Consider the following 72,089-nt stretch of genomic DNA (forward strand, 5'->3'; position numbering starts at 1 on the left):
TTGATAAATACTAAGCCTGTGTTTCAGAAACAATACCCGCTTTCGAAGGACAAAGAGGAGGGGCTTAAACCTCTCATTGCTCGATTTTTGGAACAAGGCATTCTGGTTCGAACTCATTCACCTTATAATACACCAATCAATCCAATTAAAAAAGCTAATGGTACTTGGCGTTTAACGCAAGACCTGAGAAAAATTAATGATTTGATCAAACCACTTGCTCCTATTGTACCAGAAGTTCAGGCTATAATTAATTCTATTCCTACAGAACATACATTTTATTCTGTTATTGATTTAAGCTCTGCATTTTTCAGTATTCCTGTTCATCGTGATACTCAGCCACTATTTGCATTTTGTTTTCAGAATTGTCAATACAGTTGGACACGTCTCCCTCAAGGGTTCAGAGATTCTCCGGCTGTTTTCTCCGCTGTAGTGCACGATACACTGAAAGATGTCAAGCTTCCTCCAGACACCTGTCTGCTCCAATATGCTGACGACATTCTTGTCACTGGTGCCTCTGAGGACATGTGTGCTGCTGCCTCAAAGATTGTTTGCAATGTTCTTGCAGAGGCTGGTTTCAAGGCATCTAGAGACAAACTTCAATGGGTGCTGAGAAAAGTCAATTACCTTGGACATGAACTGTCACAAGGCCAAGTTCGTCTGTCTGCGGACAGGATCAAAGCCATCGCTACATTTAAGCATCCATCCACATGGAAGCAAATGCAAAGCTTCCTGGGACTGGTCAATTACTGCCGCCTGTGGGTGCCTAATTGCTCCATGTATGACAAAATCCTGCGAGAAGCTACGCTGGGTGACAAAGACGATATTACATGGACAAGTGAGATGAATCAAGCCTTCAAACATTTGCAATCATCACTCTTAAGGCCGCCTGCCCTTGGCCTACCCTGTTACACACAAGACTTCCATCTATACGTGTATGAAAGTGGTGGCACAGCCGCAGCAATCCTGGCCCAAGAGCATGGGGGCACTTTCCGTCCAATAGCTTATTTATCTAAGACCCTTGATTCGGTGGATAAGGGACTTCCGGCTTGTTTGCGTGCAGTGGCTGCCACAGCAATCATGATACAGGATGCTGAAAAGGTTGTTTTGTCACATCCTCTCATTGTACATGTTTCTCATCAGGTAGGAGCCATTATGCATAATATTTCGACTCAACACATGACTGCCCAACGCTGTTCTGGCTATGAGGCTATATTGTTAGCTACTGCTAATGTAACGTTGAAAGTAACTTCTGTTATTCATGGCCCTACTGTACATTTGCATAGGTTGCTGACACAAGGTGAATTTGAGAGCGACGACCACGACTGCCTGAACAGGATCCAAATTTCGACTGCTTGCAGGCCAGACGTTTCCACGTCTGTCCTGGAGGAGGGAATCTATTGGTATATTGATGGATCCTGCTTTAAGCCAAACGACAGTACATATTTGTGTGGTTATGCTATTGTTGAATTGCCTAATAAAGTAATTGAAGCATATTCACTGCCACATAAATCAGCACAAGTCGCAGAACTGATTGCTTTAACAAGAGCTTGTCAATTGGAAAAAGGTCAGTGTATCAACATATATACTGACTCCAAATATGCGTATGGCGTAGTCCATGATTTTGCTAAATTGTGGGAGGAAAGAAATTTCAAAACCTCCGAAGGAAAACCAATTTCGCATCACAACATTGTGGCCGAGCTGATTAGTGCAGCACAGCAACCATCGAAGCTTGCTGTAATTAAAGTAGCTGGGCATAAGACAGGTGAATCTGACGAGGCCAAAGGAAACAGATTTGCGGACGAAGTAGCGAAATGGGCAGCAAAAGAAGCAATACGTAGTCCGCATGTAAATGAACAAAACAGTGAAGTGCCGATGATGAATTCATCATTGATTAATGATTTGGATGTTAAAATCTTACAAGTGAATCCTACTCAAGATGATTTGACTCATTGGGCAGCCAATGAAGTAAAACCAGATCAAGTTGGTATTTTAAGAGATAAACAAGGTAGAATCGCGCTACCAGCATCTACTGTTGTAATGCTGTGTAGGCATTATCATGGTGTATCACATGTGTCAAAAGAAAAAGTGATACAAAATTTGAATCAATCATACTGCATTGCAAACGTTCGAAGAAATACTTTGTTGATATTGGATGCTTGCCTGGTGTGTGCGCAAACAAACAGGCACAAGGCAATCAGCCATGATGCTTTACCGCATCCTGAACTTCCTTTCCAATATTTACGGATCGATTTTACACACATGCCTCCATGTGGAAATCACAAGTATTTGCTCGTGATTATTGATCGATTTACTAAGTGGCCTGAGGCATTTCCGTGTGGAAAAGAAGACGCAAAGACGGTAGTGAAGGTTCTTGCCAAAGAAATTATACCGCGTTTTGGTATTCCAACTGTTATAGCAAGCGACAATGGAACTCCATTTGCTTCTAAAGTAACACAATTATTAGCTAAAGAACTTAGTATTAATTGGCATTTTCATATCCCGTATCATCCTCAGTCTTCATCAAACGTGGAACGTTTGAACAAAACGATAAAAGAACGTCTTAATAAAGCGTGTTTAGATACGGGCAGAAATTGGGTTGATTTATTGCCTGCCGTACTGACTGAAATGAGAATGTCTCCGTCAGCCACTACAAAAATGTCTCCCTTTGAAATTCTCATGGGTAGACCTTTCCCGACCCCTTGGGTCAGAGGTCGCGCTGGCAATCTTTCCACAGGTGACAGGGAGGTGATCATCGTGGATTATGTGGATTCCCTAGTTAGAACATTAAATGGCATAAATGGTGATGTTTTTCTCTCTCTCCCTCTGCCTGCAGAAAGTCCTGCTCATCCATTTGTTCTGAATCAGCAGGTTCTGTTGAAGTAACTGAAACCAACGAAGTTAGGTGAGCCAAAGTGGGCCCAACTATTGTACTGCCGGTGACCGGAACAGGGGTGCTGACTGATCTTCAACCACAGTGGATCCACGCAAGCCGCGTGAAGCTTGCTCCAGAGGAGGGCCTTACTAATTCAAGGTGAACGATGAAAGCACTGGAGGAGCTGAACACGCAGCACCAGTGCCCAACCGGAATCTTTGAATTAGGAGGACCTGAGGAGGGACCTGGAACAGTCAACATGAAAACATTCCTACTGACACTCTGCATATGGCAGGTGTTCATGCTTGCATATGCCTGTTCAGTATCAACACAACAGCAAGGAGTCACAAGTGTAATTCTAATTCCTAGAAATAATGTATGATGGTTTATGTTTTATGGTAATGTTAAAGGAAGATGTTTTTGTTATGAAGGTATGGGTAAATACCCGGAAACGAAGGTACATAGAATGTGATGCCTCAAGTGACCCTGAAGTATATTTAGACAGTGTTGGACAGCCAAGAGGTATTAAATGTTTGGATTAATTCTTGGCTAAAGATGGAGGAGGAATATGTAAAATATTTGGTGACAAATGCTATACATATATCCTGGGTCACATTGATGATGATGGTGAATTCATGAAGGTATGAAAGGAAATGGATAAGTTGAATAAGGAATTAGCTGATAACATCAGGGAATATGGGGACATTTTTCAATGTGTGTGGGTGGTTTGCACCCTGGATGTCTTCCATTGTATCGATTGCTATATGCATTCTACTTATGTTATTATTTGGCCCATGTGTGCTACAATTACTAATGCAAAAGAGTGACTGTTATGTTTGTACATATATACCAGAAAATGATGAAGATGGTCATATCATAGCTGATGGTATAAATAATATGACAAAAATTGTTGATGAATTACAGAGAAGACAAATGAATGATAGATTGTGGGCTTGGAGATTGGATTACAAGTTGGAAACAATTACTTGTATCTTCTTTAATACCAATTGGAGTTATACTGTTAATTCTTTCATTTATTGTTTGCTGTATTATTCCATTCATTAGGATGTTGATTTATCTTTCTATGAATACTTTTGTATTCTCTCAAATACCCTTAGCAAGCAGAACTATCAAGTACTAATGACTTTGAAAGAAATGTTTGATTGAAATATGTTTCATATAATATTCTGTAATAATGGACATGCTGAGAATAATGTAATGTGATAATTATGTTATAGTATAACTGTCATTATCAAAGGGGCACTGTAAGAAATAGAAATGTTATTTCTACATCTCAGCTCTGTCCAAGAGAGATGCTGAGTTGCTGCATTCCTTTCTGTATGCATTATCAAACATCTGTTTCATATTAACTTGGAGTTGTAAGGAGCCCCCTCCTTTTCTTACTCTGTGTATACATTGTGTTGTGTGTAGATTGTAATAGTGTGTATGGCAAAGGTCCGAAGGCTCTCAAGGAATATAGGAGCCTTTGCCATATGGAATTGTTATCTATGAGGTAATGTGTGCTCTGATTGGTTAGAATTGTGAACTCCATTCACTGTTGTAGTATATCTGTGCATGCCACATATTGGAAGAGTTGAGCTGGGCTGCATATTTTTGTTCGCTCCCCAACGTTGGAGGCTTTGTACTGATTCATTCACGACTCAATAAAAGATGGAGAGAAAAGGCACTGCTATCGTTTAGAAGACTTTTATTTCTAACAGAATGTTTCTTGCAATTAGTCTTTGAAAAAGTTAAATTTTCCCTTCCATACAAAAGTATTCATATAGAACTTTAAGATTCTCCGTTAATTTCCTTTTATAAAAGTTCCAAAGTCCAATTATTTTTCCTTTGTCTCTTGCGACATTTCTCCTACACCAGATTGTATATCTGGCAATTGCTAAAAACAAATTAATTACATTTTTCTTTTCACAAATCCCATTAGAACCAAATAACCAAATTCTATTCCAATCTTCTTCAGACTGAATTACTTCTGTTTCATCTTTCATTAGGTCCCTCATTATGCATTTCATTTTTCCGAAGAAATATTGCAGTTGTGAACACAGTAAAAACAGATGAAAAATACCTTCATCTTTTTCCTTACATACTTTACAGATTGCATTTCCCACCATCCCAATTTTACACAGCCTCATTTCTGTAAAAATTATATTATGTCTTATGTAAAAATCCAAGTTCTCAATCCTTGGATCCATATATTTCCATCTTAAGCTCCTCCATACCCTTTCTTCATCTATATTTGGAAATATTCTTACCCATAATTTATTGGATATCTGTTTGACAAAAACCTTGTCTCTAAAATATGTATAAAATACTTTTAAAGGACATGATTGAATTGATATTTTATTTTCGTTTCCTTTTAAATAAACCTCTATTCCTTCATTACCCTTTTCATTTTTCTCTATTATTCCAATCCACAATTTTGGTATTGCTTGTTTAACTTTTCCATATTGCTGTTTTAAAATGGTTACATTAGATACACCCCTTACTTCCTCTACTGCATCTACTATCACTTGAAAAGGAAGGAATCCTTCCTTCACCTCATACAATACATCCCTAACTTGTTTAATCCCTCCTTCCATCCACTGTTTAAAACATAACTCTTTGTTCTGAAATAGTATTTTCTCATTTAAAAACAAAGGCTGTTTTAAAAATCCCTCTCTCCCCTCAGGCTCCACACTTACTCTTGGCAAAAATTCTCTCCATGCCATCAGCACTTCTTTGTAAAATTCAGGAATACCACGAATCATTTCTGTTTTTAGTTTCATCCACAAAATACTATCTCCTATTTCCATATTAGCACACTTATTTAGCATGTATTTCATAATTATTTTCCATTCCATAACATTTTCTTTATTTAAATATTTCCTTACTGTTTTTATACATTTCTTCCTTAAAACAGGGTCCAATAGACCTAAACCTCCTTCCTTAATTGGTCCAATTATTGTATTGTATGCTGTTCTTGCTGGCTTTCCGTCCCATAAAAAGTCTAACACACTTTTTTTAACTCTTTTAGTAACCCACAAGGGCATTCGAATTACTCCTAAGATGTACCACATTTTTGAGAGCAAGAGAGTATTTACAATTAAAACTTTCCCTCTTAGATTAAGTTTCCGTTGTTTCCAAAATATTAATCTTCTCTCCATTCCTCTTACTACTTCCTCCCATTTTTCATTATTTATTTTTTCCTCATCTTTCCCCAATGTTACCCCTAAAATCCTCATCTTTTCCACTTCCTTAAAAGGAAGATATGTTGGGATGTTTTGCATTTTTCGTATTTTCATGAACAGTTTTCTCCATATTAACTTTAGCTCCTGACCCTTTACAGTAGTTTTCTATTACTTCCATTGCTTTTGCCACACTATCCGCATCTCTTAATATTAATGTAGTATCATCTGCATATTGGTATATTTTTCCCAGCTCTATACTCTCCTCTATTTTGATCCCTTTTATGTTCTTCTCATTTTTTATTGCCAAACCTAATGCTTCTGCAACAAGGCTGTAAAGTTGTGCTGATAATGGACATCCTTGGCGTATGGATCTTGTTATGTTAAAGGTGTTCGTTACGAATCCATTACATTTAATACTGCTAATGGCCCCATTATATAGACATTTTAACCATCTTGTGAATTTTTTGCCAAACCCATATTTCTTTAATACATCAAATAAAAACACATGTTCCACTCTGTCAAATGCCTTTTCTAGATCCAAACTAACCACAAATCCCTCTTTCTTTTCTACTATCAAATAATTAACTACATCTCTTATACTGCTTACCGTGTCCGTTATATCCCTGTTTTTCACTGCGTATGTTTGATTTGTTTCAATTATGCTTGGCAATATTCTGTTTAATCTGTTAGCCAAAATCTTTGCTAATATTTTAAAATCAGTATTTAACATTGTAATTGGTCTAAAATTCGTCAAATCTGCTGCATTACCTCTTTTTTTATATATTAATTTAACCAACCCAGCTCTCATTACTTGACTTGCTTCTCCGTTTTCAAATATTTCTTTGTACACCTCTTTTAAAATTGGGATTAATATTTCTTTAAAAACTTTATAAAATTCACTTATTAATCCATCTCCTCCTGGACTTTTCCCATTATTCAATTGAGCAATTGCTATTTCTATTTCTTCCTGTTCAATGTCCTCTTCACACAACTTTTTTCCCTCATCTGATAGTTTTACATTAATTTGTTTCAGCAAATATTCTTTTTCTTTGTTGTTTATTTCTCCTGCTTTAAAAAGATCTTCATAGTAGTTCCTGATTTCTTCTAAAATTCTATTTGTATCATTAACTTTTTGTCCATCTTTTCCTATCACTTCTCTTATCATGTTTGCCTTTTGTCTACTCTTTTCTAAGTTAAAGAAAAACTTTGTGCACCTTTCCCCATCTACCACATATTTGGCTCTACTTCTAATCATTGCTCCTTTACATTTCTGTTCTTCTATTTCATTTAATTTCTCTTCCAATGTCAAAATCTTTTGGATATCCACTTTTTCTTTAATCAGTTCTATTTTTAATTCCTCCCTAACTTCTTTTTCTTTAAGCTTCTTTACTGCTTGTACTAGTTTACTATATTCTATTGAATACTGCTTTATATCATATTTTAAATTATCCCACCATATTCTTTTATCCTCTTTGTACATTTCATTTCCTAATCCACTTGTTATTATCCTTTCTACTCCCTTACGATATGATTCATCTTTTGTAATATCTGTGTTTAAGATCCACACTCCTGGTCCCCTTTTAACTTCATTAAAATCTATATGTACAATTAAACTTTTATGATCACTGAGAGATGTCTCTTTATAATATATATTCTTTATGTATTTTTCGAGTTCTCTATTACATAATGTGTAGTCAATTCTACTTTGACACATGGAAACCCCTACAATTTGCTTTCTTGAAAACTCTCTTACTCCTTCATTTCTTTCTCTCCATATATCTATAAGATCACTTACTTGCATTATGTTCTGTAACACTTGTCTTCCTCCATCAACCCTAAACACCATCCCAGCTGCAATATCAATTTTACCAAAAACTGTATTAAAGTCTCCCATTAATATTACTCTTCCCCACTGTTGTATAAGCTCTCCCATTTTGTTAAAAAAATCCTTTTTGTCTTTGACTTCATTTGGTGCATGTATATTGCATAAATAAATTGATTCTTTTCCATTTACAAATTTCACAGCAATGCATTTTCCTTCTTTGTCCTTATAAACAACATTCACATTTCCACTTATTGACTTCTTAACCATAATTGCTACCCCTCTTCCTGTTTTCCCATCACCATTATTATAAAATATTTCTCCTTTCCACCTAGCCTTAAAATCATCCGTTATTTCATCTTTCCAATTCGTTTCTTGTATTAAAATAACATTTGCCTTTTTGCACAATTCTTTTAACTTCTCAAATTTCCCCACATTCGATAAACCTCTTACATTAATTGAAGCAATACTTAAAGTCATGACATATACAAGATTCTGCATCAGCCCCATCACTCTTTCTCTTCTTCCGAATCCATTAATACCTCATATCTGTTTTTACTGATTCCCTTTCTTTCAATTTTTTCTCTTAGTCTCCTTTTTGCTGAATCAAGATTTGGGGTTACCTTTAACGATCTTCTTCTCCGTATCCCTCCTGTTTCAGTCTCTCTCTTAAACTGCCCAGTTTCATTTTGTCTGGTGTCTTCTTTCTCATCTCTATTAGTCTGCTGTATATGTTCATCTTTCCCCAATTCATCAATTACACATTGTGAAATCTCTAATGGGGTCCGTGTACAGCTGTCCATTTGTTCCTCCTCTCCTTCTACTTCTCTTTCAATCTCTTTTTCCTCTTTCAGTTCTTCAGAGGGGTTGTTGTCCAGTTCCTGTCCCTCCATTCTCACAATTTGGTTTCTCTCTTCCACTTTAGGACCCTCCGTTTCCGTATGCACTTGACATTCTCTGTCCATTATCTCAGTTTCTGATTCTGAATTCTCCTCTTCTTCATTATACTCATCGCCCATCCAGCATTCACACTTCACCAATGCTTTCCAACAGTCCAGGCATCTGACTGCATTACACTGTCTAGCATAATGCCCTTGCTCATCGAATTCATGGCATCTGAACTCTGGGCAGTCTTTCAAAACATGCCCTGGATCCATACACAAACGGCATATTTTCATCTGCCGATCGTGTATTATCCGGAAGTACTGTATTCCCTCAGCGGTCTCAAATTTGGAACTGTAGGGCAAAGATGCCACTTCCTTTGGGAATCTGACTTTCAGATATCTTGTGCCATCCGCTACGTCAGTTCCTGGGTAGAAGCGCCTTTTAATGTCAGATGTGGGATTCACTCCCCACATTGCCAATTTAGATAAAATCTCATTATCACTCATATATGCTGGCAAGTGCATGAATGATACAACACATTCTCTGATTTGAAGACTTCTTATTTCACATTCCTTCCCCTTAATGATCAGTCCATCCAGTAAACAATCACGTACCTCTTCATTTAATAGAGTTAGTTCATATTCTTTTCCAAGTCTAGGCCTCACAGCCAGCAGCTGCCATCTTTTGCCATTGATCCATCCATTATGAAAAAAATTGCTCCCCAAGCAGCTTCACTGCTGGGGAGCACAAAGAAAACTTTTCTCTCTTTCTTTTTTAAATAAATTAACTTTTATTTTTTTTTTGGAGGTTTTCCAAAAAATATATAACACAAAGATGGGTGAGCCTTTCTCACTCACTGCATTCAAAAAACTGCCAACTCACTGCCTGTAGCTCTCCGGCGCCCTCAGGGTGGTATGGCCGTAAGCGAGTGCTGCGGCTACCAGCAGGCCATTTAAAGCAAGCGCACTGCACGCATCCTTATGCTGCTCTCCCATCATTAAAATATGTCTTGTACTGCAGCTCTAAAAAAGAGACAACAGGCCCTTTCCTCTCAGACATTGTCTATTTTTATTTATTTCTCTTTTTGAAAAGGTAAGTGCCTCCTCTCTATTCATTCAATTTCACAGGAGTCGTCCACAATACCTTTTTCTGCATACCTGTGTCATAGCTTCCATGTGGTTTGCTAAAAGAGGGCATACTCAGCTGCACAATTATATGCTTAACACATAATAATAATCCAGTGGCCAAAGAAAACTCTTCTCTACTTAAAAAATGACCTCAGGATGCTTTCTTTCGGATGTGTCCACCAAATTTTGGAAGCACTGCACTTTGTTTGTACATTCCTACTCTGTATGTTGCAGTCAAGAAAGAGCAAAAAAAAAAAACCCTCTACTGCATTCTGTAGGAGGCAATATAAATGAGCAGGCTGTCTTTTGCCACTGAGAAAGCTAAATGAAAGAAAATCAATCAAACAACCAATTTCCAAGGATAAATAAATAAATCCCAGTTGAGCCAGGGGGAGTGTATGAGTTAAAACAAACAAGGAAAAGCAAAATCTTACAGCACCTGGTATTCCCAGGCAGTCTCCCATCCAAGTACTAACCAGGATTAGCCCTGTTTGGCTTCCGAGATCAGACAAGTTCCCGCCTGCATTTTTTTTTTTTTTTTTTTTCAATAAAATACATTAAAATAAATAGAAATACAGATATACATTTTATACAGAAGATACAGATTTCTACAGAAGATACAGATTTCTACAGAAGATACAGATTTTCTTCCACAACCTTTCTACATCACATGTCATTTACATAATTTAAAAATCTCCTTCACTTCCAGGCAACTTCCACATTAGATCCTTTAAAACACTACAAACTTTTGGGGTAAAAACACCATAAAAAACATCCAACTTATTTTCACATTTAAAATACTCAAACAATACTTCAATATACAATTCGGTTTTCCTTTTAAAAACAATCCAAACATCCAACATGATTTTTTCCTTTTTTGCTACAATTCTTCTCTCCCATATTGCACTTTTCATTAGCATCACACACAGATTAATAAAACTTTTGTTTTTACCCTTTTCTTCCATCCCAAACATCACCACTCTGTTCCATTCTACAGTCTTCTCATTTAATTCCCTCTCAACATTTCAATCAATCTTTTACCCTTTTCCTTAAAATCTTCCAGTTCTCTACAATTTAAAAACAAGTGTAAAAAACTTTCATCTTCCCCATTACAAACTTTACATATTTCACTTAGTTCCATGTGGATTTTTTTTAAATAACGTCAGTAAAAATTGCTCTGTGTCTGATTAAATATTCAAAACTCTCCAATTTTACGTCTATCATTATACCTTTCATGCTATTCCATATATCCTCTTCTTTTAGATCTTTGTATTTCTGTACCCAGTACTCATTGGCTTTTGGTTTCCTAAAACCCCTCTCTAAAAAAACAGTAAAACATTTTCACAGTACATTCATTAAAAGCATATAGTTTTTCTCCCAACTTTACATGTACTTCTTTCCCTAATTTCTCTTCCTCCATATCTTCTATTCTTTTTATCCACTCTTTGGGTATTGCTTCTTTCATTATTTCATACTTATTTTGTAGTTCTTGTTCATTAAAATCCTCTTTTGCCACTTCCATTGTATCTATTATATACTGTAATGGTAAAAATCCCTCTTTAAATTCATATAAAATATCTCTAACTCTTGTGATCCCAACATCCCACCATTTCTTTAAAAAATCACATTCCCTGATTTAAAATGCCGCTGTTTAAGAACAAAGGCTGATTTAAAATGCTCTCTCTACCTTGAGGATTAAAATTAACAATAGTTAAAAATTTCCCCAAGCACTCATCAATTCTCTGTAAAAATCTGGCATTCCTTTCACCATCCAATTCTTAGTTTTCATCCATAAAATATTATCTCCCAAATTAAAATTCCCACATTTATTTAAAAAATATTCCATTGTCTTTTTCCATGCTGTTTTACTTTTCTCATCTAGATACTTTTTTATTACTTTAACTCTTAAGCTATTTTTTTCTTTGTTCCACATCTATCAATCCCATCCCTCCCTTTCCTACTTTTCCTATTATAGTATCGTATGCAATTCTTGGAGGTTTTCCATCCCATATAAAATCCCAAAAACATTTTTTTCAACCTTTTTTCCACCCACATTGGCATAGAAGTCACATATAAAACATACCATAACTTTGCTACCATTAAAACATTTACAATTAAAACTTTCCCCTTTAAACTTAAAGTCCTCAGTTTCCAAAAGTTTAACCTTCTTTCAATTCCTCCTAGTATTTCTTCCCACATTACTTCTTCAACATATTTTTCGTCTTTCCCTATTAAAACACCTAAGAACTTTATTTCCTTTGATTCTTTAAACTTAAAATCATTTGCTAAAACACTCGCCCCTCCAAATCTCATATATACTGTTTTCTCTTCATTTATGTTGCTCCCTGATCCACTACAAAACGTCTGTACCACTTCCATTGCTTTTTTAACACTCTTTATATCCTTAACCATTATCGTTGTATCGCCTGCATATTGAAATATTTTTTCATTTCCCCACTCTCTTCAATGTCTATCCCTCTTACTTCTTTATCTCTTTTAACAGATAATCCCAAAGGTTCTGCAACTAGTGAGTATAAAAGTGCTGATAGTGGACATCCTTGTCTTATTGACCTAGTTAATTTAAAACATTCTGTTAAAAACCATTACATTTTACTCTTGTTATTGCTCCTTTATATAAAATTTTTATCCATTTGATAAAACTTTCCCCAAACCCATACCCACTTAAAATCTCAAATAAATAATCATGTTCTACTCTGTCAAATGCCTTTTCAAAATCCAAACTAATAACATATCCATCCCTGTTTTTTTCTTTCATATACCTTATTCTATCTATTATACTTATTGTTGTGTCTGCTATATCCTTCCCTTTCACTCCATATACTTGATTTGTTTTGATTATGGTTGGCATTACCTCTTTTAATCTGTTGGCTAAAACTTTTGTTAAAATTTTCAAATCTGTATTCAGCATTGTGATTGGTCTATAATTTTTTAAGTCTACTTTTTCTCCTTTTCTTTTATATATCAACTTAATTAATCCCATCCCCATTCTCTGATTCATTTCATCTTTCTTAAAAATCTCTTCATATACTTCTTTTAAAATACCGGTTAAAAGATCTTTAAAGGTTATGTAAAATTCATTCCCTAAACCATCAATGCCTGGACTTTACCTTTTATTCAGTTCACTTATTGCTCTTTTTATCTCTTCTTCTCTTATCTCTAGGTCACACTCTTTTTTGTCATCCTCTCCTACTTTTGTCTTTAATTGTTTCAATAATTCTAGTTTTTCTTCATCCTTTACTCCTGCTTTAAATAGCTTTTCATAATATGCTTTTATTGTTTTTAATATCTCCTCATTTGTTTCCACTATCTCTCCATCTTCCCTTTGTATTCCTTTAATTGTTTGTGACATTCCCCTTCTTCTTTCCAAGTCAAAAAAAAAACTTAGTACATTTCTCTCCTTCTACTGTGTACTTTGCTTTGCATCTTAATCGTGCCCCGTGATATTTCTTCTCTTCTATTTCTTTCAGTTTTCCCTCTATTTCTTTTACGTTTTGTAAATCTTTTTCCTTCGTATTCAATTCCATTTCTAGTTGTTCTCTTATTCCTCTTTCCTTACCCTTTTTGCATCTCTGAATTATCCCACAATATTTTATGGTAAACTTTTTGATTAGATACTTCACATTTTCCCACCATATTCTTTTATCTTCCAAGTACATTCCATTTTCTTTTCCTTTTCAATGATTTCCTTTATACTTAAAACATAATCTTCATTCTTTAAAACCTCTGTGTTTAAAACCCATACTCCCGGCCCTCTTTTCATTGTACTCCAGTCTATTTGTATAAAAATTGGCTTGTGATCACTTAAGCTTGTTTCTACATATTTTATTTTTCCGATAAAACCCTCTATATTTCTGCTACATAAAATAAAATCTATTCTTGTTTTACACATAAAATTCCCAACCAATTGTCTCCTCGAATATTCTTTTTTCTTTTCATTTCTTTCTCTCCATATATCAATCATATTGTTTTCTTCCATTAGCACTTTCAATTCTTTCCTTCCTTGATCCGCTTTAAAAACCATTCCCTCTGCCATTTCTAATTTACTAAAAACCGTGTTAAAATCACCCATCATAATAACTTCTTTGTGTTTTTTTAGAAATTCCCTAAATCCATTAAAATAGCGTTTCTTTTCTTTCTCTTCTGTAGGAGCGTGTACATTTACTACAATTACTTTCTTCTCTTCATACTCCATTTCCACCGCTATACATTTCCCATCATTACACCTCTGTTTTCTTTTATTAAGACTGCCGCTCCTCTACCCATTCTACCATCCCCGTTGCTAAATAAAATTTCCCCATTCCATCTTTTCCTTATTTTACTTATAACCCCTTCTCTCCAGTTAGTTTCTTGTAAACAAATCACATCCTCTCCTTTACACATTTCTTTCACTTTTTCAGATTTGCTTATGTCTAAAAGTCCTCTAGCATTAAAAGTAACGATTCTTAAAAGCATGAAAACTATAAAAACATTGATAAAACCCATCATGTCAGTTCATTCTCCTCCAGATCCTTTAACACATCATACTTATTCCCAGTCTCAATTGAGTCCTTTTTAAGGCGTTTTTTTTCTAGCAGTCTCTAAATTGGGCATTACCTTCATTGATCTTCTTCTTTTAGTTGACTTCAGTTGTTTATCTTCTTCTTCTTTTCCCCCTTCACTTTCCTTTACAGCCGGTTGTTCTTTATTCCTTTGATCATTAAGTTCCACATTGTCCAACTCACTTTGCAAACTTTCAGTCAAACCCATTTGGGCACTTTCCAAACTTTCAGTCAAGTCCATCTGTGTTTCCTCTTGTTGTGTTTGTATTTCATGTCCATTATACGCTTCCCCTTGATCCTCAGTATCTTTATTTCCTGTTGATTCATTGTTTTGTAATCTTCTTAATTCCTCCTCTCGCTCTTCATTGTCTCGTTCATGCATTTGCCCGTCTACCTGCTGCTCCTCCTCCTCTCTCCCCATCCAACACTCACACCTGTTTAAAACCAATTTGTAATCCGGACGCGTTACGTGTTGCAGTGTCTCATGAAGTGCCCCTCTCCTCGCGACTTATAACACTTAAATTCCGGACAATCCTTTACCACATGGTCCGGGCTCATGCACAGCCTACAGGTCTTCACCTGGTGGCTGTGCATCACCCGGAAATATTGTGGGCCCTCCACCGTCTCTATTTTTGTGCTGTACGGGAGGGAGGCAACTTCTTTCGGGAAATGTGTTTTAACAAACCTTGTCCCGTCCTCAATACTAGTGCCCGGATACATTCTTCATTTAACTTTTGAGATGGGGGTTACTCCCCATCCCTCCAATTTGCTTAAAATTTCCTCGTCAGCAGTGTAAACTGGTAAATGCATGAAGGAGACAACATATTCTCTGTTTTGTAGTCCTTTTTACCTCACAGTCAATGCCCTTTATTTTCAGTCCATCCATTAAAAGCTCTATGTCATCCTCGTGTTCCAGTGTTACCTCGTATTCCTTCACTCTTTTGGGTCTGACTGCTAAAATCCTTCCTTCTCCAATCTGCTCCGTGACCGCTTTAATGATGTCCACCGCCTTTGTATCTTTCACATATTCTACATCCACCATTACAGTTGCTTCTTTTAAGTACACTCTCTTTCCATCTTCTTTCCTTACATCTCGATTGATTCCACTGCCATCTCGTTGTCTTTTCTCCAGTCCAGTGTCGTTTGCCGTGCGTGTTCATCTATCCAGTCCAGTGTCGTTTGCCGTGCGTGTTCCTCGAGCCAGTCCAGTGTCGTTTGCCATGCGTGTTCCTCTATCCAGTCCAGTGTCGTTTGCCATTAATCCATCCATTTTTGAGAAAGAATAAAAATAACCACCTTCCAGCCAGCAAAAAGCTGCTGTTAGGTGGTTTAAACAGACAAAAAACCAAAAAAAAACTAACTTAAAGTAAGAAAACCTAAAAAAACAAACACACAAAAAAAGCACAAAATGGAGGAGAGCTTTCCTCTCCAACTGCAGCCAAAAACTCCCAATTGCTCACTAGCTCCCTCTAGCTCGCTCAGGGTGGTATGGCCGTAAGCGAGAGCTGCGGCTACCAGCAGGCCATTTAAAGCAAGCGCACTGCACGCATCCTTATGCTGCTCTCCCATCATTAAAATATGTCTTGTACTGCAGCTCTAAAAAAGAGACAACAGGCCCTTTCTTCTCAGACATTGTCTATTTTTATTTATTTCTCTTTTTGAAAAGGTAAGTGCCTCCTCTCTATTCATTCAATTTCACAGGAGTCGTCCACAATACCTTTTTCTGCATACCTGTGTCATAGCTTCCATGTGGTTTGCTAAAAGAGGGCATACTCAGCTGCACAATTATATGCTTAACACATAATAATAATCCAGTGGCCAAAGAAAACTCTTCTCTACTTAAAAAATGACCTCAGGACGCTTTCTTTTGGATGTGTCCACCAAATTTTGGAAGCACTGCACTTTGTTTGTACTTTTCTACTCTGTATGTTGCAGTCAAGAAAGAGCAAAAAAAAAACCCTCTACTGCTTTCTGTAGGAGGCAAGATAAATGAGCAGGTTGTCCTTTGCCACAGAGAAAGCTAAATGAAAGAAAATCAATCAAACAACCAATTTTCAAGGATAAATAAATAAATCCCAGTTGAGCCAGGGGGGAGTGTATGAGTTAAAACAAACAAGGAAAAGCAAAACCTCACAGCAGCTGGTATTCCCAGGAAGTCTCCCATCCAAGTACTAACCAGGGCTAGCCCTGTTTGGCTTCCAAGATCAGTCGAGTTCAGGCCTGCACAGGGTGGTATGGCCGTAAGCGAGTGCTGCAGCTACCAGCAGGCCATTTAAAGCAAGCGCACTGCACGCATCCTTATGATGCTCTCCCATCATTAAAATATGTCTTTTACTGCAGTTCTAAAAAAGAGACAACAGGCCCTTTCCTCTCGGACATTGTCTATTTTTATTTATTTCTCTTTTTGAAAAGGTATGTGCCTCCTCTCTATTCATTCAATTTCACAGGAGTCGTCCACAATACCTTTTTCTGCATACCTGTGTCATAGCTTCCATGTGCTTTGCTAAAAGAGGGCATACTCAGCTGCACAATTATATGCTTAACACATAATAATAATCCAGTGGCCAAAGAAAACTCTTCTCTACTTAAAAAATAACCTCAGGGCGCTTTCTTTCGGATGTGTCCACCAAATTTTGGAAGCACTGCACTTTGTTTGTACTTTTGTACTCTGTATGTTGCAGTCAAGAAAGAGCAAAAAAAAAAACAAACCCTCTACTGCTTTCTGTAGGAGGCAAGATAAATGAGCATGCTGTCCTTTGCCACAGAGAAAGCTATATGAAAGAAAATCAATCAAACAACCAATTTCCAAGGATAAATAAATAAATCCCAGTTGAGCAAGGGGGGAGTGTATGAGTTAAAACAAACAAGGAAAAGAAAAGTCTTACAGCACCTGTTATTCCCAGGAATTCTCCCATCCAAGTACTACCCAGGCCCAACCCTGTTTGGCTTCCGAGATCAGACAAGTTCAGGCCTGCACAGGGTGGTATGGCCATAAGCGAGTGCTGTGGCTACCAGCAGGCCATATAAAGAAAGCACATTGCACGCATCCTTATGCTGCTCTCCCATCATTAAAATATGTCTTGTACTGCAGCTCTAAAAAAGAGACAACAGGCCCTTTCCTCTCAGACATTGTCTATTTTTATTTATTTCTTTTTTTGAAAAGGTAAGTGCCTCCTCTCTATTCATTCAATTTCACAGGAGTCGTCCACAATACCTTTTTCTGCATACCTGTGTCCTAGCTTCCATGTGGTTTGCTAAAAGAGGGCATACTCAGCTGCACAATTATATGCTTAACACATAATAATAATCCAGTGGCCAAAGAAAACTCTTCTCTACTTAAAAAATGACCTCAGGACGCTTTCTTTCGGATGTGTCCACCAAATTTTGGAAGCGCTGCACTTTGTTTGTACACTCCTACTCTGTGTGTTGCAGTCAAGAAAGAGCAAAAAAAAAAAACTTCTACTGCTTTATGTAGGAGGCAAGATAAATGAGCAGGCTGTCCTTTGCCACAGAGAAATCTAAATGAAAGAAAATCAATCAAACAACCAATTTCCAAGGATAAATAAATAAATCCCAGTTGAGCCAGGGGGGAGTGTATGAGTTAGGGAACCTAGGCACTTCGACGGATGTTGGCCCATTCAAATAAGTTGCAATATGACACATAGGTGGTGCGATGGACCGTACGCCTGAATTTGGATCCAAATTGCCACTTAAGTGGATGGCGAGTCGGCGTTTTGGCCCTAATTGCGCATACGGCGCAATTATTGCGCAATAGGCTGTTGGTTGACACCACCGGGGGCGCTCTTGCACTGCGAATGAAATGAACGTCCACCGAACGGCCTATTTCTTCCACCCAGGCGCCTATCCTTCGTTATTTCGTCCACCTATCAGCCTAAAGTGCCACCTAGGTGACTACTCAGTCTTCCTCTCGTCCCACGAACAGCCTATTCATCCACCTAAGTGCCTATTTTTCATCATTGTGCCTAAAGCGCCACCTAAGTGGCTACTCTTCACCGTGGTCTTCTTCACGTCCCACGAACAGCCTATTTGTCCACCTAAGTGCCTATTTTTCGTCATTGTGCCTAAAGCGCCACCTAAGTGACTACTCTTCACCGTGGTCTTCCTCACGTCCCACGAACAGCCTATTCGTCCACCTAAGTGCCTATTTTTCATCATTGTACCTAAAGCGCCACCTAAGTGATTACTCTTCACCGTGGTCTTCCTCACGTCCCACGAACAGCCTATTTGTGCCTAGCCAGTGAAAATATAGGGTAGGGTTAGGAAACAAACTCGGGGCCCACCTAGGACCCTGAAACCCTGGATCCTGACCCAGGGGCCCCTGGACTACCACCGTGTCAAATTTGGAGCAGCTGCGACATTTTGACCCCTGCTTTCCAGACGTCCATTCTGCAACCTATTCGACGTAGGCTGTTCGTTGACACTTGGGCCAATTAAGCATGAAAATGGGTCGAAGGGACACGAGGCTCCAGTCACGGCCCCAGGGGCCCCTGACGAGGCGTGGGTGTCAATTTCGGGCCAAACGGAGTCATCGGCTGCTGTTTGGCCCCCGGGGGTCCGAGGGGCCCCAAACTTTGCATCCTGGTAGCCTAGGGTCCCCACTGCCACATACTAGGAGGACGAGTCCCTAGAGCGCAGGGAAATATTTTTGACCTTATTTTTTCAAAATCTCTCACAAAGGCCTCTTCCACTCATAGACAGAAAGACCCTCTCCAAAGGGCCCAGTGAAAATATAGGGTAGGGTTAGGAAACAAACTCGGGGCCCACCTAGGACCCTGAAACCCTGGATCCTGACCCAGGGGCCCCTGGACTACCACCATGTCAAATTTGGAGCAGCTGCGACCTTTTGACCCCTGCTTTGCAGACGTCCGTCCTGCAACCTATTCGATGTAGGCTGTTCGTTGACACTTGGGCCAATTAAGCATGAAAACAGGTCGAAGGGACACGAGGCTCCAGTCACGGCCCCAGGGGCCCCTGACGAGGCGTGGGTGTCAATTTCGGGCCAAACGGAGTCATCGGCTGCTGTTTGGCCCCCGGGGGTCCGAGGGGCCCCAAACTTTGCATCCTGGTAGCCTAGGGTCCCCACTGCCACATACTAGGAGGACGAGTCCCTAGAGCGCAGGGAAATATTTTTGACCTTATTTTTTCAAAATCTCTCACAAAGGCCTCTTCCACTCATAGACAGAAAGACCCTCTCCAAAGGGCCCAGTGAAAATATAGGGTAGGGTTAGGAAACAAACTCGGGGCCCACCTAGGACCCTGAAACCCTGGATCCTGACCCAGGGGCCCCTGGACTACCACCGTGTCAAATTTGGAGCAGCTGCAACCTTTTGACCCCTGCTTTGCAGACGTCCGTCCTGCAACCTATTCGACGTAGGCTGTTCGTTGACACTTGGGCCAATTAAGCACGAAAACGGGTCGAAGGGACACGAGGCTCCAGACACGGCCCCAGGGGCCCCTGGCAAGGCGTGGGTGTCAATTTCGGGCCAAACGGAGTCATCGGCTTCTGTTTGGCCCCCGGGGGTCCGAGGGGCCCCAAACTTCGCATCCTGGTAGCCTAGGGTCCCCACTGCCACATACTAGGAGGACGAGTCCCTAGAGCGCAGAGAAATATTTTTGACCTTCTTTTTTCAAAATCTCTCACAAAGGCCTCTTCCACTCATAGACAGAAAGACCCTCTCCAAAGGGCCCAGTGAAAATATAGGGTAGGGTTAGGAAACAGACTCGGGGCCCACCTAGGACCCTGAAACCCTGGATCCTGACCCAGGGGCCCCTGGACTACCACCATGTTAAATTTGGAGCAGCTGCGACCTTTTAACCCCTGCTTTCCAGACGTCCGTCCTGCAACCTATTCGACGTAGGCTGTTCGTTGACACTTGGGCGAATTAAGCACGAAAACGGGTCGAAGGGACACGAGGCTCCAGTCACGGCCCCAGGGGCCCCTGATGAGGCGTGGGTGTCAATTTCGGGCCAAACGGAGTCATCGGCTGCTGTTTGGCCCCCGGGGGTCCGAGGGGCCCCAAACTTCGCATCCTGGTAGCCTAGGGTCCCACTGCCACATACTAGGAGGACGAGTCCCTAGAGCGCAGGGAAATATTTTTGACCTTTTGACCCCTGCTTTCCAGATGTCCGTCCTGCAACCTATTCGATGTAGGCTGTTCATTGACACTTGGGCCAATTAAGCACAAAAACGGGTCGAAGGGACACGAGGCTCCAGTAACGGCCCCAGGGGCCCCTGACGAGGCGTGGGTGTCAATTTCGAGCCAAATGGAGTCATCGGCTGCTGTTTGGCCCCAGGGGGTCCGAGGGGCCCCAAACTTCGTATCCTGGTAGCCTAGGGTCCCCACTGCCACATACTAGGAGGACAAGTCCCTAGAGCGCAGGGAAATATTTTTGACCTTATTTTTTCAAAATCTCTCACAAAGGCCTCTTCCACTCATAGACAGAAAGACCCTCTCCAAAGGGCCCAGTGAAAATATAGGGTAGGGTTAGGAAACAGACTCGGGGCCCACCTAGGACCCTGAAACCCTGGATCCTGACCCAGGGGCCCCTGGACTACCACCGTGTCAAATTTGGAGCAGCTGCGACTTTTTGAACCCTGCTTTCCAGACGTCCGTCCTGCAACCTATTCGATGTAGGCTGTTCGTTGACACTTGGGCCAATTAAGCACAAAAACGGGTCGAAGGGACACGAGGCTCCAGACACGGCCACAGGGGCCCCTGACGAGGCGTGGGTGTCAATTTCGGGCCAAACGGAGTCATCGGCTGCTGTTTGGCCCCTGGGGGTCCGAGGGGTTGGGGTTAGGGTTAGGGTTAGGTTAAGGGTTAGGGTTAGGTTAGGTTTAGGGTAAGGGTTAGCGGTTAAGGGTTGGGGGTTAGGTTTAGGGGTTAGGTTTAGGGGTTAGGTTAAGGGGTTAGGTTAAGGGGTTAAGTTTAGGGGTTAGGTTAAGGGGTTAAGTTTAGGGGTTAGGTTAAGAGGTTAGGTTAAGGGGTTAAGTTATAGGGTTAAGTTTAGGGGTTAGGTTTAGGGGTTAGGAAGTGTTAGTTAAGGAGGGTAGGCGCTAACCAGTGTGCACAGGCCATCAATGTCGCTCACTCGACTGGATTCACTTCTCATTCAGGCCTTGGGGATATAGTGCCTAATTTATTGATCCAAATTCTCTCTGCTCTTTTTCTCTGGGGCACGGACCACTGCGGGTTGCCTGTAGGACTGTGACCTGGAAGGATTCCCATCCGTGTTTAAGAAAATGTTGGACCAGGTAAGTGTTATTTTCTTTTCCTCTCAGGATGTTGTATTTATGTTGCGTCATTCTGACCAGAACGGTGTTGCCCATTTCTCCCACATACTGAGCTCGACATTGTTTGCAGGTGATGAGGTAAATGCAGTTTTTACAGTGTACCGTTCCTGATTGGTGAGTACTGAAAACCTCTTGTGAACTTGTTTTGTACATATCTTTTTTGTTCCAAATATTGTCCCTGATGTTTTTGTTTCGTGTTGTGAAGAGGATGGAGTTTGGCTCTAATTATATAGTCTTGTAAACTTTTGTTTTTTCTAAATGCTGCAATAACTGTGGTTCTTCAATATTTGTGTCTGTCCCAATATGTTCTGGAAGTTGGACTTTACCTATTTGGTCAGTTTCAGAGCGGCCGAGGAGTAAGTCAGGACAAAGGGGATGCCGGTCCCCTCCGCCTGGGCCCTGCTTGTCAAGTATGATTTAAAAACCTTTCTCAAGAAGGACCTGTTATATCCTCTGGGCCGGAGCGCTTTGAAGAGGATTCATGTCGCTTCTCTGAAGTCGCGTTCCTGGGTGCATATGCGACGGAACCTCAGGAGTTGCGACTTGACGAGGCCTGAGTAAGTGTGTTTGGGGTGAAAACTGCTTTTATGTAGTAGGGCATGCGTGTCGGTTTCTTTGAAGAAGACTTTGATGTCCAATTTGTGTGACGAGTTGAAATCTGGACCCTTGTAAGTTGTGGTGTCCAGAAAGTCTACCGATAGGTGACTGATGTTGGATTTTAATTTTATAGATGGGTTATGGTTATTTAGTGTCGCCACAAATTCCTTGAACCCGTCTTCAGAGTGAGTCCATACTCCCCAGATATCATCTAGGTATCTAAAATAGTGAAGGGGCTGTTTGTGGCATCAGGATAAGGCCGAAGCCTCCCATTCTGCCATAAATATGTTGGCGTAGGCGGGGCAAACTTCTTGCCCATCGCCGTGCCTTTAACTTGCAGGAAAAATTCCCCATTGAACTCGAAATCGTTTCTGTTTAAATTGATTTCTAATAATTGGATGAGTTCTTTGTCGGCCCTGGAGGTGTCTGGGTTTTTTTTTAAAATATTTTTAATGGCCTGAATTCCTTCTTGGATGTCTATGTTTGTGTAAAGGCCATCCATGTCCATAGTGAACAGGATGGCCTTTTGGGGAATTTTTAGTCCTTTGACTTTCTGGACAAAATCATACGTGTCTTTTATATAGCTGGGGTGGCCCATCGAAAGAGGATTTAAGAAAAAATCTAAAAATTCTGCCGTATAGTACGTTTCACTGCCGCAATCGGATACTATAGGCCTTCCTGGGGGAATTTCGTGAGGTTTGCTCCATTTGGTCGGGTCTTTGTGTATTTTGGGGAGCATGTAGAACCTCCTGCTTCTAGGTTCAGCGTTACCCAATAGGTAGGACTTTTGTTTTACGTTGATGTGTTTTTTCTGATATAGGGTTTGGGCTATATTTTTGACCATAGGTACAGTGTCTAAAAAAATGGGTCTATCCAATTTCTGGTAATATTTTGGGTCATTCAGTTGTCTATATCCCTCCCATAAATATTGTTCTCGGTCCCATATGACTATCGCACTGCCCTTGTCTGCAGGTTTAATGATGATCATACTCCCCACGGTATGACACAGGTGTGCAGCTGAGTATGCCCTCTTTTAGCAAACCACATGGAAGCTATGACACAGGTATGCAGAAAAAGGTATTGTGGACGACTCCTGTGAAATTTAATGAATATAGAGGAGGCACTTACCTTTTCAAAAAGAGAAATAAATAAAAATAGACAATGTCTGAGAGGAAAGGGCCTGGTGTCTCTTTTTTAGAGCTGCAGAACAAGACATATTTCGATGGGAGAGCAGCATAAGGATGCGTGCAATGCGCTAGCTTTAAATGGCCTGCTGGTAGCCGCAGCACTCGCTTGCGGCCATACCACCCTGTGCAGGCCCGAGCTCATCTGATCTCGGAAGCCGAACAGGGCTGGGCCTGGTTAGTACTTGGATGGGAGACTTCCTGGGAATACCAGGTGCTGTAAGATTTTGCTTTTCCTTGTTTGTTTTAACTCATACACTCCCCCCTGGCTCAACTGGGATTTATTTATTTATCCTTGGAAATTGGTTGTTTGATTGATTTTCTTTCATTTAGCTTCCTCTGTGGCAAAGGACAGCCTGCTCATTTATCTTGCCTCCTACAGAAAGCAGTAGCACTCGCTTACGGCCATTCCACCCTGTGCAGGCTAGAGGGAGCTAGTGAGCAATTGGGAGTTTTGGCTGCAGTTGGAGAGGAAGGCTCTCCTCCATTTTGTGTTTTTTTGTGTGTTTGTTTTTAGTTTTTTGTCTGTTTAAACCACCTAACAGCAGCTTTTGCTGGCTGGAAGGTGGTTATTTTTATTCTTTCTCAAAAATGGATGAACTAATGGCAAACGACACTGGACTGGATAGAGGAACACGCATGGCAAACGACACTGGACTGGCTCGAGGAACACGCATGGCAAACGACACTGGACTGGATAGAGGAACACGCACGGCAAACGACATTGGACTGGAGAAAAGACAACGAGATGGCAGTGGAATCAATCGAGATGTAAGGAAAGAAGATGTAAAGAGAGTGTACTTAAAAGAAGCAACTGTAACGGTGGATGTAGGATATGTGAAAGACGCAAAGGCGGTGGATCATTAAAGCGGTGACGGGGCAGATTGGAGAAGGAAGGATTTTAGCAGTCAGACCCAACAGAGTGAAGGAATACGAGGTAACACTGGAACACGAGGATGACATAGAGCTTTTAATGGATGGATTGAAAATAAAGGGCATTGACTGTGAGGTAAAAAGACTACAAAACAGAGAGTATGTTGTCTCCTTCATGCATTTACCAGTTTACACTGCAGACGAGGAAATTTTAAGCAAATTGGAGGGATGGGGAGTAACCCCCATCTCAAAAGTTAACGAACAATGTATCCAGGCACTAGTATTGAGGACGGGACAAGGTTTGTTAAAACACGTTTCCCGAAAGAAGTTGCCTCCCTCCCGTACAGCACAAAAATAGAGACGGCAGAGGGCCCACAATATTTCCGGGTGATGCACAGCCACCAGGTGAAGACCTGTAGGCTGTGCATGAGCCCGGACCATGTGGTAAAGGATTGTCCGGAATTTAAGTGTTATAATTGCGAGGAGAGGGGGCACTTCGCGAGACACTGCAACGCGGTAACGTGCCCGGATTGCAAATTGGTTTTAAACAGGTGTGAGTTTTGGATGGGGAGAGAGGAGGAGGAGCAGCAGGTAGACGGGCAAATGCATGAACGAGACAATGAAGAGCGAGAGGAGGAATTAAGAAGATTACAAAACAATGAATCAACAGGAAATAAAGATACTGAGGATCAAGGGGAAGCGTATAATGGACATGAAATACAAACACAACAAGAGGAGGAAACACAGATGGACTTGACTGAAAGTTTGGAAAGTGCCCAAATGGGTTTGACTGAAAGTTTGCAAAGTGAGTTGGACAATGTGGAACTTAATGATCAAAGGAATAAAGAACAACCGGCTGTAAAGGAAAGTGAAGGGGAAAAGAAGAAGAAGATAAACAACTGAAGTCAACTAAAAGAAGAAGATCAATGAAGGTAATGCCCAATTTAGAGACTGCTAGAAAAAAACGCTTAAAAAGGACTCAATTGAGACTGGGAATAAGTATGATGTGTTAAAGGATCTGGAGGAGAATGAACTGACATGATGGGTTTTATCAATGTTTTTATAGTTTTCATGCTTTTAAGAATCGTTACTTTTAATGCTAGAGGACTTTTAGACATAAGCAAATCTGAAAAAGTGAAAGAAATGTGTAAAGGAGAGGATGTGATTTTTTACAAGAAACTAACTGGAGAGAAGGGGTTATAAGTGAAATAAGGAAAAGATGGAATGGGGAAATTTTATTTAGCAATGGGGATGGTAGAATGGGTAGAGGAGTGGCAGTCTTAATAAAAGAAAACAGAGGTGTAACATGTAAAACAGTGTATAAGGATAATGATGGGAAATGTATAGCGGTGGAAATGGAGTATGAAGAGAAGAAAGTAATTGTAGTAAATGTACATGCTCCTACAGAAGAGAAAGAAAAGAAAGGCTATTTTAATGAAATGAGGGATTTTTTTAAAAAACACAAAGAAGTTATTATGATGGGTGATTTTAACACGGTTTTTAGTAAATTAGAAATGGCAGAGGAAATGATTTTTAAAGCGGATCAAGGAAGGAAAGAATTGAAAGTGCTAATGGAAGAAAACAATATGATTGATATATGGAGAGAAAGAAATGAAAAGAAAAAAAGAATATTCGAGGAGACAATTGGTTGGGAATTTTATGTGTAAAACAAGAATAGATTTTATTTTATGTAGCAGAAATATAGAGGGTTTTATCGGAAAAATAAAATATGTAGAAACAAGCATAAGTGATCACAAGCCAATTTTTATACAAATAGACTGGAGTACAATGAAAAGAGGGCCGGGAGTATGGGTTTTAAACACAGAGGTTTTAAAGAATGAAGATTATGTTTTAAGTATAAAGGAAATCATTGAAAAGGAAAAAGAAAATGGAATGTACATGGAAGATAAAAGAATATGGTGGGAAAATGTGAAGTATTTAATCAAAAAGTTTACCATAAAATATTGTGGGATAATTCAGAGATGCAAAAAGGGTAAGGAAAGAGGAATAAGAGAACAACTTGAAATGGAATTGAATACGAAGGAAAAAGATTTACAAAAAGTAAAAGAAATAGAGGGAAAACTGAAAGAAATAGAAGAGAAGAAATATAACGGGGCACGATTAAGATGCAAAGCAAAGTACACAGTAGAAGGAGAGAAATGTACTAAGTTTTTTTGACTTGGAAAGAAGAAGGGAATGTCACAAACAATTAAAGGAATACAAAGGGAAGATGGAGAGATAGTGGAAACAAATGAGGAGATATTAAAAACAATAAAAGCATATTATGAAAAGCTATTTAAAGCAGAAGGAGTAAAGGATGAAGAAAAACTAGAATTATTGAAACAATTAAAGACAAAAGTAGGAGAGGATGACAAAAAAGAGTGTGACCTAGAGATAAGAGAAGAAGAGATAAAAAGAGCAATAAGTGAACTGAATAAAAGGAAAAGTCCAGGCATTGATGGTTTAGGGAATGAATTTTACATAACCTTTAAAGATCTTTTAACCGGTATTTTAAAAGAAGTATATGAAGAGATTTTTAAGAAAGATGAAATGAATCAGAGAATGGGGATGGGATTAATTAAGTTGATATATAAAAGAAAAGGAGAAAAAGTAGACTTAAAAAATTATAGACCAATCACAATGCTGAATACAGATTTGAACATTTTAACAAAAGTTTTAGCCAACAGAATAAAAGAGGTAATGCCAACCATAAGCAAAACAAATCAAGTATATGGAGTGAAAGGGAAGGATATAGCAGACACAACAATAAGTATAATAGATAGAATAAGGTATATGAAAGAAAAAAACAGGGATGGATATGTTATTAGTTTGGATTTTGAAAAGGCCTTTGACAGAGTAGAACATGATTATTTATTTGAGATTTTAAGTGGGTATGGGTTTGGGGAAAGTTTTATCAAATGGATTAAAATTTTATATAAAGGAGCAATAACAAGAGTAAAATGTAATGGTTTTTTAACAGAATGTTTTAAATTAACTAGGTCAATAAGACAAGGATGTCCACTATCAGCACTTTTATACTCACTAGTTGCAGAACCTTTGGGATTATCTGTTAAAAGAGATAAAGAAGTAAGAGGGATAGACATTGAAGAGAGTGGGGAAATGAAAAAATATTTCAATATGCAGACGATACAACGATACTGGTTAAGGATATAAAGAGTGTTAAAAAGCAATGGAAGTGGTACAGACGTTTTGTAGGGGATCAGGGAGCAAGATAAATGAAGAGAAAACAGTATATATGAGATTTGGAGGGGCGAGTGTTTTAGCAAATGATTTTAAGTTTAAAGAATCAAAGGAAATAAAGATCTTAGGTGTTTTAATAGGGAAAGACGAAAAATATGTTGAAGAAGTAATGTGGGAAGAAATACTAGGAGGAATTGAAAGAAGGTTAAACTTTTGGAAACTGAGGACTTTAAGTTTAAAGGGGAAAGTTTTAATTGTAAATGTTTTAATGGTAGCAAAGTTATGGTATGTTTTATATGTGACTTCTATGCCAATGTGGGTGGAAAAAAGGTTGAAAAAATGTTTTTGGGATTTTATATGGGATGGAAAACCTCCAAGAATTGCATACGATACTATAATAGGAAAAGTAGGAAAGGGAGGGATGGGATTGATAGATGTGGAACAAAGAAAAAATAGCTTAAGAGTTAAAGTAATAAAAAAGTATCTAGATGAGAAAAGTAAAACAGCATGGAAAAAGACAATGGAATATTTTTTAAATAAATGTGGGAATTTTAATTTGGGAGATAATATTTTATGGATGAAAACTAAGAATTGGGTGGTGAAAGGAATGCTAGATTTTTACAGAGAATTGATGAGTGCTTGGGGGAAAATTTTAACTATTGTTAATTTTAATCCTCAAGGTAGAGAGAGCATTTTAAATCAGCCTTTGTTCTTAAACAGCGGCATTTTAAATCAGGGGAATGTGATTTTTTTAAAGAAATGGTGGGATGTTGGGATCACAAGAGTTAGAGATATTTTATATGAATTTAAAGAGGGATTTTTACCATTACAGTATATAATAGATACAATGGAAGTGGCAAAAGAGGATTTTAATGAACAAGAACTACAAAATAAGTATGAAATAATGAAAGAAGCAATACCCAAAGAGTGGATAAAAAGAATAGAAGATATGGAGGAAGAGAAATTAGGGAAAGAAGTACATGTAAAGTTGGGAGAAAAACTATATGCTTTTAATGAATGTACTGTGAAAATGTTTTACTGTTTTTTTAGAGAGGGGGTTTTTAGGAAACCAAAAGCCAATGAGTACTGGGTACAGAAATACAAAGATCTAAAAGAAGAGGATATATGGAATAGCATGAAAGGTATAATGATAGACGCAAAATTGGAGAGTTTTGAATATTTAATCAGACACAGAGCAATTTTTACTGACGTTATTTTAAAAAAAATCCACATGGAACTAAGTGAAATATGTAAAGTTTGTAATGGGGAAGATGAAAGTTTTTTACACTTGTATTTAAATTGTAGAGAACTGGAAGATTTTAAGGAAAAGGGTAAAAGATTGATTGAAATGTTGAGAGGGGAATTAAATGAGAAGACTGTAGAATGGAACAGAGTGGTGATGTTTGGGATGGAAGAAAAGGGTAAAAACAAAAGTTTTATTAATCTGTGTGTGATGCTAATGAAAAGTGCAATATGGGAGAGAAGAATTGTAGCAAAAAAGGAAAAAATCATGTTGGATGTTTGGATTGTTTTTAAAAGGAAAACCGAATTGTATATTGAAGTATTGTTTGAGTATTTTAAATGTGAAAATAAGTTGGATGTTTTTTATGGTGTTTTTACCCCAAAAGTTTGTGGTGTTTTAAAGGATCTAATGTGGAAGTTGCCTGGAAGTGAAGGAGATTTTTAAATTATGTAAATGACATGTGATGTAGAAAGGTTGTGGAAGAAAATCTGTATCTTCTGTAGAAATCTGTATCTTCTGTATAAAATGTATATCTGTATTTCTATTTATTTTAATGTATTTTATTGAAATTTTCTAATAAAAAAAAAAAAAAAAAATGCAGGCCCGAACTCGTCTGATCTCGTAAGCCAAACAGGGCTGCGCCTGGTTAGTACTTGGATGGGAGACTTCCTGGGAATACCAGGTGCTGTAAGATTTTGCTTTTCCTTGTTTGTTTTAACTCATACACTCCCCCTGGCTCAACTGGGATTTATTTATTTATCCTTGGAAATTAGTTATTTGATTGATTTTCTTTCATTTAGCTTTTTCTGTGGCAAAGGACAGCCTGCTCATTTATCTTGCCTCCTACAGAAAGCAGTAGAGGGTTTGTTTTTTTTGCTCTTTCTTGACTGCAACATACAGAGTAGAAAAGTACAAACAAAGTGCAGTGCTTCCAAAATTTGGTGGACACATCCGAAAGAAAGCATCCTGAGGTCATTTTTTAAGTAGAGAAGAGTTTTCTTTGGCCACTGGATTATTATTATGTGTTAAGCATATAATTGTGCAGCTGAGTATGCCCTCTTTTAGCAAACCACATGGAAGCTATGACACAGGTATGCAGAAAAGGTATTGTGGATGACTCCTGTGAAATTGAATGAATAGAGAGGAGGCACTTACCTTTTCAAAAAGAGAAATAAATAAAAATAGACAATGTCTGAGAGGAAAGGGCCTGTTGTCTCGTTTTTAGAGCTGCAGTACAAGACATATTTTAATGATGGGAGAGCAGCATAAGGATGCGTGCAATGCGCTTGCTTTAAATGGCCTGCTGGTAGCCACAGCACTCACTTACGGCCATACCACCCTGTGCAGGCCCAAACTCGTCTGATCTCGGGAGCCAAACAGGGCTGGTCCTGGTTAGTACTTGGATGGGAGATTTCCTGGGAATACCAGGTGCTGTAAGATTTTGCTTTTCCTTGTTTGTTTTAACTCATACACTCCCCCCTGGCTCAACTGGGATTTATTTATTTATCCTTGGAAATTATTTGTTTGATTGATTTTCTTTCATTTAGCTTTCTCTGTGGCAAAGGACAGCCTGCTCATTTATCTTGCCTCCTACAGAAAGCAGTAGAGGGTTTGTTTTTTTTGCTCTTTCTTGACTGCAACATACAGAGTAGAAAAGTACAAACAAAGTGCAGTGCTTCCAATATTTGGTGGACACATCCGAAAGAAAGCGTCCTGAGGTCATTTTTTAAGTAGAGAACAGTTTTCTTTGGCCACTGGATTATTATTATGTGTTAAGCATATAATTGTGCAGCTGAGTATGCCCTCTTTTAGCAAACCACATGGAAGCTATGACACAGGTATGCAGAAAAAGGTATTGTGGATGACTCCTGTGAAATTGAATGAATAGAGAGGAGGCACTTACCTTTTCAAAAAGAGAAATAAATAAAAATAGACAATGTCTGAGAGGAAAGGGCCTGTTGTCTCTTTTTTAGAGCTGCAGTACAAGACATATTTTAATGATGGGAGAGCAGCATAAGGATGCGTGCAATGCGCTTGCTTTAAATGGCCTGCTGGTAGCCGCAGCACTCACTTACGGCCATACCACCCTGTGCAGGCCCAAACTCGTCTGATCTAGGGAGCCAAACAGGGCTGGTCCTGGTTAGTACTTGGGTGGGAGACTTCTTGGGAATACCAGGTGCTGTAAGATTTTGCTTTTCCTTGTTTGTTTTAACCCTGGCTCAACTGGGATTTATTTATTTATCCTTGGAAATTAGTTGTTTGATTGATTTTCTTTCATTTAGCTTTCTCTGTGGCAAAGGACAACCTGCTCATTTATCGTGCCTCCTACAGAAAGCAGTAGAGGGTTTTTTTTTTTTTGCTCTTTCTTGACTGCAACATACAGAGTAGAAAAGTACAAACAAAGTGCAGTGTTTCCAAAATTTGGTGGACACATCCGAAAGAAAGCGTCCTGAGGTCATTTTTTAAGTAGAGAAGAGTTTTCTTTGGCCACTGGATTATTATTATGTGTTAAGCATATAATTGTGCAGCTGAGTATGCCCTCTTTTAGCAAACAACATGGAAGCTATGACACAGGTATGCAGAAAAAGGTATTGTGGACGACTCCTGTGAAATTGAATGAATAGAGAGGAGGCACTTACCTTTTCAAAAAGAGAAATAAATAAAAATAGACAATGTCTGAGAGGAAAGGGCCTGTTGTCTCTTTTTTAGAGCTGCAGTACAAGACATATTTTAATGATGGGAGAGCAGCATAAGGATGCGTGCAGTGCGCTTGCTTTAAATGGCCTGCTGGTAGCCGCAGCACTAGCTTACGGCCATACCACCCTGTGCAGGCCCGAACTTGTCTGATCTCGGAAGCCAAACGGGGCTGGGTCTGGTTAGTACTTGGATGGGAGACTTCCTGGGAATACCAGGTGCTGTAAGATTTTTCTTTTCCTTGTTTGTTTTAACTCATACACTCCCCCCTGGCTCAACTGGGATATATTTATTTATCCTTGGAAATTGGTTGTTTGATTGTTTGATTTTCTTTCATTTAGCTTTCTCTGTGGCAAAGGACAGCTTGCTCATTTATCTTGCCTCCTACAGAAAGCAGTAGAGGGTTTGTTTTTTTGCTCTTTCTTGACTGCAACATACAGAGTTGGAAAGTACAAACAAAGTGCTGTGCTTCCAAAATTTGGTGGACACATCCGAAAGAAAGCGTCCTGAGGTCATTTTTTAAGTAGAGAAGAGTTTTCTTTGGCCACTGGATTATTATTATGTGTTAAGCATATAATTGTGCAGCTGAGTATGCCCTCTTTTAGCAAACCACATGGAAGCTATGACACAGGTATGCAGAAAAAGGTATTGTCGATGACTCCTGTGAAATTGAATGAATAGAGAGGAGGCACTTACCTTTTCAAAAAGAGAAATAAATAAAAATAGACAATGTCTGAGAGGAAAGGGCCTGTTGTCTCTTTTTTAGAGCTGCAGTACAAGACATATTTTAATGATGGGAGAGCAGCATAAGGATGCGTGCAGTGCGCTTGCTTTAAATGGCCTGCTGGTAGCCACATCACTTGCTTACGGCCATACCACCCTGTGCAGGCTCAAACTCGTCTGATCTCGGAAGCCAAACAGAGCTGGGCCTGGTTAGTACTTGGATGGGAGACTTCCTGGGAATACCAGGTGCTGTAAGATTTTGCTTTTCCTTGTTTGTTTTAACTCATACACTCCCCCTGGCTCAACTGGGATTTATTTATTTATCTTTGGAAATTGGTTGTTTGATTGATTTTATTTCATTTAGCTTTCTCTGTGGCAAAGGACAGCCTGCTCATTTATCTTGCCTCCTACAGAAAGCAGTAGCACTCGCTTACGGCCATTCCACCCTGTGCAGGCTAGAGGGAGCTAGTGAGCAATTGGGAGTTTTGGCTGCAGTTGGAGAGGAAGGCTCTCCTCCATTTTGTGTTTTTTTTGTGTGTTTGTTTTTTAGTTTTTTGTCTGTTTAAACCACCTAACAGCAGCTTTTGCTGGCTGGAAGGTGGTTATTTTTATTCTTTCTCAAAAATGGATGGACTAATGGCAAACGACACTGGACTGGATAGAGGAACACGCATGGCAAACGACACTGGACTGGCTCGAGGAACACGCACGGCAAACGACACTGGACTGGATAGAGGAACACGCACGGCAAACGACATTGGACTGGAGAAAAGACAACGAGATGGCAGTGGAATCAATCGAGATGTAAGGAAAGAAGATGTAAAGAGAGTGTACTTAAAAGAAGCAACTGTAACGGTGGATGTAGAATATGTGAAAGACGCAAAGGCGGTGGACATCATTAAAGCGGTGACGGGGCAGATTGGAGAAGGAAGGATTTTAGCAGTCAGACCCAACAGAGTGAAGGAATACGAGGTAACACTGGAACACGAGGATGACATAGAGCTTTTAATGGATGGATTGAAAATAAAGGGCATTGACTGTGAGGTAAAAAGACTACAAAACAGAGAGTATGTTGTCTCCTTCATGCATTTACCAGTTTACACTGCTGACGAGGAAATTTTAAGCAAATTGGAGGGATGGGGAGTAACCCCCATCTCAAAAGTTAAACGAACAATGTATCCAGGCACTAGTATTGAGGATGGGACAAGGTTTGTTAAAACACGTTTCCCGAAAGAAGTTGCCTCCCTCCCGTACAGCACAAAAATAGAGACGGCGGAGGGCCCACAATATTTCCGGGTGATGCACAGCCACCAGGCTGTGCATGAGCCCGGACCATGTGGTAAAGGATTGTCCGGAATTTAAGTGTTATAAGTGCGAGGAGAGGGGCACTTCGCGAGACACTGCAACGCGGTAACGTGCCCGGATTGCAAATTGGTTTTAAACAGGTGTGAGTTTTGGATGGGGAGAGAGGAGGAGGAGCAGCAGGTAGACGGGCAAATGCATGAACGAGACAATGAAGAGCGAGAGGAGGAATTAAGAAGATTACAAAACAATGAATCAACAGGAAATAAAGATACTGAGGATCAAGGGGAAGCGTATAATGGACATGAAATACAAACACAACAAGAGGAGGAAACACAGATGGACTTGACTGAAAGTTTGGAAAGTGCCCAAATGGGTTTGACTGAAAGTTTGCAAAGTGAGTTGGACAATGTGGAACTTAATGATCAAAGGAATAAAGAACAACCGGCTGTAAAGGAAAGTGAAGGGGGAAAAGAAGAAGAAGATAAACAACTGAAGTCAACTAAAAGAAGAAGATCAATGAAGGTAATGCCCAATTTAGAGACTGCTAGAAAAAAAACGCCTAAAAAGGACTCAATTGAGACTGGGAATAAGTATGATGTGTTAAAGGATCTGGAGGAGAATGAACTGACATGATGGTTTTTATCAATGTTTTTATAGTTTTCATGCTTTTAAGAATCGTTACTTTTAATGCTAGAGGACTTTTAGACATAAGCAAATTTGAAAAAGTGAAAGAAATGTGTAAAGGAGAGGATGTGATTTTTTTACAAGAAACTAACTGGAGAGAAGGGGTTATAAGTGAAATAAGGAAAAGATGGAATGGGGAAATTTTATTTAGCAACGGGGATGGTAGTATGGGTAGAGGAGTGGCAGTCTTAATAAAAGAAAACAGAGGTGTAACATGTAAAACAGTGTATAAGGATAATGATGGGAAATGTATAGCGGTGGAAATGGAGTATGAAGAGAAGAAAGTAATTGTAGTAAATGTACACGCTCCTACAGAAGAGAAAGAAAAGAAAGGCTATTTTAATGGATTGAGGGAATTTCTAAAAAAACACAAAGAATTTATTATGATGGGTGATTTTAACACTGTTTTTAGTAAATTGGAAATGGCAGAGGGAATGGTTTTTAAAGCGGATCAAGGAAGGAAAGATTTGAAAGTGCTAATGGAAGAAAACAATATGATTGATATATGGAGAGAAAGAAATGAAAAGAAAAAAGAATATTCGAGGAGACAATTGGTTGGGAATTTTATGTGTAAAACAAGAATAGATTTAATTTTATGTAGCAGAAATATAGAGGGTTTTATCGGAAAAATAAAATATGTAGAAACAAGCTTAAGTGATCACAAGCCAATTTTTATACAAATAGACTGGAGTACAATGAAAAGAGGGCCAGGAGTATGGGTTTTAAACACAGAGGTTTTAAAGAATGAAGATTATGTTTTAAGTATAAAGGAAATCATTGAAAAGGAAAAAGAAAATGGAATGTACTTGGAAGATAAAAGACTATGGTGGGAAAATGTGAAGTATCTAATCAAAAAGTTTACCATAAAATATTGTGGGATAATTAAGAGATGCAAAAAGGGTAAGGAAAGAGGAATAAGAGAACAACTAGAAATGGAATTGAATACGAAGGAAAAAGATTTACAAAAAGTAAAAGAAATAGAGGGAAAACTGAAAGAAATAGAAGAGAAGAAATATAACGGGGCACGATTAAGAAGCAAAGCAAAGTACACAGTAGAAGGAGAGAAATGTACTAAGTTTTTTTGACTTGGAAAGAAGAAGGGAATGTCACAAACAATTAAAGGAATACAAAGGGAAGATGGAGAGATAGTGGAAACAAATGAGGAGATATTAAAAACAATAAAAGCATATTATGAAAAGCTATTTAAAGCAGAAGGAGTAAAGGATGAAGAAAAACTAGAATTATTGAAACAATTAAAGACAAAAGTAGGAGAGGATGACAAAAAAGAGTGTGACCTAGAGATAAGAGAAGAAGAGATAAAAAGAGCAATAAGTGAACTGAATAAAAGGAAAAGTCCAGGCATTGATGGTTTAGGGAATGAATTTTACATAACCTTTAAAGATCTTTTAACCGGTATTTTAAAAGAAGTATATGAAGAGATTTTTAAGAAAGATGAAATGAATCAGAGAATGGGGATGGGATTAATTAAGTTGATATATAAAAGAAAAGGAGAAAAAGTAGACTTAAAAAATTATAGACCAATCACAATGCTGAATACAGATTTGAAAATTTTAACAAAAGTTTTAGCCAACAGATTAAAAGAGGTAATGCCAACCATAATCAAAACAAATCAAGTATATGGAGTGAAAGGGAAGGATATAGCAGACACAACAATAAGTATAATAGATAGAATAAGGTATATGAAAGAAAAAAACAGGGATGGATATGTTATTAGTTTGGATTTTGAAAAGGCCTTTGACAGAGTAGAACATGATTATTTATTTGAGATTTTAAGTGGGTATGGGTTTGGGGAAAGTTTTATCAAATGGATTAAAATTTTATATAAAGGAGCAATAACAAGAGTAAAATGTAATGGTTTTTTAACAGAATGTTTTAAATTAACTAGGTCAATAAGACAAGGATGTCCACTATCAGCACTTTTATACTCACTAGTTGCAGAACCTTTGGGATTATCTGTTAAAAGAGATAAAGAAGTAAGAGGGATAGACATTGAAGAGAGTGGGGGAAATGAAAAAATATTTCAATATGCAGACGATACAACGATAATGTTTAAGGATATAAAGTGTGTTAAAAAGCAATGGAAGTGGTACAGACGTTTTGTAGGGGATCAGGGAGCAAGATAAATGAAGAGAAAACAGTATATATGAGATTTGGAGGGGCGAGTGTTTTAGCAAATGATTTTAAGTTTAAAGAATCAAAGGAAATAAAGATCTTAGGTGTTTTAATAGGGAAAGACGAAAAATATGTTGAAGAAGTAATGTGGGAAGAAATACTAGGAGGAATTGAAAGAAGGTTAAACTTTTGGAAACTGAGGACTTTAAGTTTAAAGGGGAAAGTTTTAATTGTAAATGTTTTAATGGTAGCAAAGTTATGGTATGTTTTATATGTGACTTCTATGCCAATGTGGGTGGAAAAAAGGTTGAAAAAATGTTTTTGGGATTTTATATGGGATGGAAAACCTCCAAGAATTGCATACGATACTATAATAGGAGAAGTAGGAAAGGGAGGGATGGGATTGATAGACGTGGAACAAAGAAAAAATAGCTTAAGAGTTAAAGTAATAAAAAAGTATCTAGATGAGAAAAGTAAAACAGCATGGAAAAAGACAATGGAATATTTTTTAAATAAATGTGGGAATTTTAATTTGGGAGATAATATTTTATGGATGAAAACTAAGAATTGGATGGTGAAAGGAATGCCAGATTTTTACAGAGAATTGATGAGTGCTGGGGGAAATTTTTAACTATTGTTAATTTTAATCCTCAAGGTAGAGAGAGCATTTTAAATCAGCCTTTGTTCTTAAACAGCGGCATTTTAAATCAGGGGAATGTGATTTTTTTAAAGAAATGGTGGGATGTTGGGATCACAAGAGTTAGGGATATTTTATATGAATTTAAAGAGGGATTTGTACCATTACAGTATATAATAGATACAATGGAAGTGGCAAAAGAGGATTTTAATGAACAAGAACTACAAAATAAGTATGAAATAATGAAAGAAGCAATACCCAAAGAGTGGATAAAAAGAATAGAAGATATGGAGGAAGAGAAATTAGGGAAAGAAGTACATGTAAAGTTGGGAGAAAAACTATATGCTTTTAATGAATGTACTGTGAAAATGTTTTACTGTTTTTTTAGAGAGGGGGTTTTTAGGAAACCAAAAGCCAATGAGTACTGGGTACAGAAATACAAAGATCTAAAAGAAGAGGATATATGGAATAGCATGAAAGGTATAATGATAGACGCAAAATTGGAGAGTTTTGAATATTTAATCAGACACAGAGCAATTTTTACTGACGTTATTTTAAAAACATTCACATGGAACTAAGTGGCTCCCACCTGGCTCAATGGGGATTTATTTATTTATTCTTGGAAATTGGTTGTTTGATTGATTGATTTTCTTTCATTTAGCTTTCTCTGTGGCAAAGGATAGCCTGCTCATTTATCTTGCCTCCTACAGAAAGTGTTGTAGTCTTTCACGCCAATTTTGTGAAAAATCACTCAGCATCTTTGGGGTTTTGATTTCAGAAGAATAGACTTTATTATCACACAATAAAGCCGAGTTGCCTACGGTGAAACCACAGTACCAACAACAACTGAAGCATCTCTGGTTTGGTTTTACTTAAATACATCTCCTCAAACAAGGTGGGGCTTACATGCATTATCTATCATGCTCTTCATTGACTCTGGTCTTGACCATATTAAGAAGTAACAGAATGTCCTTTGGAAGAGATCAATTCTCCCCCCTAAGTAATGCTATTTATGTTTCTGCACACACAGTCAAATAGTCAAACATATGTGAGCACATATTCATCACGTCACAGGCCTTTACATACAGTAAACTGCATGTTTGCCCCTCAGACATAACTGTGGTATAAATCAACAATGTTTTCATTGATTATTCCTGATTAACTTGATAAAAATATACTACATATTCCCTCCTCTGTGACTTTCTATAGTCACAAATTAACATATTTAAGCATGTATGTGCCCCTGGTTTGGTCTTGTTTTTGGTTGTCACAGTTTGTAGATTGCATTAAACAAAATATTCATCCTAATTTTAAGAGGTCTTGCTTATAGTGTAGATGTCTTCAACCCAGATACTTTGCGCATCGTAGAGGGTCACCCTTTGGGGAGAGGTTAACCAGCACTTACACCCAGGGTGTGGTTCTTCATATCTTTTTATATATTCATTGAAGGAATCAATTTCCTCCCAAGTTGGTCTTTCTGTCCATTCAGGGTAGTTGCCATTGCCTTGGGCCATTCACATCAATCAAAGTCATCTGCTTTACTGTTGCTCGAATCCAAAATAATTTTACCAATGATCACACACAACAGAATCTTATTCCTTCCACAATGTTATTATCCAGACATTATATTAATTTTAGTTAATTGTGCATCCCATTTCTTTTGGCAATCAGGGCATGCTAATTTTTAGTCACCATCATATATTTCTTTCCATTCTTCATTATTATTCAAATGTACATGAGTTCAATAACAGCATAAACAAAAATAATTTTCCAATCGTAATTCTTCATCATGCAAACAGTCCCAGGTTTGCTTAATACTTCTTTAAAAATTTAGGCACTTCTTTGTATGTAATGGTTCTCAAAGCTTTACCTCCAAAATCAATCTATAATTGGTCTTCTACATGGGGTGTGATCCCCTGATAACACAGTGATAGCATGCTTGTTATTCATCGCTGTGATAAAATATTTTAATAAAGCGGTTATTAAGACACAGTCGGGTTGAGTGGAACTCACAACTTCTGGCAGGTTTCTTCTAGACCTCCCTTTTGATGCTTCTTTCCTAAAAGCATCCATCCACTTCCTTAAACCCAGTTCACCCTTTTTGGGCGTGTTTCCAGGGCGGTGGCACCCTGTCTTAGGCAGCTCTCATTTTGCAATTAGATAGTCTTTACCCGTCATTGGGTCGTCACCTCTTGCCACTGGAGAATTTTACCCATCATTGGGTTATCATCTCTTGTCTCTGGTCTCGGTACCGCTCAGTCTTATTATCCAATCTTTAATAATTTGGTGTCCGTAAACAGACATTTTCTTTTGTTGAGCATCACCTGAGAACCATCACAGCCAATGGAGCCATCTACAACTGCTCAAACATTGAGACAGTCCAAAACATGGTTAAATTCACAAAGCATTATTCACAGTTCAACAATCTATTGAAATTGTCCAAATGAAAAGTAAAATGCAACAATTGAACTCATTTACAGTTCACTAATTTCCATTTAAGTTGTTATATTTTCTCATTTAGCAAAGGTCATAAAAGACTTTGTCTCTTGGTGAAGACTAATCATCAGAACAAATCAAAATACAGGGTAAACTCTGTCAAGCTTCTAAGATGCTTAATTTAAATCATCACTTTAATTTAATAACTTCTAAGTAGTTTTAGAACCTACATTTATTTTCCAGAAGTACATTCAACCAAATCTCTTATCTTTAGTATGAACACTTCACTTCAAATTGCCCTCTGAAAATAACAAATCTTTAATCATGATGAGGAAAGCTGTTTGAACCTTTCCTTCATATTACTGTATCTAACACATCATTTTCCATATAAAAGAAAATAAAATCAAAAGAAAAGAAAATAAAACAATTTAGTGATATGGTTTTAGACCACTTAAAAACTTAAACTGAGAGCGAGAGGGAAAGAATTTGAGGGAGAGTTTGCACTCCTTCACACTGTTGTTACAGTTATTCCCCTTTTCTTTCTTAGTAAATCACAATAACACATTTGTAATTCTACAACAGTGAGAATAGTGATAAATGTAATTTAATAAAATGATATAATCAAATATATTTTATTATATTATCTGCTTTCAACCTTTGCCATTGTAAACCATCTTCAAGAAAACTTCTAGAATTTCTACTTCTCTTATTCCTTCCCTCCTCGCGCAATAAAATTAATGCGCATTTGTATTCAGACCATTGAGAAATTTAAGTTTTCGTTTTAAACTCTCTTATGATTACTTTCTCTCTTTTCTTACTCTTTCTCAGGAGAAGGAATTTTCATTATGTCAAATAAACCAACATAAATTACCTTTTAAATTAACAGAAAATAAATTAAATATTTTAAACAAAATAAAATAGTAAAGTGGCACAATGGAAGTTCAGACAAATATCTTGTGTTTTGCAATAATTGATCAGTAAAATACATTATGTCCTTTTAATTTCTTACAAGTCTCATTTTTTATATCCTAATGTTATCATCCTTTACTAATATTATTTTTCAGTCATTATGTTTTATACTTATCAGCATTTCATGATCAATTATTCAGTTAAATAGCAGAGACAGATGTCATTGTGCATAAATTGTATACCTCTAAAATTGTATTTTCATGGATGTAACTCAAAATAAAAATAGCTTACTAGAAATAGACACTTCATTAACTCCTTGCAGCACTGATTAATCTTTTTCTTTAAAGTGAGGGTAGTCTTTTGGAAAATTTAGGGGAGTAAACAATCCAATATGTTACTCTTACTTTGCCATTAAGTTTTAATATTTAACCTTCACATCAACAAATTAGCAATTAGATGCTGGATTTAAATTTAGACCCTCAGAACAATTTAGTCATGGATATTGCACCCATGGATGGCAGTTGGAGAATCAAACATCCAATTAGGTATATATGACTGAAATCAACTTATCAAGAGAAATTTGAATCAACAATTGAAATGTCAATTCAGTAATGATTACCAGCATTCATGATAGTAGGAGGGCTAATCATATAACCGCCCACATACTGTATTTCTCAGTCTTTTTTCTTTTCTCCGGACTGTCTCCTGTAACATAAGCTTCTTCAATAAATCATCTGGCTCAGCAATCTGCAATGTTGAGAGACTGGTTCCAGAATGAGTTATTGAAATGACTTATACAATGCTGACAACAGAAAGAGTAAAACATAGTTAGCATCAATTTCACACAGAATAGACATATGAACATCAAATTATTTATGATATACAATTTAATCCTAATGTTTCTCTATGGGTTTCACCTAATACCAATCTCCAGTTTTTCCTTAGCATTATCAATATTTTTTCAATCAAATACACCACATATTGGGACTTATTTCAGTTTTATCTGGCATGACTGGTCACAGAACAAACCCAAGAAAAAACTTGTCTGAGTAAATTTGAAACGTAGAGAACATGCAATGATTTAAATCATTCTTAAATTTATTTTCTTTAATTCTAGTCTCAGTGACAACTTTCAGTGTACCCATGATCAACCAATGCCTACACTGAATATATAAAAAATAAAATAAAAGAAAAATGTCTAATCTTAAAAGAATCTGCTATCTCTTTTTTCTAAATTCGGGGCCCCTGTGTTTGACTAGAGACATTATGAGAGACACCGTGTTTAACCTCTCTGTTCATTATCAGGTCTCATTAATCACTCCAGTCAGACATTTTCTAGCAAAAATAATAAACACTATCTGTCTTATTTTTGTTGGTTGATCAAGTTTACACCAATAAAGTTGCACAAACATATACATTGTTCTCCAGACATATTTAAACACATCAAAAATAAAACATATAATCCTGGGTAAATGTATATATCAAGACATTATAGTGTAATTTAATATTGTTAAAAATGTTATTCTCTCATATTGGACTAGACAGAACATAAAACAGACACATGAATGTGACATTTTCACATTTAAGATTTACTTGTCATATTCCAATTTCAAAATCTTTCTTTTTAATTTCCCTTTCCCATTTTCTGTGGCTTTGATAACTACCGGTCTCACTACGAGAAGTACCATCCACACATTCTATCTAAAGTATTTGGAGCTGACCTTTGGGAGCTGACCTTTGGGGTCACATAGGGAGGTATTTTTAAAAAGGAACCTGTCATTTTACCCTCCTCTGCATGCCTCAGCTTTTCTGGCCTGCCTCATATTTCTCAGTGAATTTTAATCTTTCTGGACATATTTCTTACTTTATTCTTTTTATTTTTTCCTGTTCTTAGTTTTTACTCTTATCTTTTTATTTATTTATTTTGTAACCGTTTAATCTAAATGTCTTTCTAAATCATTTTCCTTATCTTCTAATATATGAATTATTGTACCCCATTTTGAATACATTTCCTATATGTTTGTCAATTTACCTTTAGGATCAGTCTTCATCTAGATCTTAGTTTTTATTTCTCCACTGGTTCTTTCTTCATTTTTACTTGTGTAAAACAGTACAAGGAAACCAGCGTCAACTTAAAGGGTAAGTCTTTTTAATCTTTTCTTTAAAGGGTATGCAGAGACAGTCTTTTCTTCTTTTTTCTCCCGTGCTCCGTCGCTCCTGCCCTTTTTATGCCGCTCTCCTCATGTTACTGCAATCAGACACAGGTGTTAGTCATCATTTAGCTCAGGTGTGAGCACCCTTACCGCTTTTCTCTCCCGGACGGGCGCTTGACCACGCCCCCGCTGCCACATACCCCCACCGCCCGACTCAGGCCGGGCGTCATCCGCCTGCCTACCACTCCCCCATTTCTGGAGAGGAAGTCAGCGGCAGCCATCTGCACCCCCGGTCTGTGGACCACCTTGAACTTAAAAGGCTGGAGGGCCAGATACCAACGGGTGATCCGGGCGTTCGTATCTTTCATGCGGCGGAGCCACTGCAGTGGGGCGTGATCCGAGCAGAGGGTGAAGGCTTGCCCCAGCAGGTAGTATCGGAGGGTGAGGACCGCCCACTTGATGGCCAAACACTCCTTCTCTACGGTGCTGTACTTAGTCTCCCTCAAGGAGAGCTTCCGGCTAATGTACAGCACCGGGCGTTCCTCTCCCTCCACCAACTGCGAGAGCACGGCGCCCAACCCTCTGTCTGAAGCGTCCGTCTGCAAAACAAAAGGGAGAGAGAAGTCAGGTGCATGCAAAAGCAGCCCCCCACAAAGTGCAGCTTTAATCTCTGTAAACGCCTGTTGGCACTGCTCTGACCACTGGACCGGATCTGGAGCCCCCTTTTTAGTAAGGTCAGTCAGCGGGCTGGTGACATCCGAATAATTAGGTACAAACCGTCTGTAATAGCCAGCCAGCCCCAGGAACTGCCTCACCCCCTTTTGGTCTTGGGTCTAGGGCAAGTCGCAATCGCCGTGGTCTTGTCAATTTGGGGTCGCACCTGGCCATGACCCAAGTGGAACCCCAGATACCGTACCTCCACACGCCCAACCGCAAGCACTTTTTCGGGTTTGCCGTGAGCCTCGCCCGCCGCAGCGATCTCAGGACGGCCCTCAGATGTTGCAAGTGCCGCTGCCAATCATTGCTATAAATGATGATATCATCTAGATAAGCAGCGGCGTAAGCAGTATGCGGTCTGAGGATCCTATCCATGAGGCGCTGAAACGTGGCTGGTGCCCCGAACAAACCGAAAGGAAGCGTCACGAATTGGTGTAATCCGAACGGCGTGGTGAAGGCCGTTTTTTCACGGGATATTGGTGTCAAGGGGATCTGCCAATAACCCTTCGTTAGATCCAAGGTCGAATAAAACCTAGCAGAACCTAACCGATCGAGCAGTTCATCAACACGGGGCATTGGGTACGCGTCAAATTTAGACACCGCATTGACTTTTCTATAATCCACACAGAAATGTACAGACCCGTCGCTCTTGGGAACAAGGACGACCGGGCTGGACCAATTGCTGTGAGATTCTTCTATTACTCCCATGTCCAGCATCGCATCCAATTCTTCCCGAACTATTTTCTTTTTATGTTCGGGCAAGCGATAAGGGCGGCAACGTACCACTACGCCCGGCTCGGTCTCGATGTGGTGTTGTATGATGTCTGTACGGCCCGGTAGAGGAGAGAACACGTCTGCAAACTCTTTTTGTAGTTCGGAAACCTCTGCGAGTTGGCGTGGTGAGAGGTGGTCTCCACAAGGAACCGGGGTGTTAGGATCGCAGGCTTTGTTTACCTCCGGTCCGAGCTCCGCCCTCTCGGAACTACCGTTGCCAACGTCACAGAGGCCGCCTCTTCCCTCCACAATTTCAGGAGGTTGAGGTGATATAGTTGACGCGCCCCTCTATCGGTACGTTTAACTTCATAATCGAGGTCCCCTACTCGTCGTGTGACCTCAAAGGGTCCTTGCCACTTGGCGAGTAATTTTGAGCTCGATGTTGGGAGTAATACAAGCACTTTATCTCCCGGTGCAAATTCCCGTAGCTGAGCACCCCTGTCATACAGCCGGCGTTGGCGTTCTTGAGCCTGGAGCAAATTCTCCTGTGTTAATTGCCCCAGTGTGTGGAGTTTTGCTCGAAGATCAAGAACGTATTGAATTTCATTTTTGGCACTAGAAGGTCCCTCCTCCCAAGTTTCACGGATGACGTCGAGGACCCCGCGTGAGCGTCGTCCGTACAGCAGCTCAAATGGGGAAAATCCCGTGGAGGCTTGCGGAACCTCTCGTACTGCGAATAACAGGGGGTCCAGCCACTTATCCCAATTCCTAGCGTCTTCGTGCACGAATTTACGAATCATATTTTTGAGTGTTTTATTAAATCGTTCCACCAGCCCATCCGTCTGAGGATGATACACGCTAGTGCGAATCGACTTAACGCCCAATAATTCGTAAAGTTCGCGAAGTGTTCGTGACATAAACGTAGTGCCTTGGTCGTTGAGGATTTCTTTCGGAACCCCCACCCGGGAGATTATCTTGAAGAGTGCCCCGGCAACACTGCGTGCTGAGATGTTGCTCAGATTCACTGCTTCCGGATATCGCGTTGCGTAATCCACCAGGACTAACACAAAGCGATGTCCGCATGACGTCCGTTCTAATGGCCCGACGAGGTCCATTCCAATTCTCTCGAAGGGAACCTCGATCAATGGAAGGGGGCGCAAAGGCGCTTTTGGGGTGGCCGGTGGGTTTACCAGCTGACATTCGCGGCACGCCGCACACCACCTGCGGACGTCGCCGCCAATGCCCGGCCAATAGAAACGGGCTATTAGACGGAAAAGTGTTTTCCGTTCCCCTAGGTGACCGGCCATAGGATTATAGTGAGCCGCCTGGAAAACCATTTCCCGGCGGCTCCGTGGAATCAACAATTGTGTCACCTCCTCCTTCGTTTGAGCGTCCTGCGTCACTCTATATAACCGATCATTAATAAGTGAAAAATCCGGATATGAAATGGCGACACCCGGCCGGAGTTGTTGACCATCGATTACTCTCACTTGGTCAAAGGCGTGCTTAAGGGTTTCATCCCGCGACTGCTCCAAGGGGAAGTCCCCCTCAGGGAACTCCCTGAGAGGAGGGGTGACCCCCTCGCCCCTTCCCTCGTCATTCGGAGCAGCCGAGGACGGCCCCGGCTCTGCCTCCCCTGCCAAAGCATCGCACATCACACACCTCTTCACTTTCATGCAGGACCCATCCGCACAAACTCCCTCTAATACATTTCTAAAATTCGGCCAATCAGTACCCAAGATTAGCGGATGGGTGAGGCGGAACTAACCGCTGCCTCCACACTATGTTTTTCTCCCCGGAATTTGATTGCTAAAGTCACCATGGGGTACTTGTGAATATCCCCATGCACACACCTCACCCTCACCCGTTTAGCTGTGCCCAAAGCCCTGGGTTGAACCAAGCGTTGGTGGATGGTGGTCTGATTACAGCCGGTATCCATCAATGCTTGGTATGTACCCCCCTGGATCCTTACCGGGACCCGGTACGCTCCAGCCCGACCGGGGACAGCCTGCGGGACATCGGAGACCCGCACCACCGTCCCCACCTCCATCAGCGGACACTGATCCCGGAAGTGGTCCGGGTCTCCGCACCTCCAACAGACCGGCCCAGGCGCCACGGCCGCACCCGTGCTGGCGGGCGCCACCACCTGAGGAGGAGAGCGGCTGAAGGACGGGGAAGGGTTAGGCGGGTTCTCCCACGGCCGGGAAGTTGGCCTGATGTATCCTCCACGCCTGCGGGGGCAGGAACGGGCCCTGGGGAGAGAGCAGAGCGAGAGGGAACAGGGGGAAAGCAGGGGAAGACACAGGGAAGGGGAGAGAGAGAGAGGGAGGGCTCATCTGCCCTCAGCATCGCCGCCAGGTGGTCCTCCGCGAGCTGAACAGCTGCCTCCAGCGACGCCTGGCGGTGGCACTGGACCCATTCCGCCGTTCTCCTGGGCAGTCTTTGCGTAAATTGCTCCAGTACCACCTGATCGATGACTCCTCGACGTCGCGGTCCCCGCGAGCAGCCACCGCCGACAAGCGTCCCGGAGCCGTTGAACAAACGCAAACGGGCGGTCGGACTTCTCCAGCTTCATGCTCCGGAAGAGCTGGCGATTCTCTTCTGGGCTCCGACCAACACGCTGCAGAATGGCCCTCTTCAGGTCAGAGTAAGCCAGGAGGTTCGTCGCTGGCAGTTGTTGTGCCGCGAGCTGTGCTTCCCCGGACAGGAGAGGAATTAGACGGGCTGCCCACTGTTCGGGCGGCCAGCCCCAGATTTCAGCCGTCCTCTCAAACAGGTCGAGGAAGGCCTCAGGATCATCTGCCACCCCCATCTTCTGTAACATGGGCGGGGCAGCGTAGCGTGGGTGTCCGGGGTCGCGGCTGGGGCTGACGCAGCCTCCTGGCTGAGGAGGCTCCGGATAGCGAGTCGGTCCTCTGCCTGAGCCCGCATGACCTCGAAGAACCGCCGATCTTGATCCTGCTGGAGCTCAAGCAGGGATTGTTGGTGGCCTTGATGGAGATTAGCGAGGGACTGGAGGATTTCCGCCAGCTGGGAGGACTCTATGGGGCTGACCTTGTTCCATCAAAAAAAATGGTCCCGGGTTTCTGCACCAATGTAAAACAGTACAAGGAAACCAGCGTCAACTTAAAGGGTAAGTCTTTTTAATCTTTTCTTTAAAGGGTATGCAGAGACAGTCTTTTCTTCTTTTTTTCTCCCGTGCCCCGTCGCTCCTGCCCTTTTTATGCCGCTCTCCTCACGTTACTGCAATCAGACACAGGTGTTAGTCATCATTTAGCTCAGGTGTGAGCGCCCTTACCGCTTTTCTCTCCCGGACGGGCGCTTGACCACGCCCCCGCTGCCACAACTTGGCATATAAAAATTAGAAATTATTTTAGCACCCTTAATTTAGATAAATCAATACACTTAGAGAATAAATGAATCTCTTGTTTTTTAAATGTATTTCCTTATACACTAATCTTCAACGGCAATATTTTGAAACAATTTTCCCAATTTCTTTCACCTTTACTTTTTAATACACAAAGTTCATTCAAGTCACTTTATTATTTATTTATTTCGCTTTCTCATTTCTTTGAGATTTTACACAGTGGACTTCTAGATTTTACTCTTTCCCCTGGAGTTTTACCTTATGTAATATAACAACACTTATCTTATATACAACCTTTGTTTAAATTCCAATTTCTTAGTTGACTTCAGTTTAATGTAATACACTGGACCCAAAGCTTTAATTCTAATTTTTATTATTTATTATTTTATTTTTCTCCTAGCTATTTTTTTATTTTTCAAACTGATTTTAATTACTTTACAGTTGTTTAATTTTTATTTCAATTTCGATTTTTTTTATTGTTACTTGTCCCTGTGCTTTAAAGGTTAAACTTTAAGCACAGATATCTCTTTTGACTTCACAAATTCTCTATATGAAGTTCACTTGTCTTCTGTGACTGACTAGTTCAGAGGTCTGGCATATTTTTCAGCTGCTAGTCTAAAAAAAACCTCAGAAGCTAAGAGTTAACTTTCTGTCTATGCAGCAAAGCTAAGTCTCTCTATCTTGTTCACACACCCAACAATATCTGTTGAATGTATAGATTCTCTGTATGAAGTCAAATACATTTCTATGCTACAGTCTAGTTTAGGAGTTATGCTCTAGCCCATTCCAATCAACAGCCAAGACTAAATGTTTTCCAGCCAGTTGTGAGTTAACTTTTTGATTTCTTTTTTCCTAATTTTGTTTACATCTATGTTATCTCACTGTTTTTATTAATTTTCTTGTTGTTTGTTTATACTCTATTAAATGTATCTTTCTATCTATATATCTTTATCATTGGTTTTATCTCCACTTTGCAATATTTATAATATTTATTAGGTGCCTTCTCTGCCTGTAATTATCAGCTCTCTTCTGCCTCCATATATTGATGGAAGGTTGAAAATAGCCCAAATATATTTTCCCTGCTGTAAATTGCATACCCAGCAGGCACCGGACGTCAGTTCAACATCGTTTTGACGTTGGACTCCAACGTTGTACAGACGTTTGATTTTAGTTGGATATGAAAATCGGGTTGACGTCAAAACCCAACGTTTGATTGACATCAACCTACAACTTTTGACAGACGTTGGATTGTTGTTGGAAATTAAAGTAATGTTGACATCAACTTTCAACGTTGAATTGACATCAACCTACAACGTTAGACAGACGTTAGATTTTAGTTGGAAATGAAAATCGTGTTAACGTCAAAACCCAACGTTAGATTGACATCAACCTCCAACGTTAGATGGACGTTGGATTGTTGTTGGAAATGAAAATCGTGTTAACGTCAAAACCTAACGTTAGATTGACATCAACCTCCAACGTTAGATGGACGTAGGATTGTTGTTGGAAATGAAAATCGTGTTAACGTCAAAACCCAACGTTAGATTGACATCAAACTCCAACGTTAGATGGACGTAGGATTGTTGTTGGAAATGAAAATCGTGTTAACGTCAAAACCCAACGTTAGATTGACATCAACCTCCAACGTTAGATGGACGTAGGATTGTTGTTGGAAATGAAAATCGTGTTAACGTCAAAACCCAACGTTAGATTGACATCAACCTACAACATTAGATGGGCGTTGGAAATGAAAATCGTGTTAACGTCAAATCCAAAGGTTGGATTGACATCAATATCCAACGTTAGATGGATGTTGGATTGTTGTTGGAAATGAAAATCGTGTTAACGTCAAAACCCAACGTTAGATTGACATCAACCTCCAACGTTAGATGGACGTAGGATTGTTGTTGGAAATGAAAATTGTGTTAACGTCAAAACCCAACGTTAGATTGACATCAACCTCCAACGTTAGATGGACGTAGGATTGTTGTTGGAAATGAAAATCGTGTTAACGTCAAAACCCAACGTTAGATTGACATCAACCTACAACGTTAGATGGACGTAGGATTGTTGTTGGAAATGAAAATCGTGTTAACGTCAAAACCCAACGTTAGATTGACATCAACCTACAACATTAGATGGACGTTGGAAATGAAAATCGTGTTAACGTCAAATCCAAAGGTTGGATTGACATCAATCTCCAATGTTAGATGGACGTTAAATTTTAGTTGGAACTGAAAATCGTGTTAACGTCAAAACCCAACGTTAGATTGACATCAACCTCCAACGTTAGATGGATGTAGGATTGTTGTTGGAAATGAAAATCGTGTTAACGTCAAAACCCAACGTTAGATTGACATCAACCTCCAACGTTAGATGGACGTAGGATTGTTGTTGGAAATGAAAATCGTGTTAACGTCAAAACCCAACGTTAGATTGACATCAACCTACAACGTTAGATGGACGAAGGATTGTTGTTGGAAATGAAAATCGTGTTAACGTCAAAACCCAACGTTAGATTGACATCAACCTACAACATTAGATGGACGTTGGAAATGAAAATCGTGTTAACGTCAAATCCAAAGGTTGGATTGACATCAATCTCCAACGTTAGATGGACGTTAGATTTTAGTTGGAACTGAAAATCGTGTTAACGTCAAAACCCAACGTTAGATTGACATCAACCTCCAACGTTAGATGGACGTAGGATTGTTGTTGGAAATGAAAATCGTGTTAACGTCAAAACCCAACGTTAGATTGACATCAACCTACAACATTAGATGGACGTTGGAAATGAAAATCGTGTTAACGTCAAAACCAAAGGTTGGATTGACATCAATCTCCAACGTTAGATGGACGTTACATTTTAGTTGGAAATGAAAATTGTGTTAATGTCAAAACCCAAGATTGGATTGACATCAACCTCAAACATAGAACAGACATTGGATTGTTGTTGGAAATGAAAATCGTGTTAACGTCAAATTCCCCCAAAAAAAAATTAAGAGTTAGCATTTTGTTGGCATGACATCAAACTTTTACAGAGCTTTGTTTTTATTGTAAATGAAAAGTCTACATATTGAGAAACTGGGATGATGTCATACTAAGGTTAGTTGGACAGACCCACATTTTAAGACACGAGCAGACAAAAGCCATTCATTGAGTTAAGAAAATAACCTCTTTATTGTAAAACTGCTTTTGGCGGTTTTGGCCAAAAGCACAAGTTCAATGCTAACATGCAGGTATAATGTTTGAAAAATGAAAGAAAACTAAATTAACAAAACTCAACAAACTGTCCGGAACTCAGACCCCACTTATGAACTAAAATAAATTAAACTTCAGAAACATTCTTTTTTCTTCCACCTCCGCCCACCCTGTCTGGGGCATATTTCAAACAGAAGGCGACAGCCGCTGCAATGCTTGCCTCTGTTTCTGCAGTCGTCCTCTGGACACTCTCTGACACTCAGGAATATTTTAAACTGTAAATCTTTGGGGCATATAGAATATAGTGGAATACAGTAAGCAGTAAAAACATTAAAATGCAGACATTCTCAAGGACCATGCATTTTTTGCATGTACATGTTTTAAAGCCATTTCAACTTTAGATGGTGTTATTAAACTGCAAGCTGCAGCTGGCTACATACTGGCAGAAAAAAACTGAATGCCAGCAAATATCTTTGTTTTAAAAATATAAAAAAATGTAAAAGACATCTATCCAGCATGTTTACAGTAGAAAATAATTTAGTACAAAGAAAATCTGACATTTCTTGCAGGTAGTTGCCTGGTTGTTAATAGGTGGCAAATGTGGATACAGATTTTCACTAAACCCCCAAAATAGACACTAGACTACACTGAGGATATATGCTTTTTACCTGTAACAACAGTGAAGAGCCGGAGCTTCGTAAAGGCAAGCTTGCCCTTCCCGCCCTTCATATTGAAGTTTGCCATAACCTCATTTGTCATCAACCTGTGGATACAAAAGAAAAATTATTGAAATGTACAAATAATTCACTGGTTGAACTTTGAAAATTCTTTGTCAAAAACAAATGTGTTAAATCTATATATAACATGTAGCATATATAAATTGCACAAAATACCTCTTAGCTCTAAAGCCTGTAGTCTATAACACAATACAAGATTGGATAAATCACCTTATAGTAGTTTATTTATATATAATTCTTACAGCCTTCTACTGCATTTTAGGCCACTCCTGAACAGCAAGCATAATGGTGTCTTCACACTGAAAGCGAATCCAGTGTTTCACGTGTCTTGATTACACACAAAGTCAATGCAAAGATGCAAATTCACTCTGGGTGGTGTGGAAAATGCATTTGTTGCAACATTTGCTTGGTCGCCCGAATTTCGTATGACATTGTGTTGCCAAAGCCTATCAGTATTGTCCGGAATGGCTGTCAATGTCAGGAAATCTGGTGCAATGCAAACATTCATTTTGTTCATTTCATCTTTGACATAATTAAACTTTTAATTTTAATTATGTACAAAACTCATACCCAATTGTGACTTCTAAACCGGGCTATGAACTGAACCCTGTGACTTGCAGATCCCTAAAGAAGGCTGCCAGTTGGCCCAGTGGCAACAGTCGAGTACCCTATACAATATTAATTCTACTCTATTATATCGATGCTAACAGTAACTGCCATCTAATTGAAACTGAGATATAAAAACGTACTTCTCCATGACCCTTTTAACATTGTCTTTCAAGTGGACTCCTCCCACCCTGGACAAGGCATTAATCTGAAATTAGAGGAACAATATTTCAGTTTTACCAACAAAAGAAAAAGAAGTTAACAGTGACATTACACATGAGAGAAAAATGTATAATTATGTTGGTGTGACTAGAGTTGACCTTACCAACTTCTGTTTTTCCTCCAGGGCGTCGAGGGATCTATCAAGGAGGTTTAGAGCCTCAACAGTTGACGCTTGTTGAATTTTAGTTGCTTCGTAGTTTTCTCCATCCCGATTCTTCAATGAGCGGATATCCTCACGCATTTCTACTAGCATTTCCATCACTTTTCTCTGAAATTCTAATGCAGTGAAAAAAAGAATTACCATAATTAATTATTTTTTCAGTTTGATAAAATACTCTTGCTGGCCTTTTACTTATTTTTTATTGCACAACATACAGTAACGAGTGTAGTTTTTTTCAATTCAAATAAAATATTTACTTCACCTGGGGCCTGTACTACGCAGGATTGGGGGTTAGCAAGATAACTTTAGGGTTAACCCTGGGTTTTCAGTCCTACAAAGGTGGTTTCTTACAGGGGTACGTCACCACGGTAACTTATGCTACATGGCTTGAGCCAATCCCAGCTGACATGACAATCACTCACATTCACAACTAAGGTCAATTTTAGAATCAACAATTAACCTAGCCTGCATGTCTTTGGACAGGGCTTTGGATAAAAGTGTTCTATAAATGCAAGCCATTTACCACAGTCTGATTTTTTTTTGCCAACTGTCCTTCCTGTATTTGGCAGCTGCAACTGTGTAGCCTTTTGACTGGATTATGTGTTTAAATTCTTCATATTTATGTGATATTATAGTTTGCTCTTCGTTAGTAAAATAAGCCGCTATTTTATTTATATAATATATACTTACTTTTTTCAGGCATTGGGTATGGGCAGCGTTTTCCCTGTGTTGATGGAGTTTGTTGTCTGGAGCTGGTCCCTTGAGTAGATTGCTGAACAGGGGATATTGATCTTCTACGTTGTTGTTCTTGTTGCGACAGGCTTCTATGAGATGGTGGTCTGGTCTGCGTTTCTGATGTGGGCTCCTGGAGCACTACAAGAAGAGTAAGAGTAAAGGGGTGATTCTCAATTCTTATTTGTGCATCCTCGTTTCCTTTCCTCGTGTCTCAGCTCCACCCCTGTAGGATGTGAGGGAAGGCTGCAAGGAAAGAAAAGGAGGACGGAGGAATTGATTGAAAGCTTTTTTATACATTGGAATACTTGATTACTCGAGTGTCACTCCACAGTCAAGTCATCCTCATTTATATAGCGCTTTTAACAATGTAGATTGTTTCAAAGCAGCTTTACAGAAACAAACATATAATATAAGGTAACAGAGATTGGTTTGGTTTATAGTGGTTATTGAATAATGTTGTTTCCAGCTAATGTTAGTTTTGATTGATTCACTTCCGTCGAAATGATCATTTGTTATTAAATTAGGGGCCGCTAAGACGACGCTGTTCTCTCTAAACAGACTTTAAACTGAACCTGTGATAAACGCTGATGGCGTTCACATGCGCGTTAAGAATTGATTCTATAGTTATGTGCGTTTGAATATATGTGCGCAGGTTTGTAATTCCCTACAAACCATGCCTAAACAAACTACTTGTCTTGCCTATAAATTTTGATGCAGAATTTTATTTTATTTTTTCGGGTAGGTTTTTAATTAAAGCATCATCAGCTGCGCTCAAACGATCTGTCCTTATGTTGTTGAAGTTTGTTTATTTAAGAAATTCATAAATAATAATTAAGCAAGATAGCCCGTTGAAATATGTGAGATGTGTGGTTTATATAAACTGCAAAGGTAAAGTATAAATTAAAATGATTGTGGTCGATGTGAAGGGGGAGGAGAATTGATACGTGCGTCACGTTTAGTCGATAAAACTCTTCCGCAAAGGATACACCTGTGTATCCTCGCTCATAACTCCTTAGGAAGCTCCTCACTCCTCGATCCTTGCCTCCTCACGGTGCAATTAGAGAATCAAGATGTCCTGTAAGATGGCAGAGCTCGATCGGTTTCCAGGTCATAGGATGGAGGATGAAGGAGTGAGGAGACAAGGAGGGATATTGAGAAGCACCCCTGGTCACAACAAATGCTCAAACTAAATTTAGGACAGATTTTAGGACAAATCTCTCCAATACAAATTATCATTGCAGTTAAGTACGAGTTTAATTAATCCTCCAAGTGTGACCCATCAGCCCCTGTAGCAAGAACAAGTGGCAGTGTTCTTCTACTAAATTAAGTGAATATAAACCTGCCAACAATGACTTAAAATACAACCCAAAGCTGAAAAAATGTTTTGAAGGTTGCGCAACACCACACATTACTTTAGGATTCATTGTTAAGCTCTTTTGTTGTTTGCTAGTACAAATTTACTTAATTTATTTTGGAGGAGCACACCCACTGGGAAGCTCTCATAAAAGAGAAGGAGCTGATGGCTCAGACTTAGTGGATCAATTACGTTTGTATAGATATATAGGTATGAACCCAAACTTTCACTTTAAGGTCAAATATTTATAAAAGTGAATTTAAGAGTAAATTGGGACCTGAAGAATCCTTTTTTGCTCTTGAAATCCGCTTTCCCCGAATGAGCGGAATGACTGTAGAGCCAGAGCTTGATCGCACGGATGAAGTTGATGGTGGAATGACTTTAGAGCCAGAGCTTGATCGCCTGGATGAAGGCGATGGTGGAATAACTGTAGAGCCAGTGCTTGATCGCCTGGATGACGTAGACGATGATGGCGAGCTTGCATATTCGGACCTTACTGGAGACTCTCGCTCTTGAACATGTTCCAGCTTCCTTGGAGCAGCAGGAAGTTCTAGCTCTGTTAATAAAAGCAAAGACAATACATGACCTAGACACACACAGCACAAGCATGCATTTACACACAATGTGTGTGTGTATCATAATGTTGTGTTAATGTTCATATTACTACAGTGTTTCCCTTTTGTCCATTCAGCTGCAGCATTTAGCCTCACTCATTTTTCTAAGGACTTCTACATTGGCATAGGTTAGCAGTAAATTGTCAATCTGGCAGTATATGTACAGTATAGGCAGTGCTTCCCCTATATGCATTCAGGAGCGGCGGTGCGCCGCAGCTGAATCATGACCACTGCTACTAAAATTTCCTACGATCATTGCACTGTGTGCTACAAATGTTTTCACTTGCACACTGTGCGAGCACGGCAACACTCAACGCTTTGCTAGCTTCCTCTCCTCGTTCTATACAAACCATCCAAGTGACAGGTGCTGTTATAAGAGCAGCGTAACTCCTGTAAGGAATCAGGAGGTGCGTAGCGAGTGTTTGATTGTCCGAGCGGCAGAATGTGATGGTGAACCCGAGCGGAAGGAAATAATCTGGCAGTAAATGTGATAGATTGGTCAGAGAGAATCGTCACTATTCACTAAATCATCATTGCACACGCTGGACAGAGGCCAGCAACAGAAAGTTTTATATTTTACAATTTTCATACATTATTTAATCACTAAATCCACTTCTGAGGTGTTTTGAGGTGAGAAATAATTTGTGTAGATTCTAATATTGACAGTTTTATGAAAAGTGACGGTGGAACAAAAATGTGCTTGAAAGTCGCAGCGGGGGAAGCTCGCTCACAGAGCCCTCTCGTCACACAGACCACTGCAGCCAACACAGCAGCGACTCCAGCAACAGCGGCAGAGGAAAACACAGCTGTAAGATTTTCATACAGCTCATCTGTCTTTCTGAGCAATGTTGAAACGTTTTAACTTGCATAGAGACAGCTAGTGTAAGTGGGTCCCAGGTGTGTGTAACGCATATAGGTACATCTACTGAATAATCTACTCGGGGAAACACTGTACTTTTTACTGTACTCACTGTACTGTACACTGAATTTTTTGTGTGCTGTCAAAAAATTTGAACAAATTGTATTTTGATGCTTTGGCAACATTATTCTTGAACCTTTCATGGCAAAAAAGCAATCTGAATTGAATGGAATTGACATTCTGTAGATAATTTGTCACTTTTTTTGTTGTTGCTGTTTTTATATCCTCATGACAAATAGTCTCCCCATTACAGGGGAGAAAACAAATAACTAACCTTCATCACTGTTGAGATGTTGACAATTTCCTTGGAGGTCTTCTTGATCAAATTGTACCTCACTGTGACCACCACTATCATCTAGTTCAAGACATAAATTAACAAAAAATTAATTCTGCTCCAGAAAGAAAGAGAAAAGGTGCAGTTTTCAGTGACTGTGCTCAGCTGGTGCAATGCATGAAAGGAAGGCAGTTGTGATAGAAGAGACGTAGGTGAGTACAATTATGCATGCATCCTTTATATTGCTACTTTCCCATCCTCTTCTACCAGGAAGTACGTTGGAGGAAGCACGCTGGAGGAAGCAGGGAAAGGAAAAGTCAAAAAAAAAAAAAAAAAAAAGATTACAGACGTCTTTAACAGTCGTTAAATATTTATCAAAGTTTACATGCCAGCAGCCATATCACCCTATAGCCAAAGACTGGTTTCCCACTGAAGCTGAGCAGGGCTGAGCCTGGTTAGTACCTGGATGGGAGACTCCTGGGAAAACCAGGTTGCTGCTGGAAGAGGTGTTAGAGAGGCCAGCAGGGGGTGCTCATCCTGTGCTCTGTGTGGGTCCTAACGCCCCAGTATAATGACGGGGACACTATACTGTCAAAAAGCACCGTCCTTTGGATGAGACATTAAACCGAGGTTTTGACTCTCTGTGGTCATTAAAAACCCCATAAAGAGTAGGGGTGTGACCCCTGGTGTCCTGACCAAATTTGCCCCTTGGCCTCTGTCCATCATGGCCTCCTAATCATCCCCAAATATACATATATATATATACACTGATTGGCTTCCTCTCTGTCTCCTCTCCACCAGTAAGCTGGTGTGTGGTGGGCGTTCTGGCGTAATCTGCCGTCGCATCATCCAGGTGGAGTTGCACATTGGTGGTGGTTGAGGAGATTCCCCCTTCTATGTAAAGCGCTTTAAGATCCCAGAAAAAGCGCTATATAAATGTAACAAATTATTATTATTATTACACTACTACAGATGAAGTGGCCTATGAAGTTGCCGGTCTAGGCATATTTAGATAATCAAAGTAATTTACAGAACTTCACTCTGCAACAGCATGGTAATCAAATGACCAAACTTTACAAGTTTATTAATAGTAGAGGAGTGTGAATGCCTATTAAATTTAATATCAATCTACCCAATTCACTTCAAGATATCAAACTGTCATTAGTTCCTTATTGTGGCCTTGTTGTTATGGTGACACCAAAATTGACATTGCTTACTCTTGATAGCATAGTGCACTCCAAACAAATCCATGCTAAATGGATATGTTACTTTTGAAAGTGTTGCACTGTCAACAGGACAACAAGGGAAGAGTTCATGAAAATCCATTACCAGTAGCCTATTGCGATACATCTGCATGATATGCATGAATAACTACTTTAAAAGAGGTAAGAATTGATTGATTAATAAATGAATACCCGAGTATAACAGTGAATGACAAAGTACAAAAGAATAAATAATAGTAAAAAGAATTAAGTTAAAAGAATACCTGTCACACAATCTTCAAATGTCTTATTTTTTTTCTTCTTTTTGCTTCCAGTGCCCCTTCTTCAGTTTCAGTACCACTCGTGAAGTCGCAGTTATCACATTCTTTAAAGTCATCTACAAATCATAAATAACATTTAACACAGGCAAAGCAAAAAGCTACTTCCATATGACAAGGCACATAATAGATGTGACATGTCAGTGTACCCACCAGATCTCATCTTCTCTTTCAGAAGAGGAAACTTTCTCCAACCCTCAGATGGTTTGCGGCGTTCCTTCAAATGTCTAGTTGCATTTGCAATATTTGGCCAGAACAGCAACATTTTTTCGGTGTCTACCCAGCTGTCTGGCACCGTCCCTTCTTCTTGCCTTTTCTTTTCTTGCCACACTGCCCTAACCCAAGCCATCCTGAAACAAAGCATATTGAAATAAATTAAAACATTAACTTAAAAAAAAAAAAAATTAATACAAATAATATAGAGACAATTCCAAATTAACTACATGTTTCATCATACATTAACTACTCAGTGGTGGATGCTTTAAAAGCATCAAATTCATAAAATTACTATTACTGAGGGAAAAAAATATTTCCATTACAGTTTCTCATGAACAGGCTCATCTGTGGCACATCATTATAACATCCAGGCACATGCCATAAAATCAAAACAGTAACTTTACATTTAAAATATAAATATATTAAAAAACATTTTTTAACTAATTTTAAGCACAGTGGAAACACTGGCAAAAACATATACAAACAATAGGCTGTAACGATAGGTTAAAACATAGCCTATGGCAACAACATTACATCAATTTCACTAGTGTGTATGTACTAACAAGCACTATATTTCTGATGCAGATGCCATAAAGGGCCATTATAGGCACTGGAGTAAAGGTCACGGACCCCCATTTGATAAGATTTTGTCCCAGCATTGCTCATGTGGTAGGATTTTGGCTTTTGAATGTTTTATTCCAGAAAGTGTGTGAAATCCATGGTAAAAATAGTCATTTGTTTGGTCACTGTCACTTATGGATGGACTTATAATGAAAATAAAATAATGTGTAAAATAATGTGCCCATGCATTTTTGACTGTGGCCTTAAAATCCTTAATGAATTAAGATAAAAACAACAATGTTGAGTTTTGCGAAACAAAGCCATTAAGCTGTATAACACCCTAAGTTATTAAACACAGGGAGAGCTAATATTTAATATTTCACAATGAAGTTCTTGAAAAAACTATAGTGAACTCACTGTAGTATTACTACAACAGACTAATTAATAATTACCCTTTTTTAGTATTTTACGCTCCATGCTGTGCAATAAAGGCAGAAGCACATATCCAGTTTGATAGGGGAGACAAGCCACTTTACGGTTAATGTCTTTAACTTCAAGCAGCCTGCGATGTTTCCGGATTCTCTCCAAGTTTCTGACGAACACAATGTTAATAAGCTTGGAGTCACAAGGCACAGTAAAAAAGCTCTCCAGTCTTTTTTGTGATATGATGTCACACAACAAACTGCCATCATCACGTTTTTCTTTCACAAAGGCAAAGTCTTCATTGTGCAAGAGGAAACATCCATTTCTCTTCTTCACTGAAACAAAATGCCAACTTTTGTTTGCAATCTTCTTTCTGTGGCTTTCTGCCCTCTCATGTTCCAAAAGTCTCTTTGCCACTTGACTGATGGGATTCTTGGCATTTCTCACAAATCTCTTCAGAATTTGCAGATAGTTCTCAAACGGAAATGCAGATATGTCATTGAGAGAACACTGGAAATGTCTTGAGTCATCTGACAGATGTTTCAAACTATGAACATTATACACAACAAACTGTGCGGTGTATATATGCTTGCATTTGTCAACAAAATAGCTTAAAAGTTGTCTAGCGTAGTCCATGTAAGCACCACACTTTCTCTCAGATGAGTCCAAAAGTATTGATACAGCTACTGTTAGGCAAAGAAAGTGTTCATATACATTCCTGTGCAACACCTTTTTCAAAACAACAGGTCCAGTGTATAGAAGGAATTGCCGAAACTCTGTGGCTTTCCACCGATCTAATTCTGCTAGGGGTCTTGGTTGGCGAGCAAATTCACTAGGCAGTTTCCCAGATAAAGACACAAGACGAGTTGAAATTTCCCCTACTTTTCTTTGTGACAGTCTACATTCAGGTGGTCCTTTTTTTAAAAAGCACAGCAGTCTTTTAACAACTCCTAGACATACTAGATGCATATAGTCCAAAGGGAAACCTGTGACACATCTTATTCCTTCATTAGGTAATGGGGAAACTCTAACCTGATGATCGACATAAAGTCCATTAGAGAAATCTCGGTCAGTTCTTAATGGGTACTCTCCCAGGAACACAACTCTTTTGTTCTTATACTCTCCCCTAATTGTGCATCTTTCACAACAGTGATATCCAGTGTGTCCTTTTATACATTTTAAGAATGCTCGAGCTGGAGCGTCACAAACAAAGGCTTTAATGCGCACATGGATTCTTTTGCCATTCACAGTTAATTGCCTTCTCAGTAGTTCTGTGTATTCGGCTAAAAAGTCTTCAAGAAAATCCTGAACAGAGTTAGGTTTAGATTTACCATAAAAAAGTGCAACTATAAATGGTTCAAAGTCACTGAAACGACAGATAATTGGCCAAAACTGGGCATTTGAAGACTTGAAAAGAGGAACTCCATCAATGTTCACTAATAGGTCCACAGAATTCGAGCTTTCCAAAAATGTGCTGTTCCCATCAAGAATTTTCACAATAGAGCATTCAATCCCCAAGTAAACATACTGTCCACCACACTTGTCCTCTGTGTGGATTTGGCGAGGTGTTTTCAGTAACGTCCTAGAATCCTTTGGTAATTCTAAGCCTTCATCCTTCAAGATACCAAGCAATTCATCAATTTGGCTTCTTCCACATTTACTTCTGGTAGCCCAGGAAGCAAGCTTTTCTTGCAAGGTTACCTCGTCTTTTTTTGCAGATTCTATGACTTCTTCAGAATCAGTTGACACATACTCTCTGTATCCAAAATCTGAATCTGCATCACCAATTTCATCTACATCACCAATTTCATCTGCATCACCAATTTCATCTGCTTCATTTAAACTACTACTTCCTTCTTCTGCTAGATCTTCACCTCCATCTTCTACATTACATACTGACTGACGTTGGATTAGTTGGAGTCCAACGTTTTCCTGACGTCAAATTGAGGTACTGTGCCTAGCTTCCTTACAAAAAGTTACAGCGATCCAGCTTTCAAAACGTACCACGGATGACCAAGTAATCAACTCCGTGGTCAGTTAATGTTATAACATCATCAGACTATCGTGAAATAAACGTTTTCTTTACGAGGGGAAATATATAACTAACTTAGTCGTCTTGTTTAGACATTCAGTGCAATGAATAATACGAAGTTCATAACACGTTAGCCTACAGAAGAAAGCCTTTATTTTGACAGCCTCCCCATATAGGCTAAAAGTGCTAGCTTGCTCTGCAAAAAAAAAAAAAACGTTCATAAAACAACAATACTAAGACGTTCGATTAAACAATCCACATGTTATATTTTTCAATTACTTTGGTGAAGTCGGACTCGGTCACCGCTGAATGCACACGCGCTCACGCAACCGGGGGAACACTTTCTGTCAGGGGAAATTCAAACGTTAACGTACACCGGGCTTTGGCTGTCTGCTTCAGAGTCGAAAAATCTGTGCCCGGCGGCGATTTTATTCATGTCACTATTTTTACTAGCTATATTCCACTGATTTTAATCTCTGTAAACTAACTCTTACATTGTTATATTAGCATTGCAATGCAGTCAAACGTAATTTTAAGCTAGGTGGGAAAAGGCGCCAGTTCACAAAATACATTCTGACAAGATACTTGACAATACAAACTCTGTGCCACTGAAAAAAATAAAACTTATAAAGCTAACTAACTTAACGTTCTTATGGCCAAAATTGATTATTTTCCGTACCTGTGCTCGCGGTCACCGTCCGTCCACCAAACAATTGTAACCGTCGACGTACGAAAGGTGTCCGCAGGGTTGCCAGATGCCAGCAAGGTTTTCCAGCCCAAAACCTCGTCAAAAACCACGAGAATGCACAAAAAACCGCCCAAATTTGTATTGGCTTGTTTCTCGCTATGGTTTCTCATTTAAACACATGATAATCATTAATGAGTTTTAAAATTACCCATTGGTCCATGTACTTTGCGTCCATTCATTTTTCCTTTTTTAACCTGTAATCAAAAATTAACGGTTGTTGTATTTTTAAAACGCAAAGTTGAACACCAAAATTTGAATTTGAACTGCAAATGCTGCAGTTAAAAAAAACACATATACATATATATATATATATATATATATATATATATATATATATATATATTTTGTATAATAAATAAAATAAATATATAATAAATATTTATTTTTATATAATAAATAAAAAATAAATCTTGACGTATTGTTTATGACTTTTTGCCCCTTTATTAAACATTTAAAATATTCACAAATTAATATGGAAAATGTCGATTTTACTGGTATTCTAAGGCCAAACCAGGAAATTATATTTTTCCCGCAGTGCTGAATGAGAACCATGTCTCTGGAACAATACAGAGAGGTGATTTAGGCTGTGGGTGATTTTTAGGCTAATAATAATAATGACAATTATTAATGGCGTTTATAAATGAGTTCACTTGTAATATGTGTATCATAAAATAATTTATTTTTATATAACTTAACATTTTACAGTTTTTGAAATGTTTTTGTTTTAGGCTTTCTTTTTTATATGTGAAGTTAAATATCTAAGCATTGTAGGCCTATATAAGGGAAATAAGTTTGTGAATATCGTTTCACCAGTCTAAAAATGAATAAAGAAGAAAGCATGTTTTTTATTATTCAATTAGGAGTTAAAAAAGGAAAAAGGAATGGACGCAAAAGTACATCGACCTTAGACTTAGCCTATCCGTGCGTGACGTGAGCTGAAGGGAGGGAGTGTCTGTTGTGAGTTTAGGGGGCACCTCAGCCAGACCTGTAGTGTGTGTGTTTGTGTGTGTGTGTGTGTGTGTGTGTGTGTGTATGTGTGTGTGTGTGTGTGTGTGTGTGTGTGTGTGTGAGAGTAGGCTACTGAACAGAGAGTCGCCGAAAGAAGGATCTGAAGTACCGATGTTTCGGGTACAAAATCCCGCCGAACTGATCCGAAACCAACCCAATTTTTATCCACCCGCCCAAACCCATTTTTGCCCACAAAAAAGATTGCGAAACCGCCCAATCTGGCAACCCTGGGTGTCCGACGACAGGCAACTTACTCCTGTATCTTTCCGCTGCAAGACCACAGAGCGTAGGACTCGCCTTAGAGATTAAAAATAAATTATTGGTGATTGAGTGTCATTATACGCATGCATCTGAACATCCTCCAGGAACACTGAATACACAATAGATATTAATTGACCTTTTATATTGTTTTTAGCAAATAAAAGAGGGGTCCCTTCAAGGATTACAGTGCTACTATCCCCAAATAAACGCATTTAAATTAAACATAATAAGTTTATTATCCCAACCATTGATAGATTTCAACATAGATAAAAACTATTTGAGGTTTCCAGTTATAAAAGTTTATCGTCTGTGCTTGATCACCACCAAGCCACGAAAACAGGAGGTCCCTCAACAGCCAAGCCATCAGTGGCCCATTGCCTGTCATGTATAGAGCAAGTCTGACCCAAAAACACCAAAAGACAAAACACATATTTATAACTGCTTCACTTTAACCAAGCAGTCTAGGAAATCAAAACAGGACTTGCCTTGGTGGTTACCTCAACCACACTGCAGAAGGCATCCCAGGTAGCTGGCTGATCACCGACAACCAACATGTGCCTAAAATATAGCTGATATTACTGTTCAGGTTTAGATGATCCTGGCAAAGCAACTCTGTATCCGTCTCATATGCAACAGCCCCAGGTTCACCATCAGGTAAGTAGCTGCCGTGTGCCAGTACCAATGACACACCCTCAAGGGCTGCCAATGATGGCTGCCAGATAGGCTGACAGTTGTGTGTTTTGGCATTTGTCTGACAGCTACACTGTCATGGCGCAAAGTCCATCATCCATCGTCGGCGCTCTTTTGGAAAGTGGTCTCGTTGGATTTTGGATATTTAACACAAACAAAATATCAGTGTTTAATAGTGTTAGCAATGTTTTACAGGGTATTGGCAACCACACCTCACAACAAAATGTCAGTATACTACATCAATATGATTTTGGCCTGTGACGTTTGGAAGATGTTACCTAACCCTAACACCAAAACCTAAAACCAACAAAATATAAACATCTAATGACGTTGTAATTTAACATTGTGTAGACATTACCATTATGACGTTTAGCAGACGTTAAATTTTGGTTCCCATACGTCATGACTAAAGGTTGGTATTCTACTTCACTATGACGTTGATACGAAACGCTTGAAAGACGTTGGATTTTAGTAACTTAACACCATGACTTAAAACCAACAAAATATCAACATCACGTTGTAATTTAACGTTGTATATACATTATCATTATGGCGTTTAGCCGACGTTGGGTTTTGGTCCACGTATTTCATGACTAAATGTTGGTATACTACGTCAATATGATGTTGGCATGAGACTTTTGAAACACATTAAATTGTATTTGCTTAACACCATGACTTAAAACCAACAAAATATCAACATCTGATGACGTTGTAACGTAACGTTGTGTAGACGTTTCCAATGTGATGTTTAGCAGACGTTGGGTTTTGGTTCCCGTATCTCATGACTAAATGTGACTAAATAAAATCCATTAATATCATTAATACCATTGATCAGCCCTACCTAACGTGGATGTTTTTTTTTCCACTAAGAAACAAACATTGTTATGTTATTTTGATTGATACTGTGAAGCTGCTTTGATACAATCTATATTGTGAAAAGCGCTATAAATACTTGACTTGACTTAAATGTCAATATGACGTTGGCACAAGACGTTTTGAAGACGTTGGATTGTGGTTATCCAACATCACAACCTATATCCAACCAAATATCAATGTCTATTGACTTTGGTGGCCAGCTGTCTACGATAAACTGCTGTATTGTGACTTTGGAGATTTTGATTACCCAAAGGCACAACTTAAAGAGGTAGTTCACATTTCACCCACACAGTGTATTTGCTGTTCCATGTAGATCATCCAATTTTGAACATTTCCCTCTTGTGAGAATGAACACCTTACCGGGAGTGTGCTGCTCCAAATTGAATAAAGTGTACTGTATACACCTGCAAACAACATCATTTTGAGCATCAACCCAGCTGATTTTTTTATTTTAAATATGCAAAACAACACAAGGTGGTTTAGGATTCATTATATAATTGTAGAAATAAGTATAAACCATTAATAAATCCCAAACCAATGTGTGTTGTTGTGCACACCTTCAGTCTTGCAGTTGCTTGCTTGCAGGTAGTACTTCATTCATTTTAGATCAGCACACTCCTGGTGAAGAACTTGTTCTTCTGACAGGGAACACACTGGGTCAACTTGATCTATTACACTTGCATGAACCAGAAAATCTATGGATAATCCAAACTATCACCTTAGATAAAATAAAGAGCAATGCTTACAGTAAGTTTGACGTCTACTAGGTCACAAAGACTTCAGTCTGAATTGTTCATAAGTATGAAGTTGGTATATTTTAGACATTGAATTTCTCTTACCCAACACCACAACTGAAATCATACCAAATATGTCTAATGTTGCCTGTATCCTATTTAAGATGTAGATGTACATTAGCATGTGTTTTGTTTTGTTTAGTGATGTGCAGTCAACAAAACAAAAACATCTAATGGAATATTGTGTTGTCTAGATGTTTACATAGTGACATTGCTGGGTTTAGACCACCATACCTCACAACAATTTAGAAGTGAGATTGTGACCCAACAACACATTTTAGTATTTGACAGAAATATGACGTTAGCTTGAAACGTTGGCTTAATGTTGGATTTTAGTTACTTTACAACGCAACCTAAAAATAACAAAAGATCAACATCTAATGATATTAGAATTTGACGTTATAGTGATGTTAACATAATGACGTTAAAGAGACGTTGATTTTTGGTCACCATACCTCATGACTAAATGTCAGTATTTGACAACATCATGACGTTGGTTTGAGACGTTGGTTCAACGTTAAATTTTAGTTACTTAACAACACAACCTAAAAATAATAAAAGATCAACGTCTAATTATGTTAGAATTTGACATTGGAAGTTACCATTATGACGTTAAGGAGATGTTAGGTTGTGGTCACCATACCTAACGACTAAATGTCAATGTTTGACGTAAATATGACATTGTCCGGAGATGATGGTTTGATGTTGTATTTTGGTTTGTTAATACCACAACCTAAAACCAACAAAATAACAACATCTAATGATGTCAGAATTTGCTATTATGTGGATGTCAACATTATGACGTCAAAGTGATGTTGGGGTTTTGGTCACCACACATCACAAATAAATGTTTGACATAGGACGTTGTGTTGAGATGTTGGCTTGACGTTGTATTTTGATTAGTAAATACCACAACCTGAAACCAACAAAATATCAACATCTGATGATATTAGAAATCGACGTTGTGTGGACGCCACCATTATGATGTCATACAGACGTTCAATTTTGGTAACTTTACAACACAACCTGAAAACAACAAAATATCAACGTCTAATGATGTTAGAATTTGACGTTGTGTGGACGATGCATTATCACGTTAAGAAAATGTTTGTTTTTGGTCACCATACCTCACAACTAAATGTCAGTTTTTGACGTGATATGACGTTGTCAGAAGACTTTGGATTGACGTTGTATTTTGGTTAGTTAATACCACAACCTAAAACCAACAAAATATCAACATCTAATGATATTAGAAATCGACGTTGTGTGGACGCCACCATTATGATGTCATACAGACGTTCCATTTTGGTAACTTTACAACACAACCTGAAAACAACAAAATATCAACGTGTAATGATGTTAGAATTTGACGTTGTGTGGACGATGCATTATCACGTTAAGAAAATGTTTGGTTTTGGTCCCCATACCACACAACTAAATGTCAGTTTTTGACGTGATATAACGTTATTAAGAGACGTTGGCTTGACGTTGTATTTTGTTAGTTGATACCACAACCTAAAACCAACAAAATATCAACGTCTAATGATGTTAGATATCGACGTTGTGTGGACGTTACCATTGTGATGTCATATAGATGTTGGATTTTGGTAACTTTACAACACAACCTGAAAACAACAAAATATCAACGTCTAATGATGTTAGAATTTGACGTTGTGTGGACGATGCATTATCACGTTAAGAAAATGTTGGGTTTTGGTCACCATACCTCACAACTATGTCAGTTTTTGACGTAAATATAACGTTGTCAGGAGACTTTGGATTGACGTTGTATTTTGGTTAGTTAATACCACAACCTAAAACCAACAAAATATCAACGTCTAATGATATTAGAAAGCGACGTTGTGTGGACGCTACCATTATGATGTCACCCAGACGTTCGATTTTGGTAATTTAACAACACAACATGAAAACAACAAAATATTAACGTCTAATTATGTTAGAAATTGACGTTGTGTGGACGTTACCATTATGATATCATATATATGTTGGATTTTGGCAACTTTACAACACAACCTGAAAACTACAAAATATTAACGTCTAATGATGTTAGAATTTGACGTTGTGTGGACGTTACCATTATGATGTCAATTGGATGTTGGATTTTGGTAACTTTACAACACAACCTAAAACCAACAAAATATCAACATCTAATGATGTTAGAATTCGACGTTGTGTGGACGTAACTATTATGATGTCATACAGACCTTGGATTTTGGTTACTTTACAACACAACCTGAAAACAAAAAAATATCAACGCCAGCTGACGTCGTTATTTGACGTCAATTTAACGTTGGCCATAGACGTTGAGATGATGTTGGATTGTGGTCACCGACATCGCAACCAAAATTAAACCAAATATCAACGTCATATGACGTTGTGTGCCTGCTGGGTATATACACCTTACCATTTATGCAGACAGGCTGATATTTTGGAACATTTTTAGTTTTCTAAATGTTATCAACGGAAATTTCCTTCCACAGTTTTATGAGACAGCTTTCATTTCCAACATTCATTCAACATATAAATGACACACTTTCATTATTGAACAACTTTACTCCATTCGCTTTGTCTCTTATTTATTTATTGGGCTCATATTACATCCACACAGTGTTCCTTTTATGGTCAACGACTATCACAGATTCCGATTCCTCTACCGGACTTATATTTTTATTCAGTCATACTCTCTCGTATACGTTCAGTCTGAACACTCTTGAACCACAATTATTCTTACACGCACATACATTTTACACTTATTACAGACACAAGGCCTTTATAAACACCGAGCTGCAAAAAACTAAATTGCGCAATTATTAGTCCTATTTTCTTTGCTTATTTATATTTATTAATTAATTCCTACAGAGCGGTATCCATAAAGTAAATAAATAAATATTTCTTTGCCTATGCAGTCCTCTAATTATTATCCTGTAGCTTCAGTAGGCTACTATAAATTTCCTACAGAGCGGTATCCAGCAAAGTAAATAAATAAATATTTCTTTGCCTATGCAGTCCTCTAATTATTATCCTGTAGCTTCAGTAGGCTACTATAAATGTCCTACAGAGCGGTATCCGCAAAGTAAATAAATAAATATTTCTTTGCCTATGCAGTCCTCTAATTATTATCCTGTAGCTTCGTGAGGCTACTATAAATTTCCTACAGAGCGGTATCCGCAAAGTAAATAAATAAATATTTCTTTGCCTATGCAGTCCTCTAATTATTATCCTGTAGCTTATCCTTAATTATACTATTATTACTTCTTAAACTTTATCCGCCATTATTTACTGCTATTGCACCTACACCCTTACCAGTAAATAAAAACAGATCATTGCATGCAATTATGTCTTCTGGAATCAAAACCCTTTATTCTTTTTTGTCCTTTTTGGTTTAGAAGAGCTTTCTGAGCGTTCTTACCACCACAGGCAAACTGGCAAGTAACACAAACGCTTATAAGCAAAATATGCTTACCTCTTAATGGTGGCCACCGTGTTTGTGTTTGCTTTCCCAGCCAGCCAGCGATGTAACGACTCTGCTCTCTTCTGTCCCTGTTCGGGCGCCAATTGTTGTAGTCTTTCATGCCAAGTTTGTGAAAAATCACTCAGCATCTTTGGGGTTTTGATTTCAGAAGAATAGACTTTATTATCACACAATAAAGCCGAGTTGCCTACGGTGAAACCACAGTACCAACAACAACTGAAGCATCTCTGGTTTGGTTTTACTTAAATACATCTCCTCAAACAAGGTGGGGCTTACATGCATTATCTATCATGCTCTTCATTGACTCTGGTCTTGACCATATTAAGAAGTAACAGAATGTCCTTTGGAAGAGATCAATTCTCCCCCCAAGAAATGCTATTTATGTTTCTGCACACACAGTCAAATAGTCAAACATATGTGAGCACATATTCATCACGTCACAGGCCTTTACATACAGTAAACTGCATGTTTGCCCCTCAGACATAACTGTGGTATAAATCAACAATGTTTTCATTGATTATTCCTGATTAACTTGATAAAAATATACTACAAAAGCAGTAGAGGGTTTTTTTTGCTCTTTCTTGACTGCAACATACAGAGTAGGAAAGTACAAACAAAGTGCAGTGCTTCCAAAATTTGGTGGACACATCCGAAAGAAAGCGTCCTGAGGTAATTTTTTAAGTAGAGAAGAGTTTTGTTTGGCCACTGGATTATTATTATGTGTTAAGCATATAATTGTGCAGCTGAGTATGCCCTCTTTTAGCAAACCACATGGAAGCTGTGACACAGGTATGCAGAAAAAGGTATTGTGGACGACTCCTGTGAAGTTGAATAAATAGAGAGGCACTTACATTTTCAAAAAGAGAAATAAATAAAAATAGACAATGTCTGAGAGGAAAGGGCCTGTTGTCTCTTTTTTTAGAGCTGCAGTACAAGACATATTTTAATGATGGGAGAGCAGCATAAGGATGTGTGCAGTGCGCTTGCTTTAAATGGCCTGCTGGTAGCCGCAGCACTCGCTTACGGCCATACCACCCTGTGCAGGCCCGAACTCGTCTGATCTCGGAAGCCAAACAGGGCTGGTCCTGGTTAGTACTTGCATGGGAGACTTCCTGGGAATCCCAGGTGCTGTAAAACTTTGCTTTTCCTTGTTTGCTTTAACTCATACACTCCCCCTGGCTCAACTGGGATATATTTATTTATCCTTGGAAATTGGTTGTTTGATTGATTGATTTTCTTTCATTTAGCTTTCTCTGTGGCAAAGGACAGCTTGCTCATTTATCTTGCCTCCTACAGAAAGCAGTAGAGGGTTTTTTTTGCTCTTTCTTGACTGCAACATACAGAGTTGGAAAGTACAAACAATGTGCAGTGCTTCCAAAATTTGGTGGACACATCCGAAAGAAAGCGTCCTGAGGTCATTTTTTAAGTAGAGAAGAGTTTTGTTTGGCCACTGGATTATTATTATGTGTTAAGCATATAATTGTGCAGCTGAGTATGCCCTCTTTTAGCAAACCACATGGAAGCTGTGACACAGGTATGCAGAAAAAGGTATTGTGGACGACTCCTGTGAAATTGAATAAATAGAGAGGCACTTACCTTTTCAAAAAGAGAAATAAATAAAAATAGACAATGTCTGAGAGGAAAGGGCCTGTTGTCTCTTTTTTTAGAGCTGCAGTACAAGACATATTTTAATGATGGGAGAGCAGCATAAGGATGTGTGCAGTGCGCTTGCTTTAAATGGCCTGCTGGTAGTCGCAGCCCTCGCTTATGGCCATACCACCCTGTGCAGGCCCGAACTCATCTGATCTCGGAAGCCAAACAGGGCTGGGCCTGGTTAATACTTGGATGGGAGACTTCCTGGGAATACCAGGTGCTGTAAAATTTTGCTTTTCCTTGTTTGTTTTAACTCATACACTCCCCCCTGGCTCAACTGGGATTTATTTATTTATCCTTGGAAATTGGTTGTTTGATTGAATGATTTTCTTTCATTTAGCCTTCTCTGTGGCAAAGGACAGCTTGCTCATTTATCTTGCCTCCTACAGAAAGCAGTAGAGGGTTTGTTTTTTTGCTCTTTCTTGACTGCAACATACAGAGTTGGAAAGTACAAACAAAGTGCAGTGCTTCCAAAATTTGGTGGACACATCCGAAAGAAAGCGTCCTGAGGTCATTTTTTAAGTAGAGAAGAGTTTTGTTTGGCCACTGGATTATTATTATGTGTTAAGCATATAATTGTGCAGCTGAGTATGCCCTCTTTTAGCAAACCACATGGAAGCTGTGACACAGGTATGCAGAAAAAGGTATTGTGGACGACTCCTGTGAAATTGAATAAATAGAGAGGCACTTACCTTTTCAAAAAGAGAAATAAATAAAAATAGACAATGTCTGAGAGGAAAGGGCCTGTTGTCTCTTTTTTTAGAGCTGCAGTACAAGACATATTTTAATGATGGGAGAGCAGCATAAGGATGCGTGCAGTGCGCTTGCTTTAAATGGCCTGCTGGTAGCCGCAGCCCTCGCTTACGGCCATACCACCCTGTGCAGGCCCGAACTCGTCTGATCTCGGAAGCCAAACAGGGCTGGGCCTGGTTAGTACTTGGATGGGAGACTTCCTGGGAATACCAGGTGCTGTAAAATTTTGCTTTTCCTTGTTTGTTTTAACTCATACACTCCCCCCTGGCTCAACTGGGATTTATTTATTTATCCTTGGAAATTGGTTGTTTGATTGATTGATTTTCTTTCATTTAGCTTTCTCTGTGGCAAAGGACAGCTTGCTCATTTATCTTGCCTCCTACAGAAAGCAGTAGAGGGTTTTTTTTTTGCTCTTTCTTGACTGCAACATACAGAGTAGGAAAGTACAAACAAAGTGCAGTGCTTCCAAAATTTGGTGGACACATCCGAAAGAAAGCGTCCTGAGGTCATTTTTTAAGTAGAGAAGAGTTTTCTTTGGCCACTGGATTATTATTATGTGTTAAGCATATAATTGTGCAGCTGAGTATGCCCTCTTTTAGCAAACCACATGGAAGCTGTGACACAGGTATGCAGAAAAAGGTATTGTGGACGACTCCTGTGAAATTGAATAAATAGAGAGGCACTTACCTTTTCAAAAGAGAAATAAATAAAAATAGACAATGTCTGAGAGGAAAGGGCCTGTTGTCTCTTTTTTAGAGCTGCAGTACAAGACATATTTTAATGATGGGAGAGCAGCATAAGGATGTGTGCAGTGCGCTTGCTTTAAATGGCCTGCTGGTAGCTGCAGCACTCGCTTATGGCCATACCACCCTGTGCAGGCCCGA

At 39.0% G+C, this 72,089-nt stretch overlaps 10 pseudogenes; 9 read left to right on the forward strand and 1 right to left on the reverse strand.

The window, feature by feature from the left end:
• Positions 1 to 17,328: 17,328 nt before the first annotated feature.
• Positions 17,329 to 17,447, reverse strand: LOC127620507 (uncharacterized; annotated as a pseudogene).
• Positions 17,448 to 23,653: 6,206 nt separating this feature from the next.
• Positions 23,654 to 23,772, forward strand: LOC127620479 (uncharacterized; annotated as a pseudogene).
• A 6,412-nt stretch (positions 23,773 to 30,184) lies between these two features.
• Positions 30,185 to 30,303, forward strand: LOC127620510 (uncharacterized; annotated as a pseudogene).
• Positions 30,304 to 30,932: 629 nt separating this feature from the next.
• LOC127620509 (uncharacterized) lies at positions 30,933 to 31,051 on the forward strand (annotated as a pseudogene).
• Positions 31,052 to 31,668: 617 nt separating this feature from the next.
• Positions 31,669 to 31,787, forward strand: LOC127620489 (uncharacterized; annotated as a pseudogene).
• A 632-nt stretch (positions 31,788 to 32,419) lies between these two features.
• On the forward strand, positions 32,420 to 32,538 carry LOC127620498 (uncharacterized; annotated as a pseudogene).
• Positions 32,539 to 69,817: 37,279 nt separating this feature from the next.
• LOC127620495 (uncharacterized) lies at positions 69,818 to 69,936 on the forward strand (annotated as a pseudogene).
• A 626-nt stretch (positions 69,937 to 70,562) lies between these two features.
• Positions 70,563 to 70,681, forward strand: LOC127620481 (uncharacterized; annotated as a pseudogene).
• A 630-nt stretch (positions 70,682 to 71,311) lies between these two features.
• LOC127620411 (uncharacterized) lies at positions 71,312 to 71,430 on the forward strand (annotated as a pseudogene).
• A 627-nt stretch (positions 71,431 to 72,057) lies between these two features.
• The window catches only part of LOC127620482 (uncharacterized), a 119-nt pseudogene continuing 87 nt past the window's right edge, over positions 72,058 to 72,089 (forward strand).

The sequence above is a fragment of the Xyrauchen texanus genome, chromosome 26 (assembly GCF_025860055.1).
Source record: "Xyrauchen texanus isolate HMW12.3.18 chromosome 26, RBS_HiC_50CHRs, whole genome shotgun sequence".
NCBI classification, from domain to species: Eukaryota; Metazoa; Chordata; class Actinopteri; order Cypriniformes; family Catostomidae; genus Xyrauchen; species Xyrauchen texanus.